The sequence below is a fragment of the Chanodichthys erythropterus genome, chromosome 11 (assembly GCF_024489055.1).
Source record: "Chanodichthys erythropterus isolate Z2021 chromosome 11, ASM2448905v1, whole genome shotgun sequence".
Lineage (NCBI taxonomy): Eukaryota > Metazoa > Chordata > Actinopteri > Cypriniformes > Xenocyprididae > Chanodichthys > Chanodichthys erythropterus.
In genome coordinates this window covers 31705098-31777186 of record NC_090231.1, presented here as the reverse complement: position 1 = coordinate 31777186, position 72089 = coordinate 31705098, and the positions used below count along the sequence as shown (strand labels likewise).

The following is a 72089-nucleotide window of genomic DNA, read 5'->3' as shown; positions in this document are numbered from 1 at the left end:
AAATACTACTTGAGTCTGATCTGTAAGAATAGCTTCCCACCACCTAATCAACCCGAGGCCTGTGCTGTCTGTCTGCCCGGGTGCCTTGCCTTTGTTGCACTCTGAATAGATGCTAAATATCCTCCCAATCTCCTTCCTGGCTCTGGCTGAGCTCTCAGGACCCGGTCTATTCACATGCTAATGCAGACAGGCTTGATTCCTTAATCACAATCCTGCTGAAATCCAGGAACAAGGAGATGTAATAGGGAACCATTTCCTCATTGTTATTTCTTTTTTTTTTTCTCTGCGTAATTCTGTTACAGTCTCAGTTTTGCCATGAATTGCAAAGCAGGGCGATGAGAATGGAAAAAGTTGGAGTCAAAGATGAGCCGTTCTTTATTGTAGCATTGGATGCTTAGTGGCAGCGACTCTCCGCATCAATTCAGTGGAGGATTTGATTTGTTTCTGTTGACGAGCTCTGTTAATTTCCTCTCCCGCCTCATTAAGCTCTAACTGCCAATTAATGTCTTTTGTTCTCGGTAATGGCTGCCTCCCAAACAGAGTTACACACACACACGGACACAGGCTTACACAACAATAGGGGAAAAGTATCAGTAGTACACCCCTCCAGACGGGAAAAGAGAGCGAGAGAGGGAGTCGTTGATTAATTGGGAGCTCAGTGGAACAGCAGGCAGACAGGATCTCTCATTAGCTCCTCTCCAAACTCCAGCACTCAGACACCACTCATAGCCCCTCAGGACATGAGGTCATGATCTCCCATGGCAACAGTTGGACAGACTAACAACGCCCTAATTGCGAAGACCTAAACAGTGACACCATAACTTTACAAGTTTGCACACATAGGCATATAGATGTAGAACAACATTATGTAGACATAATTTAAGACATCAAAAAGAAAAATATGTTTGTGTATGAGAAACACTGTAGCACTCATCTCATGCTTTGAGAAATCCTCAACTATGGTCCCATTATTAGCAAAGAGTGGCTTTTCTGAAACACTAGGCTCTTAGATTGAGTATGGAGGAGAAGCATGCTTCACCTTTCAGTCCATTAGGAAAAAATGGCTGTTTTTGTTCCGGCCAGGCAATAGAGACATACTTTCTGCGAGAGCTCCTATAGGGGCTTTTATGGGAAAATATGATTATGTTGTGATTTAGTTTTCAAAGAGATCCATCTGAAAGGTTTTTGAACCTCACATTTTCAAGATGACCTTAATGAACTTTGGTCAGCCCAACTTCTGAAGTACTGAGACATCAACTTTTCATTTGAGTCTGAGAGACAGAGCTGGACAGAAAAAGAGACAGAGAGATCAAAAGATTGAGAGAGAGTTCATACATTTTTAGAGCATTTTTATGGACCTCAGAATGAAACCAGTGGTTGGTGTGTGTATTGTGTGTATTGTGTGTGTTTTGTGTGTGTGTGTGTGTGTGTGTGTTTTGTGTGTGTGTGTGTGTGTTTTGTGTGTGTTTTGTGTGTGTGTGTGTGTGTTTTGTGTGTGTGTGTGTGTGTGTGTTTTGTGTGTGTGTGTGTGTGTGTGTGTGGTGTGTGTTTTGTGTGTGTTTTGTGTGTATTGTGTGTGTTTGTGTGTGTGTGTGTGTGTGTGTGTTTTGTGTGTGTGTGTGTGTGTTTTGTGTGTGTGTGCTGTGTGTGTTTTGTGTGTGTTTTGTGTGTGTTTTGTGTGTGTTTTGTGTGTGTGTGTGTGTGTGTTGTGGTGTGTGTGTGTGTGTGTGCGTGTGTGTGCTGTGTGTGTGTGTGTGTGTGTGTGTGTGTGTGTGTGTGCGCGTGTGTGTGTGTGTGTGTGTGTGTGCGTGTGCGTGCAAGTACACTGCAGAAATCTGAGACGACTGGCTACTTATAGAAAATAAATGGGAGCAACAATAATGTGCAAAATGGAGGTTATTTTTACAGCCAGCCAAATGTTTTGTTAATGTAGAATTTATGTTCTCTAGAACACCAGCTAACAAAATACAACTTTATATCGTACCCATTATACCTCACCTATTAACACCCCCAATCTATCCTTACCAATATATGCCAACAAAATATGTCAACTAAAAAACATATGGAGTAAATCTGCTTTGATACCACGTGACTAGTGTCAATGCATCTCCTCACTGGCCTCATTTGATACTATTGGAGACATTAACGAGGCAGAAGTGAGTGAGGCTTCAACTTCATGTCACTAAGCAGCTGTTGCTGTGTTTACATATCAAACTGCTGTATCATTTAACCCCTCCAAAGCACTCCACAGAGAGACTTAATGTGAGAGAGGAAGCTTTAAAACAGAAACAGAACCAGCTTACACCAGTACAGAAGCTTAGAAATTAAATAAAGGATATAAAGAAAGAAAAAAAAAAACATGCAGCTGTAAGCGGGATGATGTGTGTAAGAGTGTGAGAGAGCAATGCAATGTTAATGAATGCTTTGGCAATTATTAAAGAGATAGATCACCGAAAAATGACAATTTAGTCACCCTCATATCATTCCAAACCTGAATGACTGACTTTCTATATTTCTATATCTTCTTTTGTGTTCTACAGAAGAAAGAAAGTCAAATTTGGAACACTTTTTTGTGGGAGAAATAAACCTTTAAGAAAATAATACAAGGAAAATAGAGACAAATAATTCATTAGCTAACACATACTTTACCACATTTAAACTATGAGTCATATTTTATTTTTTGTAAAAGTTTCCTGGAAGACTGTCTGAAAAGAAATGGAAGCTAGCTGCTGAAAGCGAAACAAAACCCGCAACTCCCCTCAATCTCCAGATCCAGCACAAGCATTCTCACATCCAGACACCCTCCTCTCCCATTCTCTATCTCCCCCACTGATCAGTGGATTACACTGATCAAATGAGACAGACAATATGCCCAACATGGTGGCAAAGCAGCCATCCTGCTGTGCCAGGGACAGACAGAACCCACTCGCTCGCCTCTGCCAACCCATAGAGGACATGCAGTCTGGGGCTGGCACAAGTCCTGTGCCCTGACCACTGCAGCTTCACGCTCATTATCTCTTCCTGGGATTTCCTGTTAACACACATGCATGAAGCAAAAAGCACACACAAGAAAATACTTCGGCCTGCTAACAGAGTGACAACAGAACAGAGACAGAAATATCCATCCCTCACATACATTTCACACTTGTTCTGCCTGGTTTATTTACATACACTCAGCACATTCTGTACGTACTTATGATAATGAAGCAAGCCAATATTTTGAAACTTTAATATTAAAAGTAAAAATTGGTATTTGTTAATATTATATCATAAAATCATGAATGAAGTATAATAACATCAAACGTGTAAAACTGCCCGTATTTAAATTGACATTTGGCTTGCATTTAACCCTGCCAAAGTGATCAAAACAGTTAGTTTATTCTCCACATAATTCTGTTTGGTGGGATTAACTGCTGTCATCAGAACTAAAGAACTGTCTCCCATCTGTTTTCCATTTTTGAAAATATTACACTATGCAATTAAATGTTTATAGTGGTTAATTTTGTGGTCCATTACAAATCGGTGCTCTGTTTCACCACTTAAATTGGATAGGTAAAAATTGTCTTTTATTTTAATATGCATTTTTTAATAATAAGGAAATGTTTGGTTTAACCTTAGCCTCGTTCACTCTTTCAATCTCTCCATTTCATTCCCCTCTCTGCCGTCTCCTCCCTCTCCTGTTTGTAATGTTGTTAGGAACGGAGGGGAAAGATGTCATACTGTGCAATAGGCACATCAAGTCAAGAAATTGGATATTAAAGCAAAACATATTGCATGATTTCCTTGGCTTGTTAGGTGCAGAAGGGAGGAATCTCCATGGTGATAGATTTCACTGAACACACAGACTTGGTTAAACAGGGAAAAAAGGCAAGCTGACTGTACAGTGGCATGTTGTGTCCAACACATATGGTTCCATATAACCAGGGATAGGGTCGATATGTTAATGATATGTACCATTTACCCTGTGGGCCATCAACAGTCAAATCAACAGAAGAGGGATGCACTTCTTTTTCATAGCTTTCATGGATAAGATGACTAAGGCCCTGTTTACACCTGGTATTAAGATGCGTTTTATCGAGTAGTCGAGACAGAGACCTACAAGTTTACACCTTTTTGTTGACTTTTAACCACTTCTGTCCTGATTTCTTTGAGGGGAGGGTCTATGGGCGGGTAAATGTATGTGTGGTTTCAGATCTTTCGAATTAAATGACAAAATAAGCATGCACAATTTTGATATGAATGTGCCCAGAGACACAGGAAAAATACACGGAGAGCAGCAGTTTTTGTTTCTGCTCTGAAATCCGCAAGACCACGCCAAACACTGTGAGTGTGTGTTAGAAATTGTGCATGGTAAGTTTTTCATCTTCAAACCAAACTTTGGCCTTCAGTATACAAAGTTTAATTTCTATAATTACGCATTAAGTCTGTATGCGGAGAGTAGGTGGTCTTTTGTGGCTGTTCGAACACATTTGACCACATGGGTGGTCTATACATCCGGTCAAATGTGTTTTCGACTACCTCTGGAAGTGGTCGAAAGTGGACAAGCTTAAAGGGTTTGTTCGACCAAAAGAAAATTCTATCATTAAGTACTCATCCTTATGTCGTTCCACACCCATAAGACCTTCGTTCATCTTTAGAACACAAATTAAGATATTTTTGATGAAATCTGAGAGGTATTTCACTCGTCCGTAGAAAAGATAAAATTAAGGTTGAACCACTGCAGTCACATTGACTATTTTAACAATGTCTTTAGTAACTTTCTGGTAGTGTTGAAGTCAAGACCCCCTAAACCGAGACCAAGACAAGACCAAGACTTTGGGGGGTTGAGACCAAGACAAGACCAAGACCAAAACCAGACTAGCACTCCTCAAATTCATCTGAAAGATTTTCTGCTTGAGAATTGTCTTATTATTAATCAATAATTACAATTAGAATAATAAGACACTATATAGAGCCGTTACCAGTCAATTGAAATCACTAACAACAAAATTCATCTTTACACTGCAGAGGTGGAACAGAAGTTGCCTCTGAATTGGTAGAAATTACAAATGCATAAATAATGTTGAGATTAATGTTTTAAAAATAAAAATTTTGTTTATTTAACATTTGTAAAAAAATAAATAAAATAAAATTTAAAAAAATCAATCACGTTTGCAGTTGTGCTCATATTTGTGAAAATAATCCTCTTTCTTCTGAAATTGTTTCATTATATCATATGCTATAATATAATGTCAAGATCTTATACAAGTTCTTTTTTGCAATCTTGATTTTTGTGGGCATTTTTATTAATTTTGGTGATATTTCTGACAATCCCTTGTTGATTTCTGACCTGGCACAACAGTAACAAAATAAATGAAATTAGAAATAAGTTATTGATTGCATTTGACACAGGAAGTTTTACATCCAATCAAATTAATGATGTTAACAAAGAAATCAGACAATCCAACTGCAATTTAGCGATATCCCCACAGTTGTGGTCTTGAAAAGTTTTAGTCTGAGACCAAGACAAGACCTTCAAAAACTGGTCTTAAGACTGGTCTCAAGTACTACAACACTACTTTCTGGAACTTGAAAGTGATGGTTAAATTGCTGTCTATGGAGGAGTCAGAGACCTCTCGGATTTCATCAAAAATATCTTAATTTGTGTTCTGAAGATGAACAAAGTCTTACGGGTGTGGAACGACATGAGTGTGAGTAATTAATGACAGAATTTTCATTTTTGGATGAACTAAACCTTTAAAACGTTTTAGACTCACTTGTGATCTGATCAACTAAAATGCATCTTATACCAGGTGTAAACAGGTCTCTAGGTCTTTAACAGAAGGCGAATGATATATTTGATCATTCTTTAACATATATATCAAAATCAAGATACTGGAATTTAATACTTCTGTGAAACTCTGTGTGTTTAAGTGATTGTTGGAATATAAACTTAAAGGGTTAGTTCACCCAAAAATGAAAATTCTGCATTTATTACTCACCCTCATGCCGTTCCACACCTGTAAGACCTTTGTTAATCTTCAGAACACAAATTAAGATATTTTAGTTAAAATCCGATGGCTCCGTGAGGCCTCCATAGGGAGCAATGACATTTCCTCTCTCAAGATCCATAAAGGTACTAAAAACATATTTAAATCGGTTCATGTGAGTACAGTGGCTCAATATTAATATTATAAAGCGATGAGAATATTTTTGGTGCGCAGAAAAAAAACTAAATAACGACTTATTTAGTGATGGACGATTTCAAAACACTGCTCCATGAAGCATCGGAGCATAAATAAATATTTTATATAAATATAAAATACCTATTTATACTTTGTAAGAAATAATGCAAAATTAAATAATCAGCTTTTATATTGTTGCCGTTTCAAAGAGAAGGCAAATAATTAAGATATTTTTTCTACCCACTATTGGAATAATGTTATGCCTGAAGATAAACATTTTAATTTCAATTCAAAATAATTTATAGAGCACTTCTCACAATAAATATTACAGATTTTACAATTTCAGTTTTATGTAAAAACTATGTAATTTAGGCCTTGCGCTTTGTTTACAGTGTTGTTAATGAAGCAGAGTAATCCATTACTAAACCGTGCTCATCAAAAGCAACTTTGCATTATGTTACACAAAACAAAATGCATTCATCTGCATGTAAGCCTGGGTAATGAAAAGTAATACACAGTCAAGCTTATAAATGGCGTGAAGGTGGAGAGTATTTACTGACAGAAGCAGTTGTGCACCAACCACCAACTGCGTCTCTCTCTCTCACACACATAAACATCACCATCTGCTCCTGTGTGCGCTGTTAGCCCGATGTGAGAACATATTAGCATTGTGAAATGTGTGTGTAGGTGGGTCAGCTCAGTCACGGCAGAGATCAGGGACAGAGGCGGAAAAAATATCTCATCAGATTAGGAAGAAAAAGGCTTATGGTGTCAAGAGGTATGAATTACAACCAGTCCCATCTGTTCTCACTCTCTCAATGTCATTATCATCAACTCTCTAATTATTCTCATTATGACTATTTATTTAGTCGCAGTAGTCCATCTCACATGGCAGCGTCATTCACAACATACCTCAAGAGCACGACCACTGACGCCCGATGGCTCTGACATTCATTCAGTCAGCGTTAGCATGAGACAAACAGGTCATGCTTTACTTGGACTACTGAGGCTGAGGTCTTCAAGAACAACACTGCAACTGAAAATAATGAAAAAGATGCTGCTCATGAATATAAAAACATCACTCTTTAAGGATTTAATGGCATTTTTGAGGCAGCACTGGCAACTGCCCTCAGTGCACCAGTATCCACAGGAAATCATTAGCAGTAAGAGCTCATTTCAGTTCTGCTCCGTCTGATTGAGGAGCTAAAGGAGAACTTCATAATCATGTTAAATTAAAGGTCCTTTAGATTTAATCTCACCCTTTCCAATCTCTTAATTACTTATTTGTCCCAATTATTTGCTTTACTGAGCCCATTAACAGCCCTTTTCGCCTCAGAATTAACCAGTAGCAGCTGCAATCATGCCAGTGTGAAGCCCTCTTCATTAGAGCACACACATACACATACAGGGCAGGGGAACATGTCAGAGGAAGCTCACACTCTTCTGATGAAAACCAGCATCAAAGTCACTTCAGGTGGCGTTTCAGAGAAAGAACCCAACTGTGCTGAGATGATCTGTGGCTGTCACACTCTCCTACACAACACATACACTCATCACAGAATATAAATCATCATCCAATGCTCATATCCCACTCTTTGTGTGATGTATCACTGCATATGTAATGTAATTTATGTGCAAATAAAATATTTCCTCAAACAGTCACCTTCTCAGCATGGTGCAAATCTTTCATATCTGCTGTGAATCATTCTGAAGATGGCTGCTTCGCTTGCTCTGCCAAAACAGGATATTAACAATTAAAGCAGCACCGATACATCATCATTTCTCAACACCCCTAAAATGTTGGTACATGACGGACATTTATCATTGTAAAAATGAAGATATGAACTGCATGTGCAGCAATGATAAATCATTGGCAAAATGTGTGATGATAGCATAAGCTCTGCAGTGTTAAAAACCAAAGAAAAGGAGATTAATGTCATAGCGTAGCACAAAACCGCTTCAAAAACATTGTCTGAATAAGGATTAAGGGGAAACCTTCCCAACTTTATCGGTCCATCTGTGCGGAACAGCGTGCACTCGCCTCCTGTGGTTATTGCATCTGATTTTTGTCAGAGAGATGGGCCACAAAATTGTTCAGGGCAGGCCGTTCAAGAAATGAATGGTTTGTTGGTGCTGCTGCTAAATGACCTTAACAGAAAGATTGAGCTATTACACTTCTAATGACCACTGCAGGAAGTGTTCCCTTAATCCTGTCTAATTGCTAAAGTTATAAATTTCCACTTCCAACAGGTTTAAAGTTAATGACCATTATGGACATACCTGATGATTAACTTCATAATAATCACTTCCTGTTTCCTTTACCTCTTCTGTCCAGTCTGTCAGAACTCCATGATGGATGTAACTGTAGGGTACAATAGGATTTTTACAAGATCCTTCGATGAAATGGGCTGAAACTAAATTGTGATCATATTTTTTTTCCCTCCAATTTGACTGTTTGTACTGTATGTTTGACCAAATATATGCAGCCTTGATGAACAAAAGCCTTCTTTAAAGGTCCCGTTTTTCATGGTTTTTTGAAGCTTTGATTGTGTTTATAGTGTGCAATATAACATGTGTTCATGTTTCGCGTGTAAAAAAAAACACAGTATTTTTCACATAATTTACTTATCTGTATACCGCTGTTTCCACTGTCATAAAAACGGGCTGATGACTTCCCTGTTCTATGAAGTCCCTCCTTCAGAAATACGTAACGAGTTCTGATTGTGCCAGCGGTTCCTGTGTTGTGATTCGACAGCTCTGAGCGCACCGTGCCCGGAAAAGTCACGCCTCTTATCATAACGTGGAGATGCATGCGCTCAGTGTTATTGTGAACATGTCTTTAATTTTACCCTATCAATTTGAGCCGGAATCAGACCCGGTGATTGGACTGCGGGATGAAAATAACAGTGTTTCAAGGACATGGCGACAAACACACTCTACAAACGCAACTCTTGTGTATTCCTGTGGGCGGAGGTTAGTCAAAAAACTGTTTTAGTGACGTCATTAAAGAAGGAAGTAGAGGGATGTAGTCCAAACTGGCCGTTCGATGTGGGCGATTTCTGTTAAATAAAATATCTCGCTTGGCATTGAACTTTGAGCTTTAAAATTTTACAGATTTTATTTATACTCTAATAACAACATTACACACTAACTAAAGTTTGAAACATGGGATCAAGAAGAACGGGACCTTTAAAAAAACATTCTTAGTGAACAAAAGGAAGTGAAGTGGTCTGTTTCTGCTATAATGTCTCAGACTGAACAAACGTAACACTGAACTCAAAAGAGATGTGGTGAGATTGTCATGTTTAAAGGGTTAGTTCACCCAAAAATTCTGTCATTAATTACTCGCATGTCGTTCCAAACCTTCGGAAGACAAATTAAGACATTTTGATGAAATCTAAAAATGCTCTGACTCCTCAATCGACAGCAAATTACCACTGTCATGGTCCAGAAAGGTACTAAAGACATCGCAAAATAGTCGACGTGACTGCAGTGGTTCAACCTTAAAGGGATAGTTCACCCAAAAATGAAAATTTGATGTTTATCTGCTTACCCCCAGTGCATCCAAGATGTAGGTGACTTTTTTTCTTCAGTTGAATGCAAATTATGATTTTTAACTGCAACCGCTGCCCTCTGTCAGTCGAATAATAGCAGTAGATGGGAACTTCAACTATAACAGTACATAAAACTTGCTTAGACAAATCAAAATTAAAACCTGCGGCTCGTGATGACACATTGATGTCCTAAGACACGAAACGATCGGTTTGTGTGAGAAACCGAACAGTATTTATATAATTTTTTACCTCTAATACACCACTATGTCCAACTCCGTTCAGCTTCCTGTTAGTGAGGTCAAAAAACGCGTTCTGGTGACGGAAGTGATGTCTCGCCCATATACTACAATGAGCACGAGACATCACTTCCATTGTCAGAGCGCGATCAGACCTCACTAACCGGAAGCTGAACGAAGTTGGACATAGTGGTGTATTAGAGGTAAAAAATTATATAAATACTGTTCTGTTTCTCGCACAAACCGATCGTTTCATGTCTTAGGACATCAATGTGTCGTCACGAGCCGCAGGGTTTAATTTGGATTTGTCTATGGAAGTTTTTTCGACTCTTATTGTTCAAGTTCCCAATCACTGCTATTATTTGACTGACAGACGGCAGCGGTTGCAGTTAAAAATCATAATTTGCGTTTGACTGAAGAAAAAAAGTCCTCTACATCTTGGATGCACTGGGGGTAAGCAGATAAACATCAAATTTTCATTTTTGGGTGAACTGTCCCTTTTAAAGGTGCCCTTGAATGAAAAATTGAATTTATCTTGGCATAGACAAATAACAAGAGTTCAGTACATGGAAATGACATACAGTGAGTCTCAAACTCCATTGTTTCCTCCTTCTTATATAAATCTCATTTGTTTAAAAGATCTCCGAAGAATAGGCGAATCTCAACATAACACTGACTGTTACGTAACAGTCGGGGTGTACACCCCCAATATTTGCATATGCCAGCCCATGATCCCAACATTATGAAAGGCATTACACAAGGACAGCCAGTATTAACGTCTGGATCTGTGCACAGCTGAATCATCAGACTAGGTAAGCAAGCAAGGACAATAGTGAAAAATTGCAGATGGAGCAATAATAACGGACATGATCCATGATATCATGATATTTTTAGTGATATTTGTGAATTGTCTTTCTAAATGTTTTGTTAGCATGTTGCTAATGTACTGTTAAATGTGGTCAAAGTTACCATCGTTTCTTACTACTATTCACAGAGACAAGACTGTCGCTATTTTCATTTTTAAACACTTGCAGTCTGTATAATTCATAAACACAACTTCATTCTTTATAAATCTCTCCAAAAGTGTAGCATTAGCCGTTAGCCACGGATCACAGCCTCAAATTCATTCAGAATCAATGTAAAGATCCAAATAAATACTTTACTCACATAATCCGACGCATGCTTGCAGTATGCATGACGAACACTTTGTAAAGATCCATTTTGAGGGTTATATTAGCTGTGTGAACTTTGTTTATGCACTGTTTAAGGTAAGCACGAGCTCCGTGGGTGAGGAACGTGAGCATTTAAAGGGGCCGCAACCTGAATCGGTGCTTTTCTAATTATGCCCCAAAACAGGCAGTTAAAAAATTCATTTAAAAAAATCTATGGGGTATTTTGAGCTGAAACTTCACAGACACATTCAGGGGACACCTTAGACTTATATTACATCTTGTAAAAAAATGTTCGATGGCATAACAAATATTTTATCGGGAGCATTTATTCTGGGATGTTGTGGCAACACATAACTTAACATTTCATGTAAATTTCATGGATGTACTGACAAAAATCTATATAGGCTACTTTTATGCGGGATTTTGCAGGTTCTGATGTAGAACCCGGAAGCTCTGCACTGTGTTTACTGTGTCAACTGAGTAAGGAGATTGACAGGGGAGAGAAGGGACTGTTGAATAAAGTCGTTATTTTTTTTTTTTTTTTCCACACAAAAAGTATTTTTGTCGCTTCTTAAAATTAGGGTTAAACCACTGTAGTCACATGGACAATTTTAACGATGTCTTTAGTACCTTTCTGGACCTTAATAGTGGTAATTAAATTGCTGTCTATGGAGCGACAGAAAGCTCTCAGATTTCATCAAAAATATCTTAATTTGTGTTCCAAAGATGAACAAAGGTCTTACAGATTTGGAATGATATAAGGGTGAGCAATTAATGACAGAATTTTCATTTTTGGGTGAACTAATCTAAGTTTTAATCACGCACTAACTACCTCAGCCTCAGAAAGTAACTCAAGTAACATCACATACACACTAAACTGCCCTCTCAGTGTCTAATCAGACAGATGAAACTAATCTTCTCTCACAGAGTTCTCCTTCAGTTCAGTAGGAGTCTCCTGAAGAGCCGCAGGAAAGATTCCTGAGCACGCTCGTCACGCAGGAGGAGAGAGACTGCAGTGGAGGATGAGTGAGGTTACCATTTCATCTGGCTCAGTAAGCCTGGACTAATTTGAGGCCTGAGTGGAGAGGGCACTTGTGTGCAGGCCTGATGAAAGCCCTTCAGAGGAGAGAAAAGAGTGGAGGATTGTATCAAATCGCTGATCGCTCTCATAGAGAAGCCCTTCTCTATCTCCCTCTCTCGACAGAGCCTCTTTTCTCTCTCTGTCTTCCTCTTCAGCAGTGCCACTCAACAGGATAGCCCTTTAATCTCCACCTATTCAGCGGCTCCCTTATTAAGAGTGAAACTAGGAAGAAACAAAAAAAGAAGAAGAAAATAAAAACATACCTTGTCATTGTACAGCTTTTTCAGATCAGAGCAAAAGAAATGAAAGAGAAGATGAGAGTGAGCGAGAGCAGAACGAGAGCCTGCAGGAAAATCAGTATGTTGGGATTTGGAGTGTATCACTCCTTCTCCTTCATCCTCTGAAGCACTCTTTCCGAAGAGAACATCAAACTCAGGGCTGCCAGCTAAGAAAGGTAAGGTTTAGAGAGACCGAAGGAGGAAACTGAAGCAACCAAAAGAGAAAAGAAAAGAACTGGCTTCACAAATGCTAAAAGGCAGAGCGCCTTTTAGCATTTGTGAAGCCAGTTCTTTTCTTTTCTCTTTTGGTCAGTCGAGTTTAAACAGAATTCACATGAACTGAATTGGTTCTGGGTTTGAAATTCTAAAAGGGCTTTTGGACAGGGTGGATAATGCAGACGCCTGACTGGCCGAGCAGGGAAATATAGAGCAGTCAGTCCGTCATCCTCTGAGGAAGACAACAGAAATCTGCAGAGATTAACGCAAATCAATAACTCTCATTTGATCTACAGCCATAACGCACAAAGCCGGCGGCTCATTTAACAGGCTGGTACATCAGTCCAGAGCTGAATCATAAAATCTGTTGCCGACACTCCTTTGCCAACAGCAAGACCAAGTTCATCATCCAATATGGTGTATTCAGACAGGAGTGCCCACATTAGCAGCTCATGCTGATGTGAGAGTTTAAAAGCTCCCTGTCAGAGAACAGAAGGTATATGAAAAGAGTAAAGGTTAAGTTTACTTTAAAGTAAAGTTTACTTTACTGTTCTGCCATCAAAAAACAGAAAAGGCCCATTCACATCAAGGACAATAACAATAACTGTAGCTTTTTAATAATATTCTAATTCTATGAGAATTGTGTCCACACCACAGCTTTAACAATAACGATAAATTGGTATATCATTAGAATCACTTTTAGAATTTTTTTTTTTCCAGATGATGAACTACAAACCATTGACAGCCAATCAGAATCAAGCTCTGGTGTTGAAACTAATATAGTTCTAGGTGTGCATTAAGAGAAGAAACGGAAGGAAGAGGTGGGATGCAATTAAAAGCTGGATTCGAACTCACATTGCCTGAATGAGCTTCACCATGAAATGACCACCACATAGACATGGACACCACATAGACATTTCCACAGAATTACAACAATCTTTTATACTTGCAAGTTATTTTAATATGCCTAATTTTGGTTATTCTACAAACCAGATTCCAAAAAAGTTGGGACACTGTACAAATTGTGAATATGCATTAATTTACAAATCTCATAAACTTAAATTTTATTCACAATAGAATATAGATAACATATCAAATGTTGAAAGTGAGACATTTTGAAATGTCATGCCAAATATTGGCTCATTTTGGATTTCATGAGAGCTACACATTCCAAAAAAGTTGGGACAGGTAGCAATAAGAGGCCGGAAAAGTTAAATGTACATATAAGGAACAGCTGGAGGTCCAATTTGCAACTTATTAGGTCAATTGGCAACATGATTGGGTATAAAAAGAGCCTCTCAGAGTGGCAGTGTCTCTCAGATGGGCAGGGGATCACCAGTTCCCCCAATGCTGCGGCGTAAAATAGTGGAGCAATATCAGAAAGGAGTTTCTCAGAGAAAAATTGCAAAGAGTTCAAGTTATCATCATCTACAGTGCATAATATCATCCAAAGATTCAGAGAATCTGGAACAATCTCTGTGCGTCAAGGGTCAAGGCCGGAAAACCATACTGGATGCACGTGATCTTCGGGCCCTTAGACGGCACTGCATCACATACAGGAATGCTACTGTAATGGAAATCACAACATGGGCTCAGGAATACTTCCAGAAAACATTGTCGTGAACACAATCCACCGTGCCATTCGCCGCTGCCGGCTAAAACTCTAAAAAAGAAGCCAGATCTAAACAGACGAATCAAAATTTGAAGTTCTTTTTGGAAAACTGGGATGCCATGTCATCTGGACTAAAGAGGACAAGGACAACCCAAGTTGTTATCAGCGCTCAGTTCAGAAGCCTGCATCTCTGATGGTATGGGGTTGCATGAGTGTGTGTGGCATGGGCAGCTTAAACATCTGGAAAGGCACCATCAGTGCTGAAAGGTATATCCAAGTTCTAGAACAACATATGCTCCCATCCAGACGTCGTCTCTTTCATGGAAGACCTTGCATTTTCCAACATGACAATGCCAGACCACATACTGCATCAATTACAACATCATGGCTGCGTAGAAGAAGGATCCGGGTACTGAAATGGCCAGCGTGCAGTCCAGATCTTTCACCCATAGAAAACATTTGGCTCATCATAAAGAGGAAGATGTGACAAAGAAGATCTAAGACAGTTGAGCAACTAGAAGCCTGTATTAGACAAGAATGGGACAACATTCCTATTCCTAAACTTGAGCAACTTGTCTCCTCAGTCCCCAGACGTTTGCAGACTGTTATAAAAAGAAGAGGGGATGCCACACAGTGGTAAACATGGCCTTGTCCCAACTTTGAGATGTGTTGATGCCATGAAATTTATTTTTCCCTCAGTTTAAACGTTTGATATGTCATCCATGTTGTATTCTGAATAAAATATTGAAATTTGAAACTTCCACATCATTGCACAATTTTTATTCACAATTTGTACAGTATCCCAACTTTTTTGGAATCACGTTTGTAGTAGTTTGCAATAGGCATAGGCAGTGGCAGTTTAAAACATTTTACCACATTTAACTAAATTGAACCGATTCCCCACTTAAATCAGCATAGACAATGTATTCAGGCCAAATGCAAATCACATTTACTGAAGAGCTACCATGGGCAAACATTAATAGCTAGGCTTATGGGCAAAGAAAGTGTGAGAAAGTTTCATTTCTCTAGGCAGGATTCATTTTACTTCTAGAGAATCAGAAACTAGGAGCAGATGAGACAAAGACATATGCTGAAATCACACCCTTAATGAAACCAGCTCAAACCACCAGAATAAATCAATAGACACAAACACACTTCCTGGATGATAATCCACTTGAGGTGAGGAAATCAAAAAGGTGTGTTGTGTGTCACCAACTGAGGTTGGGGGACCGCAGGGGATATTTGAGTCAGCTGGGTCTGTGGTTACAACAGACAGCTGAGACAGCAGAAACTGTCTTTTACGCACACACACACACACACACACACACACACACACACACGCACACACACAAACCATGTCTCAACTCTTCCATCAGCCTTTCATCAGCTTGACACCATGTGGGAACATCTAGATGACATATCCAGTGTCATTAATCTCCATACTTAAGACAAATGGAGTTAGCGTGACACACACACCCAGCCTATGATTTAAATCTGACAATGGCACTTTCAAATAAACCAGCATTCATGACACGTTTTACAAAAAAAGTTTATTGAATTATTAACAACTGTACATGATCAGTGCTGACACAGTTTGCTACATACTTTGGTGTGAAGTCGAGAGGTTGTGAAAGGCAGGCGGGTCAGGGTTTGTATTGTACTAAAGACAGAGTTTGCCGCAACCGGTTCTGCTGTGGCCCCATGAAACGGACTCCAGTTCCCACAGTTAAAACAGTCCACATTTACACAAAAAGGTTTAAAAGCGCTGCTCTTCTCTCTCTCTTTCTCTCATGCGCACACACTTTCACACCAAGCTTCCACCAAAGTGCAGGCAATGAATATATTCATTAGAAAACTGGCTCAACTGGTACAGAAGCGAATCCCCAATTGACTCTGATCACTCACCAAGAAGGTTTACATCAATCTGAGCGAAAACCGGGCTGCAGGCTCATTGGGGTGGGGCTCTACAGCAGAAATAAGCTGTCAATCACTGGGGTGAGTCATATCCTGTTTCAACAACAGTGAGCTATAGCGGGGCCGCTTATGGGATCAGTTGGCAAGTTACTCATCGCAGCGTGCGATTCATGCCGAGTCAGCATGTTACAATCACACTTCATTTCCTCTTTCCAACAAGACGCCACACAATGCAAAGGGCACAGAAAAGTAGTACAGTTAGTCATTCTCCAAGTTTAATAATCGCTTTCAATTTACAAACGACTCTTCACTCTCCTCTGGGATGTTTGTGTCAGATTCCAACTTCCGCAGGATTCCAGTCTGATCCCATTTCCATGAACAGCACACAGGCTCAAAAAGCAAAAAAATAATTACTAAGATCGTTCTCGAAGGGGTTTTCCATGTGAGCCTTTTAGCAAATGGCCAGCCCGGAGAGTGTGCTTACAAAATCAAAATTAAAAATTGTGTCCTAATCTACATTCATCAAGCATTAAGGACATGAGGACAAAGAAACCCATCACAAGTATATCAGGACATGGAAATATATATAATTATATATATATATATATATTTATATACTTATAAAACGTCTTTATTACTCCATATATACACTTTTTAACAAATTGTCCAGGGAGCAGGAGGCTAAATTTGAAGCACTGCTTCATATTACATCACAGATCGTTCACTTTTTCTTCAAAAGGAAGGAAGGTGAGGGAGAAAAAAAAAAAAAATACTATGGAAGGAATAGGCACACACAATCCCATGAGCAGACCGAAAGCAAAGGCAAGACAATATTTACTACATTAGTGCCGTCAGGGAGTCCTTGGGACAGTTTAACACGTTTCTGCTTGGATCTGTAAAGGGCTGCTCCACTTCTGCAAGAATCCAGGTGTGTTAAAAATTAAAACATCTGGGAATCCGATCCCAGTGGACCAACCAAATCCTAACCTGGGTTCCAACTATAAAAAGGAGGAAAAAGTGGAGGAGTGATCCCTTGAATCTGATCAAAATCAGGCCCAAAGCTCCATCCATAGGTCTTTACATCTGGTGAAGCAGTGAATTTAGTAGATCACTTCATACACAGTGGCCTTCTTGTCTCCAGATCCCGTCACAATGTACTTATCATCAGCCGAGATGTCACAGCTCAGGACAGAGGAAGACTCCTTGGACTGTGGAGGGAGGATAGCAGAAAAACAATTAGCCTGACATAATCAAAGAGAGCCTCAGTGAAATCATAAACCAAAGAGAAGTATGTCAACATCACTTCCTTCTAAATATTAACTGAAAAATTTACACCACATTAAAAGAGGAAAATAGGTGCGTTATAAATAGACATTTGGCAGTGTATCTGAGCGGTGCAGAGTTGTGTGATTTTTGCCTGGAGCAGGGAGCCTTAAAACACTTTAAAAGGCTATCATCTAATTGCATGTATTGCAAGAATTCACCAAGTGTTACACAGTGTTAATGGATTATCAGCAGTCAGACTGAAAGAAAGATGGAAGGTGTGAAACTTTTCTCCCAATTAACCAAGCATACATTTCACTAAGCTAACTCTAACCAATGGGGATCGAACATAATAAACCTAGGTTGGAGTAGCAACAGAATGCTTTGTGCAGGAATTGAAGTGTTATTTTAGTTATTTATATACTGTTATAGTATAGCTTTTATTTTTATATTTTGTTTTCATTTTCAGTTTGTCATTTTATTATATGCTTTTGCCATATCTATTAGTTAGTTTTTTTTATTTCTATTTAGTCTTATTTTATTTTTATTTCGGTTTTAGTAATTTTAGTACTTAAACTTCAGCTAGCTGCCAAGGCCGAGTATTGTCAACTCTACTGACATGCTCTGATGATTGATTTTTATGTGCATTATTTGACAAGGCCATTCAGACAGAGTAAGCTCAAAAATGGCAGCCTTGCACCAAACCATTAAACAAAAAGATGGCATTTACTGTACAGCTGCAATTCCGAAGCAAAAATAAAAGCCATCACTCAATGACTCTTAGGACAGGGACAAAAGTCCCAATGAAAGCCTGAAGAGAGAATCAATCAAACTCACACTACAACTCACACAAACATTTCCAATGTAATATGGACATTTGGAGCACCACTGTAGCAAGGGGGAGGGAATGAGGTATTGATTGACATACCTGGAAAATGCTGGCACCATAGGGAGTCCTCCAGGCATTCAAGAGATTGTCCTTCCCAGTGCTCACAAACCATTTACCTTTAGGAAATGGAACAAACACACATGCACTAATGGGTACAGAGTCAAGGTTGATCTAAATGACTTGATTCACTACAGCTCGACTTATTTGGAAGTAGAGGGGGCCATTAGAGAGAGAGAGACAGAGCTGTGGGTGGTACAAAGTGCAACCTAGCCCCGCTATAATGGAAAAACAGCACTGAATACCAAACTAAAGCTAAAGTGCAATTGTTTTCCCAGGTCATGTCTCAGCCATACTTTACAGTAAGTCTAATGTTTGTTTTGCCCAATTTATTCTCAGGTGCAAGACATCTATTCTACATATAAAAAGGTAGAATAACAGTGTCTTACCACAGTAGGCAAATTTGAGGGAGAGGACACAGCTCTCGTGCAGGTGCAGCTGGTACTTGTCAGGCTTGGTATGATGAAGCACCTCCACATTACTACTCTCCATTCCCACAGCCAGCCACTCGCCCGTCGGACAGTAGCCCAAAGAGAAGATCTGCATCAGAGCGCAAAACACATCACACACTGATCTAAAAGCATATAGAGCACTTATTTTAAAGATTTACTAATGGTCTGTATGCTAAATCAGAAAAACACATTTTCACCACAGAAATATCACCTTTATATTATTATACACAATTAACACGCAACATGAACCAGTTAATCTAGGGTTCAAACCTACAATGTTTGAGTAATTGCCAAGTTATTCCTCTCTATTTAGTACATAAAAGAAATTAGGTAACATTTTACAATACCTGTGCTCATGTATCACAGGGCAAAGTATTCGTGTGTAAGTGTGTGTGTAGTTTACCTGTGAAGTGAAGTCATGCTGCTGGAGCTGTCTTCCCTCTCTCAGGTCCCAGGACCGTACGGTGTTGTCCAGTCCACCTGTCCACAGTTTGGTGCCATCATGGGAAATGTCTATACAACTTGCCCCATCTGTGTGGCCCTGAAACTGCCTACATACACAAACATATAGGCATTGTCTTTAAATGCATCAATACAGTGTATACATCTCTATCCACAAAGAGACACTATCTCACGTGGCATCCCCTGGCGTGCTTCCTACCTGACAAGGGTTTGGTTGTGAAGGTCCCAGACAGCAATATTTCCATCACTGCAGCATGAGAAGCAGACCTTGGCGTCTGGGCTGATCGCCAGCGCATAGCAGGCTGGGGCAGAAGAGGTGAGCTCAGCTTTGATACGCGGAGTCTGAGAGGCTAAATCCCATATGGTCAGAGTGCTGGCTTCTCCTCCAACAATCAGAGTACGGCCATCCGGAAGCAGCTTACAGGAACGGATATAGTTATCCCTGTTCTAAAGAGAGAGAAGAGGGGAACTCATGTTGAGAGATGGACATTTTTGAAATGCTGCATTAAAAGAGGATTTTGATAAAAATGTTACAAAAGCAATTACATTTTTTTGTATTTCACAAGAATATGTACAAATATCCCTCTCTAACCCCTTAATAATCAGGCTAAAGAGGTAGACCAATCAAAATGGCAGAGCTAAAAACAGTCCAGCTCCCTGTTATTTGCTTTGGCTCTCTAAATCTTGTCTAACCTGTGTTTATGAAGGTTAATAGAGGAGAAGAGGCGGGCGATAAGAGGGCACAGAATGGTAAGTGGGTAGGGAAAAGCTTTTAAGGGTTTTTAGTTGCAGGACCAGGATGAAGCACATTTTCAAATTAGCAGGAGAATTCTAGATCTGTTCCTGAGGGAGATCAATAACTTCAGGCTTTCAGACAAATTAAATCACTTTATAATGGCCAAACAGCTCATCAAATACACAGCTTTCTGCACTATGGAGCAAGCGCAGGGACATGCACACACACAAAAAAAACAGGTTATTTTGATAGAGGGGAATAATGTTGAGCCATCGTGGTATTTTCCCTTAAAATAACTACACATAGCTAACAGATTTGGTTCTTAGTTTGGTAGGGGGATTTAAAGGGATGATAAAGATTAAAAATAGTAATGTACTATAGTATTGTACTTCAGAAAGGATAATTTAAAAATAAGCCTGGTAATTTGTGTGGACTGATTAGACAACATAATTTTTTACCAGACAGTCGAGCTGTGAGACCGGGCTCTTGCTGCCAGGCTGACTGATGTCCCAGATCTTCACGCAGCCCTTGCCGCCAGTGTAGACGTGCCGTGTGGGGTTGCTAATAGTTACGGCGCACACCACCTCACCGTGGCTGAGTGTGTTGATCTGGCGGGCATGACGGGGAATGCCTGGTCCAATCAGAGCGTCTGGAGGAAAAGGTACTGGTTGCATCTGGCCATCCGCGCTAACATGGAAAGAGTAGGCCCTATTTACCAGGACATGAAAGAATGAGAAAAGAATAAGAATGATCAAAAATTAATAAATTCTCTTACACTACCATTCAAAAGTTAGTAAGATTTTTAAAATAAATCTGTTATACTCAGTCACAGCCATGTTGCATTCATTTGATCAAAAATACAGTAAAAACAGTAATACTGGAGTTGTCAAAAGTGCCGAATTCGGTACCAATTCGATACTATAATTTTAAAAATGTGATGCTTTGAGCGCTGTTGAGCGGATTCGTAAACACCTCTGATTGGCCAGGGTTCACTGATAAATAGAAAGTTCAAACAAATAGCATTTATTTTAAGTCTTTTCTAACATTATAAATGTCACTTGAGCAATTTAATGCATCCTTGTTGAATAAAATTATTAGTTTCTAAACAAAACTAAACTTCTATTAGTTTCTTTTTTACAGATCTCAAACTTTTGAAAAGTATGTGTTATACATAGTTATATATAGCTCAATAACAGCACTTACGGTTTCCCTCCAGGTATAGAGGTCAGACCGGGAGCACGCATGTGCGGATGAGGATCAAAGCCCGCCTGCAACACACAGACATCTTAGCATAAAGTAGAATGTGAGCAATACATTAGCTACAAAACAAACTGAAACTGATTTGACAGTCTAATTTTTCCTGTATCAGCTCTATTGATATATATTTTTAATATTCTAGTTGAGCGCTTGTTTGCGCTTTCACTCTCCCCTCAAGCCTTTATTAGAGACCGTTTTACTTTCCATGCAAAAATAGAGATGCAGAACAAACGCATCGCAAATACAAAAGATAATATTTAAACGGAATGCTATCCTAACAGGGTATGCATGCTCATTTAGACTGAGTTATGGAGGAGAGCTGCTGAGGGACATTCCAGATCCTGGGGACCCACCTACCAGAATGTTTTAGATGTCTCACTAATTCAACATCTTGGCTTCCTTGTGTGTTGAATAGGGAGACATCTAAAACATACAGAGAGGTGGGTCCCAAGGACAGGAGTTGAGAATCACTATCCTAGATGATCAGAAGAACAGGAGGTGAAGAAAGGAAAAGAAGACAACAAACTTCTGCAAACCTTTAGAAATGTTTATGTAATCACAGAAAATAATGACAAAGAAGTCTAACCATTGGTGAGCGTCCATAGGCAGCAGCAGCTGCGGCGCTCATCTGAGGAGAGATGTGAAGACCAGGGTAAACACCTGGACTGGTCAATGAGCCGTTCATCTCTGGGTGGTGACCCATCATGGCGAATGGAGCCCCATACGGCGCCGCAATTGACAATGGCGTACGTAGGGCAGGTGCTGATGGGAATATATGGAGAGAAGAAAAGCAAAAAGTTTAAAAGTCATAAATATATAGGCTACTCACACTTACAAGTTTGGCTGGTTAGAAAAGATTAATTCTATTGGCTCAAAAAGTTGTCCCATGAATAAAAATATGGTCACAATCTATAAGTTTAGACGAATAGGAATGTTTGATGAACGGATAGATTTATATTGTGCGCATTTACTACTTACCCAGCGCTTCCATGCCAGGAGGTTTACCGGGTATGGGCCGGAGCCCTGGGGTGTTGCTGGTTCCTGGGGTTGGAGCGTCGTTGCGTGGGGTGGGGGTGTTAGACTTTAAACCTGGGGTGGAGGACTTGTCGTTCTGCAAGACGAAGGAACAGAGATGGAATTAACGAAGCTAAAGCTACATACCACAAATGCTCGGATCCAGAGAGCTCTCGCACTAATCCAGTCAAACACTGACAGCTCATTATAGCTGAGGAGGATAAAGCTAAACTTCAGACCGAACCCTTCCCCGAGACCTCATCCTCTCACTCATCTTTAATCACTCTCTCTTCTCTCTTTTCTCCTCTTCCCCTCTGAGGCTAGCTAAGCGCATTGAGATATTAGCCAAGGCTAGCAGCTAAGCCGCTGTTTGTCTGACAGTAGCTGATGTATTCATGTTACGCTTCAAACTGACATTTATGCTGCAGCTATAAAACTGCTGAGAGGAAGAGGGTTTGCAAATGTGCAGAGACTTGACACCACAAACGCCCATCCTCTAGTCTTTAAGCCTTACATGTGGGTGGTCCTTCACTTTAGAAGACGGGGTGCTCCCAGAGGAGGCCACAGAAGCCGGGCTGTTGGGGGCATCTTTCTTCAGTGCTCTGGTCTTATCGAGTCCATTCTCAGGAGGAGAGTGAGACGGGCTGACCCTTGGAGTGGCAGGATCCTACATTGGGAAAGTGAAATGTCAGTCACATACAAAAGAAGATGGCCTCCAAACAAAAATGAAAGAGACATGTTAGTTTTTACCTCGTTAGACACATCCACAACTAGATCATCACTTTTGTCGCCATCACTGTCCTGTAGTGTATAAACAGTAGATAAATACTTGAGTGATAAGAGTTATGGATTTTGGTTCAATAACAATTTTACAACAGGTTATGAGTAAAATAAAAAAATAAATAAATAAATAAATAAATATTTTAAAATGTTTTTGAAATAAGTCTCTTATGCTCATCAAGGCTTCATTCATTTGACCAAAATACAGTAAAAACAGTAAAATTCAGAAATATTATGAATTAAAACAACCATTTTCAATTTTAATATATTTTAAAATGTAATTAATTCCTGGCAATAGCAAAGATTCATTTTCAGCAGTCATTACTCCAGTCTTCAGTTCAGAAATCATTTTAATATCCTGATTTGTTGCTCAGGAAACATAATATTTCAATGTTGGAAACAGTTGTGCTGCTTAACATTGTTATGGAAATCGCAAAACATTTTTTTGGACTCTTTGATAAAAGTTCAAAAGGAAAGCATTTATTTTAAACAAAATTCTTTCGTAACAATGTAAATGTCTTTACTTCCACTTTTGATCAATTGAATACATCCTTGCTAAAATGTAAAAAAAAAAAAAAAAAACTGACTAGAAAAAAATTTTAGAACAGCAAAATGAAAATGCACTAATTAGGGATGCACAATATATTAGTATCACATCGTTCAACAGACATTATTTATAGTTTGTAGATTACATTTGCCATCAGGTAAAATTAATATTTAAAACACTAATATATCACTGCTGAATGTAATCTGTATCAAAATTAATATTTTTCATACTGTATAACTGGGGCTTATAGGACAAAAGCTTACATATCGACTCATGTTGTCCTTCTCCTCCACTCTGCGTTTTTTCGGATCCAGACTGTATTCAGACGAGCCTCTGTGTTTCTCACTGGCTCTCAGACTGTCTGATGGCGATACTGAATTATTCTGTAGAGACAGAAAGAGAAAATAGTCGATCAGAACAAATCACAAATAAAAGCTTATCACTGTGCACTTGCTGACAGTACAAACTCTTAACGTTCCCTTAAAATAGCATTACATTTAAAGGATATGTACATTTCCCACAGTCTTATCAATATTTCAGGATCCTCCTTTAAAAAGGTGCAATTTTGAGAAACTCAAATTGATAGAACCCACTGAACACCCTTTAGCATACATACATTTATATATTCAGGTTTATTACATTTTAAACACTCCATGTAAGAACTTCTCCCTCAGTATAATGTAACAGGCACTTTAGGTTCAGCTCATTAGCTGCAGACAGTCAGCTATGCTCTGGATGGCCCAGGCTCTCAGCAGCACAAATACAAATATCAGAGGCGACATGGGGCCACCGGTGGCTTTGAGCAAGCCATGTGTGTAAATTCCTCCCTCATACAAGGTAAACACAGAAAAGCGAGGGGGTTAAGCCCCAGGCCCTGTTAGATCACCCCGTACTCCCTGGCAATGAGGAAGTGAGAGAGCGTGGGGCCTGCCAAGCAAGCAAGCCCAGGCCCCATGAAGCAAAGCAGGCGGGACAGCTGAGCAAACTATCCCTGAAGAGTGAGGCCTCTAAACCAGCCTGACCACACCACACTTCAAACATTCTGGGCTAACCCCGCAGCCCTGGGCAACCTGCACCGAGCATTACACAACATGAATGCGCCAAACTGGACAGCAGGGTCAAGCGAAAACTGATCTCTGCAGCACAGAGAGGGGGAGAGAGAGAATAACAGTGAAACGCAAACACCAGACCAGAATAAACGGCCCTTCACCCTGAAAGTTAACCAGCCAGACGACAGCTTGTTTTCCTACCCTCCCGCACATGCCCATCCCAACTAAAACACAGCAAAAAGCCACCCTTTCACCACAACTAGTGGGCCTTAACTGAGGCCGCAGGAGAGAAGGCGAGTCCATGCACGGCCCTCTACCAAGATCTTTTACTATAGGTTTACACGAAAATGCAATACGGTTTAGTGTGATTATCAAAACTTAAATGCTGCAATTTAAATAAAATGCACAGTGTGTTTGAGTAAAGCGTGGCATATGATTGGATGTTTTCAGTGTCTCAGAACAGCTTGGTTCACAGTAAATGCTGCTCCTCACGAAAACAGTCTCAGCATGAGCTGCGAGTTTGTGTATTTCAAAACACAACCCATGTCAATCAACTTCCTAAACTTGTAATAAGCACAATAGAGAGTTGAGAGCTTTCTTCGGTTTTCCGCTAAATAAAAGCTTAGCTGTTTAACATTTGAAAATTAAGAAAGCCATATATATTAGTATTGTAATTTTACAATTGTTCTGTAAAGTAGAATTATATTATTATATTCTTAAATGTTATTTTACAGTGAAATATTACAATAGTAATTTATTTTGTTAGTAGTAACAAAACGGCAAACAACAACAAAATTCACAATATTAATAAAATTATTATTATTATTCTCATATTGATATATAAATCCCAATTTTTTACCAAATTGTGAAGGCTTCCAAATAAGCCCAGCAAACCTGGGTTTTCACCAAAAAAAAAAAAAAGAAAAAAAAAAAGGTGTGTGTAGATACAGTAGAAGAAAGTAAAAGCAGAAAGGACGAGAGGGGAGAAAGGGAGAGCAGCTAAAGCTTCATTGCCCACAATGCAGTGAGAATGGCAGTGGCTGAGTGGCGCTCCCTCTGTGAGCACGGCTGGGCAGACGGGCACCATCTCTGGGCCAGAGAGTGTGGCCCTGCCAGGGCATGATCTCAGAGCCAAGCCCACACTCTCAGTCTGACTGACAAACCTCTATTCATGCAGAGAGTGAAGGGGAGATAGATGAAAAGGAGGATGTGGTTGGGCAAAAGGAAGTGATCTCCAAGGCAGAAGGAACTCCATGCTCTCCTGGAGATGACACAAAGGAATCCCAGCAGCTTAAACCCCACTCACAAACACTCTACAACAATCTCAGTGTTGCTTTTGTCAGCATTAAGCAGCCCATTTCTCTCCCCACCCCCTTCTGCTGCTAATCCAAAAGTAATAAATAGACCTAGACTGCTCTCTCAGCCTGACAGGGAGCAAGCGAGCAACTGAGCGTGTATGTGTGCATCTCAGCTGCGGGTTTAATAGGCTGACCTTTTAAGACAGGCTTAACGTGACTCAATAAGCAAAGTCAGAGCGGTGCTATCAGATGACCCGTGACAACAGGAAGTCCTGGCGGGCAGAGAGCAGGATGGCCGCTGCTGCACTAAGCGCTAATCAGCAGCAGAGTCTGATTTCTGCAGGCATGACTGCACCCATTCAACACACACACATACACAAACTCTATTGCCAAGTCAAACCTTTCTGCATATCCAGTTTAAGAGGTGAAATGGGGCAATACGGCATTTGGGAGATACAGAGAATTTAAGTGGTTATATGAAAACTTCAAATAAACACGGCAAGAGGCAGGCTCAGAGGGAGAGAACCAGAGCTGTAAAGAAAAAGAGCAAAAGAAACGAATGAAAGTTAACAAAATTGAAGAAACAAAGGAGGAGGCAATGAGATATGGTTGAAAGAGTAAGGTTTATCTGAGCCAAGAGCTGCAGACATGAAGAGTGGGTGAGGACAAATCCTTTAAGATAGAGAGTCAAAGTCTTTTTTAATTGTGATGAAATTATAGCGCTGCTAATCCCTGGCTTGTGCTTTTGCGCATTTTTTACCTGGATTAAAAGCAGGATTATACAGCAGGCTCCCTTCTCTTTTTATTATTTTTTTTTTAAAAGCTTAGTGTGCCCTAATGCTGCCTGCTCGGCTCTCCTCACGGTGTTAACGTACCACTGACTTCCCTCTTTATCAAACATCACGACAGTTGAACGAAAAATAAAAATTCTGCCATGACATATTTCATCCTTATTCCAAACAGTATACTTTTGTGGAACACAAAAGGAGTAATGTGAAAGATTGTACTAGCTATTTTTTCCCCCCACATATTAAGTAATAAAGCATGTTTTTTGTAAAGAGTCAACGGAATGGTGTACACATGAAATGAACACTGTACTCAGTTTTCTATTAAAAGCATTTTAATTTTGTAATGTGCAGGTGTTTTACTAAACATCATAGATAATCCTCACGCTCACTGGCTGCAGTCTCTGTAGATACGCTAGTGGTATAGCGCTGTTTGCTGTTGCAAAGAGTGAAAATTACACTTTTATTCTTAAAATTAGCACTTATTATCATACTTGACCAGACAATTGTAAAATAAATGCAGAAAACAAAGACCAAGGAAAACAAACAAACAAACAAAATCTAGTGCAAACATCACTATGGCATATACAAAGTAGGATTTTCTTTGTCATGTCTTTCTGAGTAGTGACGCCCAAGTGGCTTATTTTTTGTTAAACAGGTAAGGGAATTGTGTTAACTGTTCAACTCACTAGTATCGGTGTAATTTACATAAAATTCAGAGATGATCATGCTGATCTGCTTTGACAGATGGCAGTGCAGTGTCTAAAACCATTGTGGTATCGGTACTAAAAGTACATGAAGAACAGTGATATGAACGCTAGCTAAAAAGCTACTGATGGCGCATTTAAAAAGGACACAAAATAACTTGTGTAAAAACTTCTACACCATACAGTGGTTTTGTGTGAGGAACAGATTAAAACTGAAGTTATTTGTGGAAAAAAAATAAGGCAAGTATTCAGAGAATCAGAAATTGACAGAACTCACCGTGCTAGATTCCCGCTCTTTATCCAAAGGAGAATGATGAAGACAATAAAAGAAACAGAAAGAAAAACATCAAGTCAGCATTTACATTTATTTTCTAACCAAATCATGAGCGTTCTGTTTCAGGACACGTGTGAGTTACCTCTGTGCTCCAGGTCATGGTGGTTCTTCTCATCTTTGACTGGCAGGTGTGCCTGACTGCCCAGAGCTCCCAGCGCCAGCAGACCTGATCCTGAACCTGTGACTGGAGGGATGCCTGGGGGCTGTAGCCCCGAGGGGTGAGGGGGCAGCTGGACTGGGGGTCCGTGGGCAGCATGAGAAAGGTGCTGTGCCTGGAGCTGCTGCTGCTGTCAACACACACATTTACATCAAGTGGGTCGGATGGAAAAGGCATATGGACAGCAAGCACTGAATAAAGGTGACCGGTTAAGCCCCTCTCTCACAGGATGCATGGAGCGGAACATTGGCACCCTAACTCCTCCATTAGTGGCTGGATCAAATCAGGACACTTTTCACAAGGACATGTCCTCCTTGAGCTCAGCGGGAGAAGCTCACTCCAACACATAATACAGATTTCTAAATGTATGCACTGCTCTTGAAAATACACACTACGTAACATGCATCTCATTGTAACAAATCAGGAAATGCACAAAACTTTTACTAAATACATGAGTTTCAAACAGGCTTGATTTATATACACTCCCTTCTTACACAAGAGGCTAAATGAAAATAAGATCAGATATTTGTTCACTAAATCAATATGTAGACATACATTAACACAAAGAGTCAAGTGAGTTTAGTGAAATGTTGGTAAACACTGCAGTCACCTCACAGCCCATAGTATTTCTGAGTTTACACACAGATCCATGGTTACCATCACATAGGCTACACTACTCCTCATGCCTCCTTAACAACAGCCAATGAGATATGCCATTCTACGTTTGTGTTAATTTAAAATTAACACGTGGTGTCAAAGCAGTGGTTGATTACAGGAAGATGTGATGCAACTGAAGAGATCAGGTAAATTTGTGTTTCATTGTGTGATTTTAATCCCTTCTGAATCAAACATTATGTTGTTCCTTGCTTAATGTCTGAAAAAAAAAAAAAAAAGTAAATAAAAGCTACATATCTCATTGCACTGCTTTCATTAATATTAATTCCCTTAATTGTACACACTGTAATAAATGTATAATTTATAACCAAGATAATTTTGCTTTATTAATGATTTTGTGGCACATACATTCACTGCACATGAGCTTCCCACATCTACAGTAGACAGACACACCCACATTAGTAATAACTACAGAAAAGCCAATTCAGTTCAAATCAGTACTTTAATTGTAAATCAAAATAATTCAGTCCATATAATGCTTAAAAATACTGACATTCATTCAATGTCAGATAAAAAGCTGAATTACACTACTGTTCAAAAGTTTGTAAGACCCAGTATGACTTTTTGTAGAAAATTAATACTTTTGCTCACAAGGATGCATTCAATTGATCAAAATTGGAAAAAAAAAAAAAAAAAAATTATATATTATAAAAATTATATATATATATATAAAATTTCACTGTATTTTTGATCAAATAAATGTAGCCTTTGTGAGCACAAGAAACAAGAAACTTTTGAACAGTAGTGTTCATACTGTATATATTAGACTTGTGAATAGACAACTGATAAAATCCAAGATTGTGGTTCTAAATACATAAACATTTTTCTCATGCAAAATTTAATGCATTTAGTTTTAATGCATTCAGTTTTTCTTTTAAGCAAACAAAATGTGTATCAAATACATTTTATTGATGCGTCAGCAGTCCTGCAGTGATCATCTAAAGAACACTCATAAATATATAATATATATTTATAAACCCATGTGAGCAAGCACTACTATTCCCGCAGTAAAAAGCCATTGCTTTGACACCACTGACTGAAGGAGGAACACTGCTGAACATAAACACACTAGCTAAAAGAAGCGTTAGGATCTAAACAATGTTGGGGTCTCAGCTTCACTTCAAAAACCCCAATATAATACACAGTCTGTCTTCACCACTGACCATCAGAGAAGGGTAGACAGCATGAGGCTGCTGCTGATGAGAGAAAAAGAGACGAGCATGTCATTACACGCTCACATAGACAGTCACTCATGAATAACACATCACTACTTCACAAATCCACCCAGGCACACCATGCTGACCAACATTTTAGCAATGAAGGGTGCTTTTGTATTTAAATGTGTTTTTCTAACCTTGGCACAGAGCTGAACACCCTTAACCTTCCTAGAAATTAAGTTAGTAAACTGCTAATGGTTTAAAAGTGGCAAATAACTGGCTGAACATTCGCCTTTATTGTCATAAGCCATGTTTTGAGACAGACTGAGGCCATTTATACTGCTAGTGTGAAATCTGAAATGCAAATGAACAGAAACAGTATGCAAAGTGAATCTGGTGTTCTGTATCAAAACAAAGAGCAAACCAGCAGCAAACCTCAGAGTCAGCCACTAATGTTTTACATGAAAAGCATTAACATACACATTGACTTCTACATAAAATTTATGAAATGAAGGTCCAGTTTGGCTTTATGACACCTGAATTAATATCCATCTCAATTTGTGATTAAGTTAACTAATTGCAATTTCTCTGATAAAAATTGTGATTGCAATTTAAAATGACTGCACAATTTGGTGAAATATTTTTGTGTTTATCTCTCAATATGACTTAATAGGGATGTAATTAGGATACTTCAAGACATATGGTAAAAGGTTAACAAAAAATTAACTGTTGATCCAAACGCTAAATTTGGTATTACATTGGGGGTGGAATTGAATAGGCTTGGACTTGGTGCTGGTAAACCAATGCACAGGACAATGTTGATACCAGAATAAAAATATTAATGATTCTGAAGCTGAAAATGCAGAAAAATATGAATATGCTTGCACTCTGTCATTAATTAGATATATGTAGAATAATGTAGGCCATTTTTTACTGAGAACATAAGACTTTTGGCATTATCAGGACCCACAAATATTCCCCCACTGCATTATTATACATTATTAGGGGTGTAAAGATACGCTCAGGTCACAATATGTTACGCATCACAATATTCTGAAAAAAATTAAACTGAAATTCAAATAAGATTTTAAAAAAAATTAACAAATTTCAATAATTTTACTTGTACATACAAGATCACATTTCAAGGTTTAATAAAAACCTTCTGTATTCAAATCAACAGCTGAATAGGTCTGTCTGTCACTGGAAAAAAAAAAAAGTTAAACATGAACTTAGAATTAAGATTCCTAAGGGACCGTTCACACATCGCGTCTAAAAACGCATGGAAGGTGCGGCCGCACCACTTCTCCTTTCCAAAGTGCTTGTGCTCCCGTGGCGTCAGTTGTTGTTATGCAACCATGAACTGCGCTCTCCAAGGGGAGTGGGAAGTTTCAGCAAAGGATAAATTGATATCTAGCCCTTGCATTACCTTTACTACTAGATATAATTTATGGAGGTAAGATATAAAAACCACCATGTACAGCTATGATCAGCTGTTCGGCTGAGATTTTAATGTTTTGTTGGGGAAAGGCCATAGCTGATCGATTGGTTCTTGTCACATGGCCTGAGGTGCGCTTGCGGCATTCTGATGTGCCTGGAAAATGCACCGCGTGCGCTACGCGACCGCGTTGATTCCATTTGATTCCTGCCGTGCGGCTACATTTGAAATAACTGACTTGAATGTAGAACTGACACTAAAACGCTGTAACTTGAATTTTTTCCCCTCAGTAATTTTAGGCGAACTATACACAATACATATTGTTTCATTTTTGTTTTGCGATATATTGTGACAGTATATTGTTACACCCCTAAAAAAAATAATGTGAAATGTTTTGTAACTTATTTTTATTACTACTAATAATTTAAATGAAAACAATGAGACAATACATTGTATTATTAATACTGAACCAGGTAACATTTAATTATATCGCAACCCTTGTGATTTGATTATCGCACTATGCCATTTCACCTTTTCAATTTTATTTTGAACAACCATGCAGCCCTAACACATGTAATATGTGCGTGTGTGTTATATTCACACTGTTGCTACAGCATCATTAACCCAAGAACTCAACGGCAGCAACTTATTGGCAAAGCCACAGACATGTACAGCACTACCACTTTATCAGTTCAGTCGTACCGCAGACAAAGATTTCATGGGCGTCTCTATCCTCTTGCTAACCCACTTATTTGCCTCTGCCCCTCCCTGTGGATATCACTCCCTCTCACAATGTCTCTCCTTTCACAATCTTCCTTATCCTCTCCCTTTCTCTCTCTCCGTGCCAAACGCTGCTGGCTCCTGATTAACAGTGAATCTTTAATGACCCCCCCCCCCCCCCCCTTCACCAGGGCACACAGATTGATCTCCTGCCATCTCACCAGCCAACAAATAAAAGCTTGTTTTTTTCTCCCAAGCCTGTGAGGATGTGTGTTAATTCCTGCAACAGTGCGGCAAGTGTCTGCCTGACTACATCTATTTATCCACCATCATGATGACCATGTGACTGCTAAGTGTGTGTATGTGTGAGCAGAAGCAACAAGCCCTGCCCCCATGCCTCCCCCACCTCTTGCCAAGCTGCTCTGCTGAATGGCTAGCTGTTAAATGATGGAGCCCCGTCGACAGTTGCATTCAGGCAGATTCGAGGAAGCAATTACCTTGAAAACAGGGGTCAGAGTCTTGGCTCATTTGCCTTAATTGAATTCCAATATCTGGCTCTGGCTGTCCTGACCCAGCTCAGAACCTCCTACCCACAAGCCCAGCCCAGGCTAATCAAAGCTGGGTAACCACACTCACCACAGGAGACACACCAAGAACTATTACATGCGCATTCAAAGTTTGATAAGTTGGACTAAAACAATAATCTGTCTTTTTAAAATGACTTGGGAATGCTTTCAGGCCTGTTCACACAATAATTGTCCACCTTGTTCAATGCAGAAGAAAGCCATTTTTGTGAATGTGCGAGACTTTTGATTCATCAGCCAATATAGGAAAATACTAGAACAGCGCAGTAAACAGTAAACTACTTTGCGCTACAAAACAGTGCGTTTATGACTACAATTATATATTAAAACAATATGATAAATACCAGTTTGAAATATCAAGCAGCATAACAGACATCAGAATCCGCTGGAATTTAAAGAGCTTGAGCATTTAAATCGGAAGATGGCATAACTGCGTACACTTTTATAATAAACGGAACATTATTAGCAGCTGGTGAGGTTACTAATATTACATTACAGTTATCTTTATAGTTAATGTTTTTGATGTGAATGGGCCTTTAATCTGACTGAAATTGCATTACTTTGTTTTTTGAAAAGTCTGACTAACAAACCTAGACTGTCGAGCATGTATACACCTTTGTCAGAATACAATTGACCTTAGCGTTGTGCGCTTGCTCTGAACGACACCTTTAAATATTCAATTAAGCATTGTGTCATGTATATTTGGACAGAAAGATGAAGACTACGCAAAAACCTGCCATTGCTTGCTTAACTGCACATGTAAGAGTACTTCTGTTTATAGTCTACTGACCTACAGGACTGCATAATTTTGATTTAAATAAATTATCAATTAAACGTACTGGCTGGCATATAGAAACCTGTTTACTTTCCCAAAAATATAAGACTGTAATTCAAGTAAAGTTTGTGTTGCCCAAGTCAGTAGGAAGCTTCTCAATGCTCCTTAAAACAAGCTATTTAAAGTATTTAACATGGCTAATCACAGACAACCCTGACAGAATTAGACTTCTCCCTTTGTGTGATCAAAACAAAAGCTTAACTACACAAGCCCAAACATGTCTCTCCACATGCATCTCAAACCCTGTGACAAACAGACACACAGATTGGCACATATTGACAAGACAAAAACGACGGCTTAAAAAGGCAAACAAAATGGTGTACACATCACATTACAAATTAAAACAAAGTAAAAATCAGACCATGAAGGGCAGGAGCAAATCTGCAGCAGGAGACTGATGGGACTAAGACACGCCAACAATCCTGATCTCCCCCCAGAACACAAGTATAAACGGCTGTTTAAGAGCTGCTGAGGTGATACATGTTTGATTTAAGGTTTTACAGTGGAGGATTACGACTGACGTATCACCTTTGACCCCACCTGTGGGAGTAGGCTAATTTAGCTGCTTTATTACTACACACTATAAATCCAATTGTCATTTAGGAGCCAGGCATGAATGCATTAGTACAATGAGCTGCATGTGTGCAGGTTTGTCCCTGGCCCTGGTCAAATGAAGGAGAAAGAGGGGTATACACACGGTGAGAGGCAGATTGGGAAGTCCACGTACCCCGATGATGGCATTCAACTCGGTCATTGTCACTTGCTTAGCACGTTCAACAGCCTGTGCGACCTGCTGTTGGTGCTGGAAGAAAGAGAAAAGAAATCAATACACAGCAAATTATCATGGGCTAACAGAAATAAAGATAGCGAACAGCTCATTTTATAAAATGAGATGGAGAATATTTACCTCTTGTGACAAAAAAGGCATTATTTGAGCAAGAATTGCATTTAGCCGTTTGGCAATCTCAGTCTGAAATAGAAAAAGAGACACATACAAACAGAGTGGTTATTAAATGTTGTCAGCTCTTCTCTAATCACTCAAATGTACTTAATTCCCAACAGCAAGCGCTCCGAAACCCTCACGTTACTTTCACGTTGCTGAATGCTCTAATCAAGCCTCCGTGGATCTAAAGGAGGCATGATGGGATACCTCCAGAACTCCTGATTAATGAAGTAAAAATTTCAGAAACGTCTGTTTTCGCTAATGTTGCCATGTGTCTGATTCAGCGCATAATGAATATGAGGCTCTTTGAGGGCTGGTATGGTGTGTGCAGCTCACAAAGCCAAACGGCACTCCAGCACACTGCTACTGAAACAGATCTGGCCAAATCCACAGCTCTGCCAGGCCAAGATGGGCAGAAGGCCTGCGGTGCCCATCTGGCCAAGAGATTGAGAGAGCGAAGGAGAGATAAAGGAAGGTGGGGGGGAGGGGTCGTCTGGCCTCAACCACCCCACCACCCCCTCATTACCCAGACAGATTATTTCATTAAGATGCTGAAATATGCTAATGCTGATTTGGTGCTGGGAGATTAACGATGGCAATACTGAGCAATTACCATTTTTCCCAATGCTCCCATTCCAGCAGCGCAGGAGGCGAGGAACCAGAGCCCTACAGCAATATTCAAAATGACTTTTATTGATACGGAGAGACGGACAGGGTAATCAGCCAACATGCTCTGCTTCTCCTGCATTACTCACAGCTACCTGAAGTCCCCAAGAGCTATATTTCATCATGAGCTATGCTAACGCTTCAGGATGAAAGGGAGAGAAGGGAAAGGAGAGAATGAGGGAGGGGGGAGAGGAAGTATGGGGCGGTGAACAAATTGATTATAGGTTGGAGCAGATGGCCCAGCAGGTGAGGGAGGAGAGAAATTTCTCTTTCTTTCACTGAGAGCAACATTCCATTCATTTTTTGGCAGCGTGACCTCGGTGCCTGTGGGAGGGTGCTGACCCTGGCACTCTGATGGATTCGGTCTCTCTTTAGAGCGGTTCAGAGTGGATGTGTCCTGACCTGTGATGAACTGTCTCTAGGGACGTGAACAAAGGATCTAAGCCCTCTCCACACCCCTTCAGAGTCATTGAGCTATTAATGCTTTTTCAGCCCAGCTTTGCTACACAAACACACACTCCTTCACAAAACAAATGCATACAACTATCTGTTGGCATCTAACCAAAAGAAATATTCAAGCATAAAAACGCTGCCTGCCCTCATACACACACAGTTCTTTTTCCTCACTCACTCCATCAGTTCACCCCCTCCTCTAGGCTTCCATTCCTGTATGCCACTCTGAGGTTGCCACAGCAACCGGCCCACCCCTATCTCTCCCTCAGATCATTATGTAAATTGGAGCTCTGCTTGACCATAACAGGCAGCAAAATCATATTACGCGCACAGGGGCAGGTCATTAAATTGAATTTTCGGCCTGTCGATCAGATCAACTCAGCAAATTAATGTGGGATGAAAGGGAGCAGACGGGGGAGGGGGAGGGGGGGTAACGGCTTGTCTTTCATGGGTGGGGTGAAGTGTGTGTGTGTAAGAGAGGGAAGATTGAGAAACACAACCCCTTATGTCTGAGCCAAAAAACCCTGGTGACCGTCCAAAGGAGAAGATATTGCACAGTAATTATCAGAAGCGACTTTTCCACTGATAAACGGCATACATTACTTGTTAGTACACAACACCATGTACCACAGGATCCAAGCTTGGAAATATATTTTAGGTAAGACATGATACAAGGGTGAATCTCAAATAAAAATGTCTATGCTTAATGTGAAGTTTTTCTGCATTGGGACATTGACAATTAAATTACATTTTATCCTCCAATCTCATTATGATAAAAAAAACACTGTACTATATTACAGTAAAAAAGACAATGGCAAACAATTTAGGGGATACTAAGGGAATTACCAAAGAACAAAAACAAAAGAAAACAGAAAAGTGACCCAGACATATTACAGTAATGATAAACTAAGAAAGAAAACAAATTAAACAGTGCAAATAATCTTAATGGATTTTTCCTTTTTTTTTTTTCTTTTTCCCTTTTCCCTGAGAGGGAAAATGTGAACTGGGGATGAGTGCATAAAACAAGCCAAAAGGATTTTAATCCAAATCACTTCACACAAACTAAACAACTACATACATTAACCTCAGATTAAACCGCTGCACCATGGGAAGAGAACAGGAAGTGTGGTATTGCTGAGTGCCGTAAGCTACTAGAACAGCTCCCACACAGGCTGATGAAAAAATAAAATAAAAAAATAGGGCACAGGGAGTGAAAACAAGGCCCTTCAGCAGAGAGAGGCTTTCTGCTCAGCTTCACAATCCCAGGTGCTCAGTGCTGTCAAGCAGCATGTGAAGAGCTCTCACACACAGCCTTGTCAATGGCACGCCAGAAGCCATTTACCTGTTGCTGTGGGTACGAGCTGAGTGCAGGGAGACACTGATGAGGATTAAATATGCTGCAAAACAACTGCACACTGAAGGAGAGCCACTCACTGACAAATGAACACACATACAGCTGCACACTCTCTGTGACTCAAAGAACAATTACAGACAAGAGGGAGAGAAAGTAAGGAGTCCGTTTGTATGGTTGAACTTGCATTTACATGCTCACTCAAACATAAAAAGCCACATATACATTCTTCACAGATAAGACACGCTAACAAATAAAGGAAAGCACTCAATGGCATTTACACATTTGAGTTCATTCCTTCTCGCCTGACACAGCGTCCTCTAACCCTTGGCTTCCCTCGAGCTGAAAGGCTGCATTGAGCAGCAGTCGCCTGTACAGGGTGTCTCTGTCTTACCCTTGCTGCATATGCAGCACAAATCCTGTTGGAACTGTTTAGTGATGTTTGTGTCTCTCTGTGCATTCATCTGCTGAAACCGGACACAAAGGACACAGACACGACCACCTGGTTCAGTGAACAGAGCTGAGAGACAGATGTGGCCTAAAATTACACACACAAACACCACCATATCTATATCCACCACTGAAGATGCAATGTGGCAAGCAGGTTAAAATCTCCTGCTTGTATCTGATTACACACTGCAGTGTCCAATAACATAACACATATTCAGTGTAGCCATTTCAAGTGAGTAAATAAATAACAATAGGTTAAATCGCTCTATTAGAGACTTTAAATTTATCAGTTTTGGTCAACATTTAAAATGCATGTCAAGAATATTGGATATTTCACTGTGAGTAATACAAAAAAAGTGCTCATTTTTAGCCCTTTAAAAGCATTAACAAACATTTAATATAAATGCAAATTCCATGCTGAAAATTATAATGTTGTGACGTAAAATCATTTGCTTTAAATGAAATTTTTGTTTAGATAAAATATAAGTTGTGTCCCAAATGATGCACAACACACTACGCATTTACAATATATAATCCACCCTCTACTGTATAAACTTCATAAGGTTATTTTATCATCCAACATTAGAGTAAGATAGCACCTCCCCCTATGGTATGCAATTAAAGCTTACAACAGTTAAATCAATGCATCATGCAGGTATATGAAGTGCACTTCTTTTTTTAATATTTAGTGTAAACACTACTCACACGGCACATCACCATTCAAAACTGGAATGGAACAGTGCTAAAGTATACAAACTGGGACACAAACGTAGGTAAAAATAAATAAATAAACTCCAAAACTCCAATAAGATAATAAAAAAAAGCAGCAGTTGTTGACCGATAATGGCTGATGCAAATATCTTAGAGAGCAGGGCGGCTCTCTATTTACAATTTATATTACTTATTTAGCCTAAATCGAAAAATAATTTAGATTAATTCAGACTTTAGATTGCATTCTTGATTCTATAGTTTAATTTTTTTACAAATGAAGAAATTGTTAAAAAAAAAAAAAAAAAAAAAAAAAGGAAGTAAACATTGTAGCCAACAAGGCACTCAGTAATCTGCTACGTTTGTGCATTGAGAATCTTTTTTCTTTAAAGACAAAGTGACTAATTTTACATACAGCACACAGTGTGAATGACATGAATATGACAGTGGACAACTGAATACAGCACAGCATAGTTTAAAATTAAGGGTTTAAAGTGTGCACAAATGCACACTTCAGAAGATCTCGCATATTGATTCGACTAAGTATGCAAGGTTTGTGAAATTAAATGTTTATTAGATATTCATAGATTTGTTTAAACGATATAAAATGCTTATTTGCTGAATGCTGATGGTAAATAAAGTATTACATTACTACTATTACTGTTCACTATTACTAATAATAATAATTTTTGCATACCCTTTCTTTGTTTAACAGTCCAGTCTAATAACTGTTAATCAGTAGTGTTGGGCGAAAAGCGGCATATCATATCCTATTATGAGCCTGTCAGAATGCCGATACTTGATATTATTAAATCTGGTGGGGGAGATTGCAATAGTTTACTTATTTGATCATTAATTTACTTATTTACTTGTTCATTTAATCATTTATTTAATTTAAATGAGAATCTTTTTCTATCATTTTACAAGCAAAGATGGACTTGGTGATGAAATATCACATTGCATAAAAATATTTAAATCCAAAAGGTGAGCCTGTAGATATCACACATGCAATTTGCAAACTTTGCAAGATATTTGTCATGGAGTCAATTATTCCCCAAAAGTAAAGGTAAAAGCAAAAACTGACAGAGCTTTTGGCATCTGATGCTGCATGGTGCATTAATTTTCTCAGAGATGACGAGAGCTGAATCTACCTCATTGCTGGTTACGGTATATCTTAATTTATTTGCTTAATATTTCTTTTGTGGACCATACATTAATGATAGTGAATAAATGAGAAGAATCAATAGTTCTTAAACAAGTTTTTTTTTTAAGTTGGTGTTTGAAGCCGATTTTTTTTTTCAACAAAGGCTGATTTTAGTGCTGTGTTCAGACCTAAAGACTTATTAGACCTATATAATTTTAATAGTAGTAATAATAATAATAATAATAAAAATGATTTGTAATTATATTGCTATTAGTGTTATTAGTGTCATTACATGTTTTGTTTATGTGCTATGGAAACAAATGCTGACGAACAACAAATGCTGTCGTTATTGCCATGGCTTAAACAACAACTAAAAGAAATGATGTGTCTCATAAGCACTCGTCAATGTCTGAATAGATCACCTTGCAATTCAATTTTGACATGGGATGTAGTTTTGTAGTCTGTTTTAAAAATATTTACTATGAGGAGTCCTCAATCCTCATACATGCGTATCGGTGTTGCAAGTGTGGTTATGTGGTGTCGTTATGAAATTAGGGAAGGCAAATAAATTGTAGGTCCTAATATTCATTTGATAATACTAGCCTGATAATAACAATAATAATAATTTCATAAATTAATTGGAAAAGAAGCCAATTATCGCCTTGATATCATCAAAAGCATCAGCCATCGCCGATATCGCTGACTATTGTTGATACACGATACTATCGTCTGTCAGCACGATAGTATTAAACAGACCGTAAACTAATGAAGACAGAATTGCACTGTGTGCTCAGGTACTGGTGGTTCTTAGTGCTGTCAAAATAAATGTCCCGTTTCTGACACATCGGCCAAGAAAAACTTAACGGGTGACGCCGATATTTATAAAAAAAATTAAAAATTAAAAAATTTTAAAAAAAAAGCCAAATATCGATCTATATATCAGCTGACCACTAATTATACCTAATTATAATTATTATATATAATTATATAACCCTGTCTGCACTAATTTTAATTTAAGCAGCTCATGATTGCCTTTTAGGAATTCACTGGCCTGCCATGATAATGCGGGTGCACTTTGTCACAACTAGACATCTCACTCACATGTACACAAACACTTCTGAAGAGAGACTGCAGTGTGCTCTGAGTCAGTTTGCTTTGGCTCAGAATCAAATCGACCATCATCACCTTGGCAAACAATTCCTGGAATCCTAAATAAATTATTCATCTGAACAAGTTCCCACCCCGCCGCCTGTCTCAATCCCCCTCCTCGCTCTCTCTCACCCTCTAAGGCCACAGACTGAGCTTCACTTAATGAATCTGGCTTAGTGTGTGCACACACAAAGAACTGACCAAATACAGCCACACCAACGATAACACACACACTAGTTCTGCATTCATTCAGCAGAAAGTACTTCAGGACAAAATGAGGAAGAAAATGAAGACAGAGGGAACTGTGTTAAACACAGAGGGACAGCAGATGAGGGGCCTCTGAGGCTCAGTAATTAAAGGGCTAAATTGACAAGCACAGCCGTCCAGTTCCTGCCCCCACACAGCCAACCCTCCCCCTCATGACTGTACACTCACCATCCTGCCCTGAGGCTCTAACGTACTGCAAGATCAGCACCATTACAAACTCAAGCGTGTTTACATGAAACAGTTATTTCATAGCATTCTGAATCTGGTGGATCCTGAAAGCACATGACAAATCTGGCACCTCGGTGCATTTTCCTCCCATTCCTTTCCAGCCAAAAGCACTACATGAAGGGCAGACTATGTGTTATCAGACTGCTGTCATCACTAACTCCAGAGAGAGCAGGGAGTCCATGCTCCAATGAATAATTCATGCGTTTGAGTCCACTCAGTCAGAGCTCTATTGATAAACAAAAGAGAGGCTCTGCAAAAAAAAAAAAAAAGCCAGTCGATTAACCTGTTTGCGCAAAGCCCCTGCACCTACCCTTCCCTCCCTTTTCATTTTCTCTTCGTCTCTCTCACAGCTGGAGATAAGTGCCTGACAGAACCTTTCAGAAAATGCAGTGTCTGTGAGAGAGAGACATGTGGCCCAGACACACACACACACACACACACGGAGTAGCTGATGGATCGTGCATGCTGTTCCAATTCACCACCCTCACATTGATACCATTAACCTTGTGAGGCCTCAGGGTGAGAACCATAAAGGGCCTCTTCAAACTGAGCCCTCCTCATATGACTATACATCATATCACTACTAATGACAAAGAGAAAGAGAAATTGGAAAAGTGGGGCTGTTGGCTGGTCTAGCTTTTAAACTGCATAAAATTTTGTTACAAAACCAATCGATCAGTTGTAGTATAAAAAAAAACAACAACAACAACAACAAAAAAAAAACAACATACAGCCTGCAAACAATCAGGACAGCCTGTGACGGCAACCATTCACATCAATTACTAAAAAAGGTTACATAATTCCTGCTGGACGCAGCTGACCTAATGACCTTTAACTGGCCTAGCCTCTGTGCCTTCATCTTTGCAGACACCACTTTTATTTAAAGGGGCAGCATAGGAAACAAAAAGAAGAAAGGGGAACAGATTCAGGAAACAAATTCAAACTTGCACAAGCCACTGAAGCCAGATTTAAACATGTGCACTAACCACTATGTCTCTGACCACTGTAATCCATTTAATCATATGCATCACTACTCAGAACATATACTTGCATGTTTTTGTGCATGCGCTGCTTGCAGACTCTTCGACAGATTACTTTTTTTTTTTAAAAGCCATTACGCTGCAGTACATTTCTACCCATACATTTCAAACCCCTACACTGTCCAAGAATGTCTGCAAAGACCTTGCTGTGCAACTATCATCTCTTTGACTAATTTGTTTACTGTCGTGGCAGAGGACACACACCAAAAGATTAGGCATACACCTAAATTAAGCATACACAATGCACAATGAAAAGAATCTGGTGTCAGAATAGATCACATACCTGTTTATGCATTTCAATGTTCAGCCCATAGGACATCTCATAGTACTGCAAGAGAAAATAAGAAATACATTTAGCACACAATTAATAGGCTAGTACAGTGCAACTGCCTACAGTAGCACCTCTATTTATACATCATGCAGCCAATTTATTTCGCATTTTAACACACACACACACACACACACACACAAAAAAGAAGAGTAGATAGCAATGTTTATGAATCTTTCTGGTAACACTTACTTAGGGGCCACCACTTACTATTTACTCACCACTAGCATTCATGTAGGCACAGTAATCTCAAACCAGTTACTAAACAGCACTTAAATATAAACCAAGCAAAAACTGACAAATAAGTATTTTATATGCCACCCTTCGCTCTCTCTTTCTGCACATTTTCATCTCTAAGAAACATTTACTTTCAGTGAAGAGTTTCCTCATAGGCATCTGTGTCATCTCAAGATAAAAGTCTACACTCAAAATAGTCGATCAGGCTATGTCCATCCGAACAACTAAGGCAAACATTTATTTTTCTCGGAGCACGTCTGTTTATTTCATTTTGTTTATCTGGTAGTGGCCTTTTCACCACACGCCATTCCTCCGAAAAATAATATTTAACAAAGGTGCTGGCATGTTGAGTCAATACCTACTGCATGTTCAAATAAGATAAGAGAGAGTAGAGCTCAGTTAACACTGTTCAACCTGTGCACTATTACAACACATCCTGATGGAATTCGGTTTCCACTCACTGGATTTCTAATAAGAGGTGTTCTGCCAAACTAATATTAGTGTAATTCTTGAACTGCACACAAAAGCCAATTTTGAGTGAGACTGCAATCATCCTGAAGGTTGATAACATTTCAGCTGGGTCAGGTCTCTGAGTAATTTAAGACAAAAACTATAGTATACACACTTAAATTGTATAAATGCATACATTGTTTGATTTTCAAATGGTTAGCCGAGAAAATCGCTGACAGCCCAACAATCGACGTTGTTTACATTCACTGCACGCCATTATCGTAAAATACTCATGCAATCTTGACAAATTAGTTACAATAGAGTTTAAATGGTGTTTGCAACCAAAAAAAAAAAAACAACAAACCTGATTAAACTGAGCAAGCCTGCCTTTTTCTTACTCAAGTCAAGAAACATTCAGCACCTCAGGTCAAAGCAGATGGAACGAGCAGTAACTCCCTGTCTAAATCACCCTCCAGGCATTTTTCAACAAATAAAAACACCCACACGCTTATAATCTCACCACTGATCCTTTGGTGCAATCAATGCAAACGCTATCAAACAATAAACGGAGGTAGTGGATACTAAACATTAGCTCAGATAGCTGGCTGGTGGCCCTATTGTTGTTTTCATGGAAAACAACAACAGATAGCAGACCTCAGATTGAAAACAAAATACATCTTGCTCTTACCATGACATAATGTCGCTGCATCTCTGTCTTCTCATTTGCCAGTTTGTCATACTCCACTTTAAGACTGTAAGAAGAGAAAAAGACCCAGAATGAGTGTTCCTGAACGGCAAAGTCACTTAAAGATCATACACATGGGACGTACTGACACGAATACTTGCAGTCATTCACATGAAATTACAAATAAAAATATGAAACTACTATTAGTTACTTATATAATACGGTATATTACATAATACATAGTATAATATAGTTACTCATTAACTCTTATGACAACTGCAACGTTTAAGGTTGCGCTGATGCCGTGTTTGATTTACACAGACATAAAGTAGCATCAGAGTCCGAGTCTCTGAGTCTAGTAACAGGTGTGAAATGCATCATCATATAAGTTCATTACCAGCAATATTTACCTGTGGTACTGAGCTTGAAGGAACTGAAATTCATCTTTGATCCTGTCACAAGATTCTGCTACAGTGAATTTGAAGCCTGGCTGACCAGGCTGGTGAGGTGCCTGAAAAATAATACAAATAATTTATGTGAACTGTAGCAAAGCATAACCCTCACATTATTAATATAACCTAACCTAGTCACTGATGCAATATGCTAGGCTATTACACCAGCTGGGGTTTTAATGTGTCACTTTTGACCTCTTACCACCATTACCAAAACAAACTACGAGCTTCTCTATTACTCCTTTTACAGCAGTCCATAGGCGTCGGGTTTTACTTTCACGGTGTTTTTGAACAAGTCATGGGTATAACCACGGGTGTCAATAACACATTTCATGCTTCCTGGTTTTCAGGGAAATTATATTTTATCGGCGCAGAACTGCGGTTTGTCAGAAGTGCCCAGGCGCTCCCTCGAGCTCGGCCTGTCGGTGGTTTGGAGACTCTAGTGGGAACAACCTCCAACACTCAGTCAGCAGCGGTCGGCGTGACACAGACGGGTCACTGCGTCTCAACAGCCCCGGAGAAAAACTAGCAACTGTTTATTTATTTATTTTTACTTAAAAGTGAGATGAAAATGTACCACTGTACGGAAGCGAGTGAACGGACACCAAGAGCAGCACATCATTAAGTTTAAACAAAAATAAAGGACACACCGCGCTCGAGAAACGTCACGCGACACAATAGTGCGCGAGAGAACAATCACGAGCTCAACGGTCGAAAAGGTAACGCGCTCGCGTGGAGCCGGACACAGAGCATCAATATAATGTGTTACTCACCGGATGCCGGCCCTGCGGATACATCTTGAATGTATCCTTTCTGAGGTGAAGATCCAGGGGATGTGGCGTTCTTCAGTAATCCGAGTAGATGAGCGAGAGCCCGTCCGTCACCCCTCCCTGCACTCGCGGACACACAAAGCCCGGTTCGTCCACCCGATCCACGCGCTTCTTGCACTCCTTTCCCCCGATTTAACCCCTTTATCCTTCACAGAGCCGATGAGCAAAACAAAAACACAGCGCGTTGGCTCATTATCTCCAATAAGAGTCAAGCATTCAGCTGCGCGTGTGCTGTAAACACAGAATAGTTGTGTAGAGCGAGTCAAACACACATTTGCTGCTTGTCAACTGCGCTGCGAGCTGCGACTAACAAGCTGCTTACAAGTCTTCTCGCAATAACAAGATTATCTGACTGCTGTTTGCTTGAATGTAACCGGACAAGATTACAGAACAATGTCAGAAACTGGAGATAAGACATATAGCATGAGAATCCCAAGCGAGAGACAGATCTTTAAAAAAAATTAAATAAAAAAAAATACACATTTATTCCGCTTAGCACAATGTCGCGCCTCGAAGTAAATTACGAAATGGCAGCTTTGCAAATTAGGAAACAGGAACGGAGAAAATAAAGCACGAAGAGCGCTCAATTGCTAAATAAACAGTGTATATTACAAGTGGATTTTTGAAAGTTATCTTCCTCGTTACCTTTAGTCTCCATAAAATCCTTTTCCGCGAATGTAAATGCAGCAATAATTCCTCGCTCCGCGGAAACGTCGAAGTCCTCCACTCGTGACCTTATACGATCAGTATTAGGCGCTGGTTGGGAATCAATCCCAACCCGAGAAAAGCAGCGCCTACAATCGCTTCGAGAATGTTTTCCTCAGTCAAGACTCGGGTCTCGCTTTAACACAATTCGCAGAACTGTCGTTGTTGGAAATTTCTCCTAATCCCTATTTGCTTGTTTGCTTAAAATGGTCTGGTTGTGAAAAGTTTGCCTCGTACGAGCCAGCCGCTTGCAGTCGCTTTGACTAGTTTCTCCAACACTCGCAGTACCACACACAGACTGCCCACTGACACGCGGGCTCAACTACCGCGAGAACAACCGAACGCGACCAATCAAATCTCGGAAAGAACTTCGCCGCGACTGACCAATCAAACCTGGGATCCCACGTGGGGCTCGTCTGTTCGGCGCATGCTGATTGGCCAATATAAAACTGACCTCATGTTCGCCATTTTGGCTCTAAAATAGGTTGCTTTCCCCGTAGACAAACAACTTACATGAGCGACGATTGTTCGAAGTCTAGCCACTAACTGAAATCGCGAGAGATAGATTGTAGCCTATGAAATACATATTACTAGCCACATTTTCTGTTGCGCTTCAATTCACTGATTTATATCCATGTCTGCTGTTGTTGTTTCAGCGAAAATCAGTTGTTTCACCAAATCTGGTTATACTTTTGACTCTTTCCCGCTTGATAAATGTCTTAATATCATGTTTTCACTAAACTGCGAACTCGTCACTGATTTTAAAAAATATGTGATCGACTGGTTTGAGCGGAAGCATCTTTCAAATGTCCCGTTTTGTCCCCTCCCAAGGACGCCTAACATGGATAGCAGAGATGCGAGAGCTCACCCTCATTGCCAATGTATAGTTATGCTACCGATTTTGAATGTAACTCAAATTAACAGCATAATCTGTGAAATCAGCCCTCATTACTTGATTCACGCTGTCTGCTCAGCAACACCCTCCATGCCCACGTCTGCGCCCGAAAAAAACCCAACCTATCATGTGTTGCTCAGACCCACGTGGGGCGCAGCTCCTTGTTCTGCGACCGCTGACCAATCAGAGCACTGGCCTGCATCTGATTGGCTTAGAGCGACACGGGTTGTCAGTTCGAGACCTAAGTTGTCAATCAAGCCCACGAGGGGTAGAGCGCTGACAAATGCCTGTGCCTCTCAGCCTCCCGCCTGCGAATAGTGCTTGGAATGGCTGCTTAATTAGCTTCGAATGGCTTTTCCTTCCAGCTCAAACAATCTGTCACTACCATGTGGTAAAAAGAGCCCTGCGTAAAACAAAAGAGGGAAAAGCTAGTAGGGGCTAAATATCAGTTTGATTTTTTTTTTCTATGTATGCAAGTCGCATTACCACAAAACAAAACATTTATTCCACTCAGAGGCTGGTTCATCGTTGCCAACTGTTTTCTGCCTTTATTTGTTTCACCAAATAAGGGTATAATCTAATATATTTTTAATAATCCTCTATTGTTGTTATATATATTTTTTAATTATTAAAAATAATAATTAGACATTTGCTGTATAAAATGTGTATAATCTGGGATACCTGATCATATTGTTAAATGTGTCCATTTAGAAGCTCCAGTTTAAGATGTTTGCACTCAGGTACTTAAGGGTCATTTCAATACAAAAGGTCTGGGGAAAAAGCCAACATTGTTCTATTAAACTAAACTTTTGTCCATCCTATTTGGGAGGGTTATTGGCTGGAACAAATGTCAGGAGTGGAACCAGGGATGGAGCATGGAGTCATAAAGACAGCCATAATTGACATATTACTGCTATAACACTTAAGAGAACTGTACATTCACATTTTGTCAGTGCACAAATGTAATATTGATTCCCCCTGGAATTACAGAAATGTTCTAAACTGAGTTAATGGCAGACATACTTCTGACTAAGCCATCTTCAAGCTACTTGTATACACTGAGATAATAGAGATTTCCTGCCTGCTCAGTGACCCCTCACAAAAACGTTCTGTATAATACAACAAAAGTGTGAGTCAATGAGTTTTCAAGGGCTAACAAAGTCCTGTCAAGTCTATTTTGACAACAGCTGAAGATGACAGACTGCACCCCACACCTCTTTTCAAATGATTGCCTGGGCTATAAAAGCAAGTATTTGTCATATACCTGCAAGAGTTTAATTTCACTCTGGATTTATGTGTTGCTATATAACCATTGCTAAAGCATCGAACTGATTTAGCCGTAATTATGGAGCGGAAACGCACAATGGTGCCTGTTCATTCACACCTTTGTTCTGACAAACACACTTTGTATTTTCATGCTAATGTATCTCCAAATGATAGCTGGCAGGATTATCCTCAGTATGTGAGAAATGCTTCTTTCTCAGTCCCTGCCTGGCTGTTTTTTCATCCACACAACCCTCATCTACCTACCTCTCTCTTCTTTGCTTGATTTCCCTGGTAGTGGAGCAGAAAACTAGGTTCGACTCTGCATGGCGTGCATGCATTGTGGGGCGCCTCTGTCTCTGGATTATTGACGTGCTTTCATACGTGGGATTGGGGCTTGAAAAGAGACATTCCTGCTTACAATAGCTTCAGTGTGCAGCGCTCGGCTGAATAGGCCATGGTGTATCAGAGCGACTTGTCAGGCTGTAATCAATGCAAACAGGATGAAAGGCCTTATCAAAAGAGACAAATGCAGACATGAGCACTATCGCCAAATGAAAACAAGAGTAAGAAAGATGGAGTTTTGGCAGTTGGCCCTAGCCTGCTGTATGCGGAGTGTGTGTGTGTGAGAAAGAGGGAGAGAAATTGAGCCAATGAGCACTTGGAAATTCTGCTTCTGTTCCAGTAAAAGTAATATCTTTCGAACAGGAGCCGGAGCCACATCATAACCATGCTGACTCGCACACCGCTTGAAGAAATAGCTTATATTAGATGCTAATGTGCAGGTAATGGATGATATATATCCATATAAAAGGACTTGGTGCTTGTGGATCTGTGACCGTTAATCCAACACTTTGATTTGGGAGCTGCCAGAGATGATGGGTAAAGAAAAGCTTCTCTTTAGGGATTCGCCTCCCAATCCAATCTGCATCTGTACTGATGGATTCACTATAATCTCACCATAAAGAAGAAAGGGATTCCACACAGGAACCTGTGGCATATAAGCCTGTTGAGAACTCAGCTGGCTGTCACCGTGTGTGTGTGTGTGTGTGTGTGTGTGTGTGTGTGTGTGTGTGTGTGTGTGTGTGTGTGTGTGTGTGTGTGTGTGTGTGTGTGTGTGTGTGTGTGTGAGTGTGTATAAGCCTGTTTTGAGCACAGCTGAGTGTGTGCGTGTGTATTTGGAGAGGGTGTTATATGTTCATAAGCCTGTTTGGGACACAGCTGCCTATCACAGCTATTTGAAAAGCTCCGGGGGTAAGCCACAGGGGGCATGAGAGCTCTCGTGAAAAAACTTGGCAGCAATACTTTGCTGAGTTTTTCTCCATGTTGTCTAAGGAATCAATATCTGTGTCCACTCTCAGGTTCAGAGACGGGTTAAGTACACATTTAAAGAGAATCCGGATTATTTTTCAAGGCTTAAAACATTTATGGGCCCTCTTTGTGTATGTTAGACTCTCCATAAAAATGGTGTAATGGAGAACATTTTATGATCCATAAGAGTCTGACGTTTCATTGGTTATTGGAGATGGAATGCGGTTTTTCCTTTCTAAATGTTCACACAAATTGTACATTATCCGTGTAAAAGCTACTGTGAAATAACCAGTATTACATAAGCAGCACTATTACTTTTATACAAACAAAAATGTAATATGGACTCTATGCTGCGTTCCAGGCAGGTTTTTGAGCCCGTAAGTCACGACTTCAAATCAAGACTCACGACTTTGTAGCGTTCCAGGAAAATCACGCCAAACTGCGTAAAAGTGTCAACAAACCAACATGGCGGACCGTACAGGGCTTATGCTCATTAACAATTATTTCTATCACCAAAGGTGCTTACTCCTTGCTTATTTGAGGGAAACAGAGGAGGAAAACGGCGCATAAGGCAAGAGAAGCTGTTATACCTTTTATTTTACCGTGCACTTGCATAAACACCGCATCCGTAGGGGCTGCCATTGTTGTTTCGCGGGCTATGTGACGTCAGAACCCGTAACTGGGAGTACATTGATCTAGTACGAGTTCACGGGTGGGAAGTCACGGGTTTGACTGCAGTTCCAGTGCACTTTCACTGGTAGAAGGTTGGAAAAACACGAGTTACGGGTTGCCTGGAACGCAGCATTAGTATCACTCAGATGCTATTATTAGTTTTTGGTTTTAATTCAAGTTGTAGTATTTTTTGTCATTTGTAGTATTTTTTTTTTTAAACGTCTGTATTTTTTTTGCAAATTTTTACTTCAGTTTGTAACTTACATCAAGTTAAACTAAATGAAAATAAGAAGTGTTACTCTTCAGCAACTAGCTGAAATAAAATACTTTGAAATACTTCTAAATATTTTATTTCATTTAAATGGATAATTCACCCAAAAATGAGTTGAAGTTCCAAACCTGTATAAATTTCATTGTTCTGCTGTACACAAAAGAAGTTATTTGGAAGAATGTCAGTAACCAAACAGATCTTGTCCCCCATTTATTTTTCCTACTATGGTAGTCAATGGGGGACGAGATTTGTTTGGTCACTGACATTCTTCCAAATAATTACATTTATACAGGTTTGGAACTACTTGAGGGGGAGTAAATGATGACAGTATTTTTATTTTTGGGTTGAGTCTCCCTTTAATTTAAGGTTTATTTCAAGTAAGTAATAAGTGTTTTTATGGTTTTAGTTATAGTTACTATAATAAGCCTATAATGTGTAGTCATTTAGGGCCTGTTTACACCTGGTCACTTCATGTGTTTTTACTGATCGGATAGCTATCTGATTTGTTAAAATGGTTCCACATAAATGTGTCTTCCCAAAACAAATATAAATCCTTCAATTCCCGCGCTATATGCAAAGTACACGTCAACGAAAGCAACAGAATGTGCTGCATTTTCTCCATCTAATTCCATTGAATTAAAACAGTATATTGTGTCCTATTTTTACGGATATTGTTTTAGATTATACCAGCTGAGCTAGCAAGCTTTGTATGTCAAAAAAAGCCAAACATATGCAGCTGATTATGTGATGCAAACTCCAAAATGTATTAATTTACAAATCATGTATGGCTACTACAGTATAAAGTGTTTTGAAGTCATAGCATAATATTTTGCAAGGAGCCACGTGAAAATAAGTCTTTATTAATCATAATCATAATGTTATATAAAAAGGATTAAAAGTGCTTTTACAGCCTCTAGTGTTGATTTCTGTTGAAAACTGCAGTGTATGTTTTGGTACATATTTTGCGTTTTGCCGAAATGATGCCACAGTTAGACTGCAAGACTGCAACAGGAGAAAGAGTGGCATCAGCACTGGTAAGAACATTTAGTTTCACTACTTTTAATGAAGAAGATTGTGTGTTGAGCATCTACAACTTCATTTCAGTTTCCTTTGATACTCATCTACTCACCTGTGGTGATGCGTGTTGCAGTAGTGCTGTTATATCTGGCTATAACATGTCATATAGCCAATAATGCTCTCACACATTTTTTTTTTTTTTTTTACGTTTTGAGAGAAGTAAAATTTACATATGTGGTTTCAACAACCAAGATGCATCTTGGTTTCATCTGGAATGCATCTCAGACCACCTCCTGAAGTGGTTTGAGTGATCTGAAAGCCTCATCTTTTCACTATCAGATCAGAGAAAACGCATGAAGTGACCAGGTGTAAATAGGCCCTTACATTTTTAGACAAAATTGTCAGTTGTTTTTGCTCCTCCAATGTTCCAAACGAAGCCACAGCATAAGTCTTATATTAATAATCAATAATGACTGATTACTGAATGAATCAATGATTGATTCAATGACTCATTTCATTCCTTAATGAATCAATGTGTTTGAACGAATTAGTTGAATGAATGAATCGGTGACTGTGACAAGAAATGACCAGTGCTGTTCAACTGTTATATTGCTGCTCAATCAGACTGAGATTAAATTATCTTGACTTTAAACATTTGTTAATATGTACAGTATACGTTACATTATTATTTTTAATTTAAAATAAATAAATAGAAAACGCATTACATAGGTGCTTTTGCACTTTGAGAGAAAAAGCGAGAAAAGCGAGAAGGTCTGGAGTTCTTCAGAGGGACGCAGTTATTTTTGGTGATTGAGATACAAGTGGATAGGGCTTTAAAAGCAGGTCAACAAAGTGGCCAGGTGCTGCAGGCAGAGTGTGAAAGCTTGGGGGGATGAAAAGTCAAGCACCTCCTCAACACCACCAGTATCTATAGTGCCAACCAAGCAATCATCTGACAGAGAGAACAGTGGATGAGAGGAAATATAGCTGACTTTACACCTACACACACACAAACACCCACAGATATATTTGTTCATGCTCACTAGCTGTGAAGTGGGTCTACTGAACACTCTCTCACATGCCACCTCTCATTAAAAACTACCTTTTTACAACCGTTTAATGAGAAACTATATATTTTTTTCTAATAAAGCAAGACAACAATTCAATCCATAACTGATGACTGTAAATGTGAGGCTTTTGTACGATGGAAACATCTATCCTTTGTTCTCAGCTACTTTCAGATATTTTGTGTCATTTGTACTGAATTTGACAAATCACATACACTCAAAACTTCCCTGGGGGGGTGGGGTGGGTGGTATTGTTCTTTGAGGAAGATTTCATGTAAGTATTCCCCTATCCTGTGACACATGCACACCTGTCGAAATGCAGTATTATATGAGGCCCAGTGTAAAACAAAGGTTATCACCTCAGATCAGGTCTTATGGGAGACACGCAACAAAGAGCAATAGTCCAGCCCTGCCCTGAGGGTCTCATTAGCATGACACAGCTGTGATCAGGTTAGCACACCCAATATGCCCATGCTATCAGCCCCCCCTGCACAACAACCAGGGTTGCCAGTTTTTCCACAACAAAGCATGCCCAGTAGCTACTCAAAACTAGCCCATTCACATTTTAGGGTGGTCCCCTGGTATAAATCACGTTCTGGGGGGTAAAATCTGCATTTTTGGCAGGGTTCCCCTGGTAAAATTTGCATTCCTGGGGCTAAATATCATGTTATTTGTGGTTGCTTCAACCCGCGGACATGAAAAACAACCCACGGCAACAGTGTAAAAGTAGCCCAATTCCGCAGGAAAACCACGAACTTGGCAACACTGACAGCAACATCACTGCAAATAAGTCTTAAAGTGAACTCATTTTTCTTTTTAAATATTATACTTAAAAATCTATTTAAGTAGTTATAGTTAGGAGTGTCACTTTTTCAATCAGGGGCAGTGACAAGGTATGTTTTTTTTTTTGTTGTTTGTTTTTTTTTTTTTTTTTTACAAATTGGTCAAATAGAACTTACTCTTAAGCCCGGGACACACCAAGCCGACAATCGGCCATCGGGCAATGTCGGACCATTTTTAAGCGTTGGCTGACTGAGTTTTTCCGGTGTGTTCTGCACCGTTGGCTCTAGTCGGACGCCGTCGGGTTATTGTGGACCGATTCAACATGTAGAATCAGCGTCAGGCCGTCAGGCCGTCAGGTGAGAGAGATAACTCTGGTTGGCTGTTCAGTCAAAGCGCAAAAATAATAGCAAAAGAGTGAGCAAACAAGGCAGTACAGACAGAAGGCTGTTCTAATTTTACATCATGTACCTGAGTGGCCCTGGGCGAATGTTTAATATTAACGTGAGCCGAGTGGAATATAGAAAGCGATCAGCGTATATGATATTCAAAATGGTAAGCATGCGCTGCTTTGATTACGGTTTGTGGATCTGCAGTCTGCAGTGACGGTCTCGCTTTCTGAATTACGAATATAGATGAATATGTGAAAAATATATCGCACAGAACCCAGTTTTTTTAGTTGTTCTGCCCAATAGCCAGAGATCTGTATGGGAGTTTATGCTTAAGACCACAGGTTATTCTAAAATAATTTTAGTGAGAATTGTTTTGTTGAGGGCCTTTATCTACTTTTTTTCCAGCTGTCATTCCAATGAAAAAGCTTCAGATTTTGAATTTAAAAGGTGAAGCTTTAATTTGTGAATTGTCCTCTTTTTCAGAATATCATCTAGCAGCTGTCTTCTCCCTTATATCATAATTGCCCATTATCTTATTGCCCATTATCTCGTGTCATTACTTTGATCAAAGATAAATCCCCAATATACATGACAAAAGGTGCAAACACATACAGCATTGTATGTTTTTGGACTGCAGAACTGAAATAAACAGACCATACAAAAGCAGAGACCTATGTCACATACACTACAGACACTATCAAATATATCATATCATGCCTTGTGCAGACTTTTGTATTGTATAACATTTCTTTCTTCTTTACGCATTTACACAAACAGAAGCAGATATTCTTATCACATCCTTGATCTGAAACTCCTGTGTCCTCTATCACGCTTTTAACATCTACAATCCTTTGCTCTCTCCTTCTGTTGACTTAACAGAGTGCTGCTACCTTGTTATCAGCGTCTCCCTGTAGTCCACTTAGCGCTTAAAGGCTAGGGAGCTGCCCAAGGTCCATCTAACTCACTAGAGACCACTGACTATTCTGCCACTGCAGTTCTCTCTCTTAATCTATCTCTCAGATAGTAACAGATTTCAGAAACTCTTGGACAAACTCCATCCGTGTGTAGTCCATCACATTTTGAAACGCAGATAAGGTTAAGTACTCTTTGATAATATTATAGAGTGAGTTTGATACTCATGCAGGAGGAGAGAGCTCGCTGTCACGGCCCACAACCCACCATCAGGCACATATCTCTGCAGGCATTTTTCATAATGATATTCATAACCTCAGAAGGACTCAGAGGATGGGTGAATATGTGAAAAATAGATCAATATCTCTTGTTGATGGTACTATTTTGTTTACTACATTCAAAGGGAATGGGTGCTTTTTTGGCCTTGGATCATAGTCCTCTAAAATGTTTTCAGCGTAAAAATAAAAATCAATTATGTATTCAAATTGTGATTTACTAAACATCTGATTACAAATCCTATTCTGATGACCTTAGTTTATGAGTTCATATTTTCATATAATCTTTGAGGTAGATGAAAGAAAAAATATTTGGCTTGCTGTCTGTGATGGAAGACTTGAAAGCAAAACTCACCTTCAGCTTCTGGATCCCCCGGACTAATTAATTATAATTGTAATGCTAATATAATTTTTAATACATAATATAACTAGAGTTGGAGTAGGGATGCCGGAGGACTTGTGACAAGTCTTTACTTCCTCCTTAAAGGGTTAGTTCACCCAATAATGGAAATTCTGTCATCATTTCCTCACCCTCAAGTTGTTCCAAACCTCACTCTAAAAAATGCTGGGTGAAAAAAACAACCCAAGTTGGGTTAAACACGGACAAACACAGCAGGTTGGGTTAAAGGGCACATATTATGCCCTCTTTCACAAGATGTAATAAGTCTCAGGTCTGGACAAGTTTCGGCTTAAAATACCCCATAAATTTGCCCCTATTTAGGGGTGAGCAAAAACATGCCTTTTACTATATTACTATATTGCTGGCTAAAAAAATAAATCCAAAATTGGTTGAAAAAAAAAATGGCTGGGTGAAAACAACCCAATCCCTGGCATTTTTTAGAGTGCTGTATAAATTTCTTTATAACAAAAGAAGATATTTTGAAGAATATTGGTAACCAAACCGTTGATGGACCCCATAGACTTCCACAGTAGGAAAAAATATATTTATAAAAATATTTAAAAAAAGACTAAATAATGTACATACACAAAAACATGGTTCATTCATCAACTTTACATATCATTGAATGCATTTTCATATATTTTAAATGAAAAATGTTTAAAGTAAAAACAGGTTTCCCTTTTCTTTGATATATATGTTTCATCACTTTAGACTGATATGACATCTTAGGCCCTTCTGCTATGTGCTGGGGTCTGTTATTGTATCAAGACATTTTCCTCAGGGAGTTCTATTGTATCCTATTCTAATTATGCTACCGAGAATTAACATGACCTCTTAATAGTGAGAAACACAATTATGTAAAGTTTAGAACAAGGTTATGAGATTGAAAAAAATACCAACACGATCACATGAAAATGTGTATAAATAGTATGAGTGTGTAATCTCGTAGAATATATACGCCAAAGTGAGTTTTGGCATGCTTATGGTATGCAGTTTTTCGCGTGCATATGATACGCACTTTATGGCATGTATATGATACGCTCTTGGGTAGGATGGGGGTGGGGGGTTGGGGGTTTCATACATATAATACGCCATAAAGTGCGTATTATGCACGCGAAAAACTGTTTACCATAAGCACGCCAAAATTAGTTTTTGGCATACATATTCTACGAGATTACACACTCATACTATTTATACGCATTTTCGTGTGATCGGGCTCAAAATACTACATCTCAGTGTTCCTTTATTTCTTGCAGTACCTTCAAAATCTACAGTTCCTTAAAACATGCCTGTATTTTTCTAACCTGTACTGCCTGCTTCATAAATGACTATAAACTCTGCTTGAGTGCTTTTAAGCTCAACCCGACATCTTGACCTAATGAACACCGCTGGAATAAAGCAGCCATGCTGTATCTGATGTTCAGGCCTTAAGAGGTTTGTCCCCTTCTGTGAGGTTATGGGGTTTCTGGAAATACAAAATGCTGTCCCCATACTTCTCTATCAATGCTACTGCTTTATTCAACTCACGTAAAGCTCTGCATTTTCCTCCTTCTTTCCTTCTCTCACTGCAGAAAGCTTTTAAGTCTGTGTACAGTTTGCCGCCAGCACTGAAAAGTGATGAGTGTACCATAACCTGTTGCTTTTAGTGATTACCTTCCATTTGCATTATTTATACAGTAAAATCCGTTCGGTTGCTTTTTAAAGCATTATGTTAACAAGAGGAAAGAGTCACAGCAGCCACGGTTCACTACCACAATAAAGAATTGATCTGAGCAGGATGTGTTGCTTTTAACCTTCCTTTTTTAAAGGCTCCATTAATGCACTCACAGAGAAGAGTGGCACTCCCAGCATGCACTAGTGTTAATGGCACTGTGACAGAGGCCTGGGCGGACAGTCTGGAATGTGCGTCACTGACAGCCTACAACCTACAGGGTGTGAAATCTCCCTCTTGCTCTCTCTCAAACACACATACGTACACATAGCTGACTACACCAGCACCACAAACACAAATACCTCAACAGCATTAGGTGGAGTGACTGGTTGCCATCACAAGCAGAGACAATAGGAAATGGTTTCAAAGGTGAATTCAGCCAACCAGAACCAGCAAACAGTCAAAACAAGGAAAGGTAAACATCACAGACATTGTGTGGAAACCACAGTTGATGGATTAGAACTGCACACTTGCTTTCATAAAGAAGGGCGATTAATATCACATTACAGGCGTAGCCGTTGTCATCACACAACTGTAATTTGCTAAAGTTAGCCACAAATATTTGAGGACACAAGAACAAAGAACAAAATCAGAGGACTAAATTCACATTTACACATCACTGCTGATGTAAGTATCGATGCAGACTGACGTCTGAGGAAAATGTTTGTATAGATTTGAGTGATGTCACTTACAATATGGATGTAATCTTAACAGCAAAATTCCCACCAGGGTCATGCGTCATTTGGAATTGCTTTGAAAATGCTTTTTAAATTCCAGTTTACAGTTTTTTTTATTCGCTTTGGTACTATTTGAAAATGTACACCTTACTTGTGAAAATACTACCAAAGGGAACAAATAAAACTGTAATTGAGGTGGCAATTTTTTATATATATAAGAATCATAATTAAAAAAAAAGGCATAAATTGAAACTGAAACTGAATTGAAAAAAAAATTACATATTTTTTAATATCAAGTTTGGTTGGTTGAATTTTTTGATATGACAGAAAAAATTATAGAACAATGATAGAATGATCGATTGATAGATAGAACGATAGAATGATCAATAGAACAATCTATAGAAGAATAGATAGAACAACAGATAGAACACGATAGATAGATAGAACGATCATAGATAGAACGGTTGACAGAACGATCGATAGATAGAAAGATAGAACGATAGATTCTATTTGAATATAAAAATGTAACAAGCACTTATATGCTTAGCACATCTTCCTTCAAGGCAGAGGGTGTTCAGCTTATGTAGAGGCACAGAGCAATCAGACAGCCTGTGTCTGTGAATGTGAAAACTAGAGTATCCGCAGGGATGGAGGATAACAATTAGAGAGCGTCTGTCAGAGTCAAGCACCCCCTCTCAGCCTTTTTTCCCCATTAATTGGGATGTAGGGAGGCTGAGGGCGGGCAGGTTCAAGAGGCTTCATGTGAATGACAGACCCACTCAGGGGCCTCTTCAGAAACCATCCAGAGCAGATGAGTTTCTGACAAAACGTGATCAACAGCATAGGGTAACAGCTGAGGGGTCCCAAACCCCCCTCCCCCCCATGCACATGCAAATACGCTTTCTCACTCACAGTTACAGCAGTTTGCCATAAGTGATCATTTGTGGAGTGATTAGAATTTAATATAGTTTTGATAATAGAATTTCCCAAAATGAAAAAAAAATATTGCTCAGATTGCTCTTTAAAGGTTCAGCCTTTTCATATGAGAATCATTTTATCTAGGATGGATGGATGGATGGATGTGCTTTCTTTTTAATCTTCCTTATGTTTACAAATTAAAATTCTGTCATCTTTGTCTTCTTTATGATATACGATATCAAATATGATATTTTGAAAAATGTCTCTATATATTTTTGTCAATGTAAAACACTAAAATATATATATATATTTTTTTCAAAGTTGTAAATAAAACAAAAATGATTGGAATGTGTTTTATTTTCCCATCTTCCTTCCTTTATTATCCTACCGTATGCATGTCACTAAGCAGAAAATGTCTGGTATTTCATATGCAAAATGTGAATTGCCCATTCATGTGGCAAAAGCAAAACAAACACTTGAGTTTCTTTGTAACTTTGCTATGGACAATGAGCAGAGCAGAGCAGAGGGTGAGAAAGGAAGTTAAGAGCACTTGTTAAGAGGCTAAGAGTGTCAGCAGTGGGGATGTGATATATCAGTTCAGTGCTAAATGGGTTCAGTGTCCACTATCACCTCTCAAGACCTTGGACCAAATGCTTGAGGCTAGAAAAGCTGAACACCGCAATAAGAGAAAAATCTCTTTTTCTAAATAAAGTGAAATCTTCAGTGCAACAGTATGATTGATTCTAGGTTTTAACCTTTTAAATCCTGCCTGTTTCCTTTGAAACAAACACACACAGTCTCAATGTTCTGTACTTTACACACTTCTGGAAGGAGCAGAGAGGAGATGGGAGCAGGCGGGCTTGTCTTGACAATACACACCAGTGTTTTCCAGTGTTTTCCTGTTGAACACAAAGGCTATCTGTCACTGCAGGCCCCTTCTGACTCACTCCTCCTAGATGTTAATTTCATGACCTTCCCAGAAAAAAAAAACTTTCCCTCTGGTACTCACTGCAACTTAAATCCCCCTCCAGGCAAAATTGACTTCACACAAGTACTGCCATGCTCTCTGAATGACACACTCTCTAAAAATATCCTCTTCACCGGCAACGGATTGCTGTTGAGCTCTATTTCCTGTCAGCACACACTAGGACTAGATGGTGAGATGGGAGATGAAGGGAAAGAGTGAGAGTGAAGGCACAAAAATGCTTCAAACGTGGGGTTATCAAAAAGCATAGAGCAGGAGTTGCGATACACATCAAACGTACCTCAGGCTCCGTTATCATGCATACGTTAACACCCATTGTAACCGTATGCATATATTAACACCCTCTCTTACACACCCTAATAAACAGAAACACACACCCCACAAATGTGTTATGTTGATTTCACAATCATAAAAGCTCAACACACAAACACATACACACAAGATGTGTGCGCTAGCTCAGAGCAGTCAGTTACTCTGATTAACTCTGATTAACCTCCTCACGGATCATGAAGTCTGCCGGGGCCTGAAACAGGATTCATCGATCGTAACACTCAGCTGTTTCTTCCGGACTGAAAATGTCTCCCGAACCCAAAACCTCATAATCATCTTTCTATGATCTTACACACAAGAGAGAGAAAACGATTAGCCAAATCAACAGAGATTAATGCGCTAACCATGTGTGTGTGTGTGTGTGTGTGTGTGAAATCCATTAGTCTTCTTTTCCAAAGAAGATTAAAAATGGACTTTCTTTTAATTCTCTAATTATCAGACTGCTCCATGTTAATGTATCTCCAACAAGGCTGCAGTTCTCAAGCAATTATTATGAATATGGCTGATGGCAAGCTAAAAACAAATAGCATATTTAACTGGTGCTAATGACTTAATTACTGTGCAATTCGGTGCCAGTGAACTTATTTTGTATTTATTCACTTCAAACTAAAACAATCACAGAGAACGTATTTCACAGCGATCTTCAAGGTCAGTCTTGTTAAACTGCTAAGCATTAAAAAGACCAATTAAAAAGACCTGTGCCCAGTTCACATATCATGTGGTGAGTCAGAAAACAGCTGGATGTGTTTTTTGATTTAAGATATTTTTGCTAAGTGACTCTGTGAGTCACACACCATGATGTCATGAGGCTTGTACATGGCCATGTGAGTTTCTTTCCTGGTGGTGTGAATCCGGACCTCTGTGTGAAATGTGAATTAAGGGCAAAACTCGCCAGGAATGGATGTGGTGTTACTCTACCCTTTTTCACTCCTGTCTTGAACCATCTGTTCTTGCTGTCTAATGGATGGTCCTTTATTTGCAGCAAGGATTTTTGGTACCATGGTGGTGAATACGGTTTTAAGTTTGTTCATAACACAGAATGCCATAGTGATCATGAGAACATGACACCACGTACACACTGCAGCTAAATTCGGTTGTCAGTTCACCTTTTAGTGCTTAATCCCGTTCTGTACACACACAGATGAGTAAAATACGGGAGTGACAACTGCATTCTGCAGCCGAATTAACTCCCAAAAAATACAGGTACACTGTAAAAAAAAATCAAAAAATGAGAAAACTTAAAAGTTTTAAGTTTAAGTTTTCTTAACTTTAATTTTTTACAGTGTAGTAACAACTGCATTTACACAAATTCTATGCAGTGTATACAAAACCGAACCGAACAACTAGTTGTTAATGACGTTAACGTACATCAGAGATGTCTCCCTTCTGTATGTGACTGTATGGTGAATCACAGGGAAAGCAGTATGAGCCTTGACTCATTTGTGTTGCCAGGTCTTGCTAGAAAAATCAGCGAACAAGAACAAACCCATAATAAACCTAAATAAATCTAAATGCTTTAAGCTGAAAATAAGAATAAAATATTGTGGCCCGTGTCTGCTCACTTTAATAACTCCATAAACCCGATCGCTTTATGAGCCAAGCTTAAAGGAACAGTCCACTTTTTTTGAAAATAGGCTCATTTTCCAACTCCCCTTGAGTTATATGGTTGAGTTTTACTGTTTTCGAATCCATTCAGCCGATCTCCGGGTCTGGCGTTACCACTTTTAGCATAGCTTAGCATAGTTCATTGAATCTGATTAGACCGTTAGCATCTCGCTCAAAAATGTCCAAAGAGTTTCAATATTTTTCCAATTTAAAACTTGACTCTTCTGTAGTTACATCATGTTCTAAGACCGACGGAAAATGAAAAGTTGTGATTTTCTAGGCTGATATGGCTAGGAACTATACTCTCATTCAGGCGTAATAATCAAGGAACTTTGCTGCCGTTCCATGGCTGCAGCAGTGCAATGATATTACACAGCAAAGTTCCTTGATTATTACGCCGGAATGAGAGTATAGTTCCTAGCCATATCGGCCTAGAAAATCACAACTTTTCATTTTCCGTCGGTCTTAGAACATGATGTAACTACAGAAGAGTCAAGTTTTAAATAGGAAAAATATCAAAACTCTTTGGTCATTTTTGAGCGAGATGCTAACAGTCTAATCAGATTCAATGAACTATGCTAAGCTATTCTAAAAGTGGTACCGCCAGAACCGGAGATCAGCTGAATGGATTCGAAAACGGTAAAACTCAACTGTTTAACTCTAGGGGAGTTGGAAAATTTTTCAAAATTTTCAAAAAAAGTGGAGTGTTCCTTTAAACAACAAGCCCAAAATGCTTATAAGTGATCATGACAACAGAAAGAGTGTGAAACAGGCTGTACAAGCATAAACAAAATACGATGCCTCCGTCGACTGTGATTAGTTAGATACGTTTCTGAAAATAACGAGTGTTTTGTCATTGTAATATTAGGCTAATTTGGTCACAATAATGGCTACCAAACATGAGAGATGCCAGAATGTCACTATGGTTTCCAAGCTGTTAATCATGGGAGTTTCAAGAGTTTCAAGGGTGAGGCGTGTTCCGAACACACATAATTTAGGGGATTCACTCCCATATTTAAATGCAGTTGTCACTCCTGAATCTTACAGTGTGTACGTGACCATGACAACCCTTAGGCCTGCTGATTAATGGGATGGCACAGTTTGTTCACATGACCTGTGGCATGAAAGGCAACAAACAGGAAAAAAAAAATTTAACACAGTATGTCACTGGTAAAACTATGCTTTGATGAAATATTAGTGATGTATCAACCAGCTGGTGTGGTCAACTACCATATGCAAGGGTTAATGGGGCTGTGCTAACCAGCTAAATCGTGACCCCTTAGGAACAGATTGCAAACAGACATCGAACCAAACAGTTATGTGCAAAGCGACAAATCTCTGATGCAATAAACTCTGATGCAATTAATAGAACACTTTACAGGGGAAGAATTTTGGAAATGGACAAAAAAAATACAGCTGTCTTCGATGATTATTTATTCAAAAGACATAGATTTTCAGCAGAGGGAGTCTCGTATCTTTGTCAGCATTTTGAGCCCGCACATTAAAAATGTATTATTGCTTTCTGTTTCGTCATACCTGTATGCAGAGAGTGACACCTCAGCAAAAACTCTTTGCAGAGCTGTTCGTCAGATGGTCATTTAAATGTTTTTTTGTTTTGTTCCTGTCATTTACCTACTAAAATATTGAATATAAAATATCAATAAAAATACAAAAAATCTATTAAAAAAATCTATATTAATCTATCACCAATATTAATCTATGACATACATAGTAAGATCATTCATATCAACAGTGAAATGTATTTCTCTTAATACTGGAACACAACTAAGCAATCCAATAACATATTTGGGAAACAAATAAAAAAAAAAAAAAAGCTGCATCCCGGGAATTCATATTAGAATGTCAGAGTCATGTTATTATATTGTGCAGTTTAAAGCTGATTGATAGGCTCTGGAAAGAGTGGGGGGGAAATAATCATTAGATCTTCTGTTGTACATGATAGAAATCTTTCCTCAAAGAGCTACTCACACCGTTGCCAAGACTGCAGTCCTAATAGTCTCAGAGCAGGTGTTGCCCTGGTAACATACAGGTAGGTGTCTAGAGCCCTGACGGCTGTGCCACATGAGACAGAGAGAGAGTACTGCGCTCACGTGATGACTGGCAGTCTGAACAAATGACTAGACCGTTGAGACACCATCTGCTTACTGTAAACTGTAAAGATATACAGGACAGGGTAAAGACCAATGTAAACATATTGAATATAATATGAGCATTTACTATGGGAAAAATATGCTGTTTGCCTCCCCTGATGGTGTAGTTACAACACCCACCAACAGGGGCTAACTGGCCCATGCTAACCAGTCAAAACTTGATCCCATATACACACTATAAAAAACAGGGTGCTTCTCAATCAGAAGGCTGCATTGTAGTGAGGCTCTGTCCTTCCTAGTCCAGTCCTTCTGAGGCTTCTGGGCTAAACTCCTCTCAACACAGAATGCTAGAATGAGATGATCTACTAAGTCTACTGGCTACACCAAAGTTACTTTTTCTTGCCTGGGTTGGGCTTGCTTGTTTGTTTTTTAATAACAACAAAAACAATTCTATTTTTGGCATGTTAAGGCCATTTCACACCAAAAGTGAAATGAATAAGCCTCAGGCTGAAGGAAATGCACATTTACGCCTATACAGTAGATGGTGCAGCTCAAACAAACCTTTCAGCTGTGCTGCCATTCTGGATTAAAGAAGAACAGAATACAGGAGAAGGAAGTTCAACACTCTTATTTCTAAATCTAATCTAAAAGAGGTTTTGCTAATTAGTATGGTTAAATTAGATCATTGAAGGTCAGTAGAAAAGACATTTGTTAATAAAGTGAGATTAAATACATATAGAATATATGTATAATTTAATATAGTTAATTATTACAGGTTTGCGTAAAATTCTGAGATTGCATTTCACTGTTTGTATTCATTTTGAGGAATACTGAATGTTTTCGTGCAAGTGAGAGGAATAAATGTATGTTCATATTTAGTCTAGAACTACAATAACCATTATTTTTACATAGCACACACAACGCCTTTGCACGTTATTTCTCTCAACATGGGGACAGGAGAGCTGTCAATCAATAAAAGTGAAAAAGTAACTTGCGTTAATCATTTGAAAAAGTAACTTACATATTTTGTTGTAAATTGAAAAAGTAATGCGCTACTTTACTTAAAGTAATCTGATTACATAACTAAAGTCACTTGTAATGCCTTACCCCCAAACACTGCTGACATGCTCCCATCTGGGAAACTTGAAGCTTGAAGAAAAGTGAGAAAAGTTTCCCACTTGTAATTACGACTTTGTGGTGATATTCATGTGCTTGTAAACATAACCTTTCTAACATGACTTGAAAGCACATACAGAATACTACAGACACTGTAAACATGACTATGATTTTGACAACTATGAAGTCGTATGATGAAACAATTCAGGCCAAAATGAATCCAGTCAGTCTGAGGGCTCAACCTGACAAGCACAACACACTTCAGTCTTCAGGCCAAGTCCTGAGAACATGGTTTTTGACATATAAATGAACACACACACACACATATATATCCAGTACACTAACATCGACCATCATCCAGACACATGGAATCTCTTTCTTGTGCTTCCCTCACTTATTCCGTCTCCCCCAGGACAGCAAGTCCAGCCAAGATCTGAAAACACATTTTCGGCTCTACTGAACAATCGACTGTGAGGGTGCAGAGATGCTTGTCCTTGCTGCTCTCTCTCGCCGCCTCTCCACCTTGTGTTAGGACAGTCCAATAAATCTATACTGCTCTGGCAACATGCCGCTTACACCTCAAGCCTGCTTTTTAGACAACCTTTTTTAGTACAGCCTTTTCCCCCCCTTCCCATGCCAGCTTCCTGTGGATTACTACAGACAGATTGCATGCTCAGCAAAGGACACTGAGTCCACAGCGCGCTAGCACTAATGAGCTATCTGGCCCACTGATGGGGTAACCGCACATACCCACGTCAAAGTTGTTCAGTGACCCTCACTAATTGGGCTCTGGCAGAGAACAGCTCCATTTGCCCATGAGGCGTGTAGAGAAGCAGGCTACCTGAACGCGCAATGAGCAGAATAAGTATGCGCAGCATTATCACATAACCGTCACATAATAACTACAATAAGATGTTTCCTGCAACATGCTGTGAGATTTTTTTTTTATTCATACAGCACATCAGGAATTCTGACAATTATTTACACATCAGAGTAAAAAATAAAAAGAAATTGTGAGATTATGTTCAAAATAAAAATTAACAATGTGAGATATAAAGTTACATTAATAAAGTCACATTGCCACATATACTGTTAAGTCGCAATTACAAAAAAACAAAATTCACAGTTACCTCTTTTTTTTTTCTTTTTTTTTTAAATCCTGTCAAAGAAAACCAATAACTAAAGAGGCTCTAATATTTAAAGTAGTTCTATCTGCTATTCTTCTTGGTTTTGTTTTTCTCTTATGAGGATGTTTCAGTAGCCACATGTTCCACTCACCATCAAAACCACAGAGAAGACGCTCATCTCAGGCAGGAAGTGGCTGCTGAGGCCAAGTCTTTTCAGTAGCAGTAGATGGCAGAGCAAAGGAAGTGCGTCACAGATTAGACAGTTCGAAATGTGTCTTGGAACACCGCAGACTGACCACATTCTAGAGCGCCTATCTGTAGGAGCACATCTGTATTTCACACAGGAATGTAAACAGGTCACACATCCTTGCACCCAGTGCTCAGAAACCCTGCAATTATCACATGATCAAAAATGCTGTTAAGAAAGAGAATCAGCATCAGAGTGTGATGGTTTCCAGAAAAATATTAAGCAGCAGAGCTGTTTCTTGAGCACCAAACCAACATATAAGAATGATTTCTGAAGGATCATGTGACACTGAGTAATGGCCCAAAAAAAAAAAAGCTGTGCCATCACAGGAATAAATTTCATTTTAAAATATACTGTATTTTTGTTCAATTAAATGCAGCCTTGGTGAGCATAAAAGACATTAATGAAATATTACTGACCCCAAACTTTAGAGGTTACCAAATTTAAAAGACATTGAGCGATAATTCAAAATGTTTTCAGTCTTTTTGACATAATTTGGGTGTTTGGGAGCAGTACCTGTTCAAATCCACCAGTGGGGGTCGAATCTGAAGCCTCATTAACAAGTGTCTGTGAGTAGTGATGACAGCAGATGGACACTCGCACTAATTCTGGATAAGGAAAGAGGAAGAGAAAGAGAGAAACATAGACACGTAGAAAAGCAGTGTAAGCTGTAATTTATGTAACACTCCTTAGCATGCTAAGCAAGCTGAGAACCAGACATAAGCTAGAATGTTGACTCTTGGTAACACATTTTTACACACCCACACACACACATCACACACAATCTGTTTACAAGCATTAGTGCAGACTTACTTTCAAAGTTACATTTATCTATACTACTGTATTTAATGTATTGTTATTTTTAATAGTCCATGTTTTACAGGCTTTACCAAGCTTAGTGTAATCACATCACAATTCCTTTGTGTGTGTACTGCAAAAGTCAGATCAACAGAGCTGAAATCTACAGGATTCATGCTTCTACAGTCTTCATCTGTCAGGTCAAGTACATGACATGATGCATAATCCAATCTATGAAGGATTAAATAAACATTATCATGTCTTTCGGAGCAAGCACCCAACAGCGAGGCCATTTGTAGTTTGATAAGCATACAGGACAAAGCCCAGCTACAAACGCATTATCTAGGTCTGTTAGTCCGACTTAGTAAAAAATCGACTGGTATGATTTTACATGACATTTCAAAAAAGATGAATTACTGTTTTAGTCTATAACTGAACTTTTAAAGTGCACGTAAACACACTTAATGTCTGCAAGTGTGCCTACGGATTACAATCTCCATCTTTTTAGTGCTAATTTTATACCTGCTACCACAGAAACGTGTGTCAGAGGACCTGGCAGGAACCTGCAAGTCTGCAGGGCTACAATGAAGACACTTCAGTAATGATCCACCATCTTTACGAGCTTCATTAGCCACACACACAGAACAGAGGAGCACCTGTGGCAAGCCTGAGTTCCCAAGCCAGGCACTCGCGGCCCACCCAAGTGCATGTGTGTGTGCATTTGTGTGCGGGTTCAAGGCCTACAGCACTGTTGCGCATCGGGGCCTATGAAGCGAGAGCCCTTGATGAGAGACGAGTGGAGTGCTTTACTGTGTGTGAGAGAGAGCAGACTAAACCACAGCTCTACAGCAGGCTGTAATTCACCCGCCACTGAAACCGCCGACAATGCTGCTACCACCGTCTAAGCTGCGTCTGCTTTCATACACATGTATGCGCACACACACACACACACACACACACACACACACACACAGGATTTCCTTGTTTGTTTTATTGCATACAAAAATGTAGCTTTTGACAGAAAGCTAAATTGTGATCCTACTCCAACGCAGTTGTCATGTTCGAGGGCTGCGATCATGGCTCAGAGATGAGGTTTCATTTCTCCCACTGACCTCTCAGGATAAACTAGAAAAGCCACTTAACTCTGGGGCTCAGCTGCCAAACCTCAAGAGAGTTAGTCAGAGAGGGAAAGAGAGAGAGACAGACAGGGAGTGACAAAAAAACTGACACACACACAAAAAAGAAAAAAAAAGAAAAGAAAGAGGAAGTGGTTACTTGACTACAGTACAAGCAGTGTGGTTGTGTGTGTTGCTACACAGTTGTCACATTTAATTAGTCATATCAAACTTTTTGAATGCAGGATATTATAATTATTGGGTTCAAAGAGTTTCTAACTTGGATTTAAAAACACTATGAAGTCAACATTTGAGTTTTGTTTGATAGAAGCATCTACTGTGTGTGGTATACTCCTGAAAGTGAAAAAAAAATCACTTTTAGTAGATATGCTTATTTAATAATTAGACCCCTGCTGGCAAAAGGAGTCGGAATGAGAAAATTGTCAAAAATAAGTTAATGTTATTTTCACAAAATGTGTTTTTTTATTTGTTGGAATCCCACAAAAAATGACTCAGATCTGACAGTCAGCGCGAGAAAGATCTTTTTTTTTTTTTTTTTTTTTTAACATCAGCATGAGTTTGAAAATCATATTTCATTGGTTCAGATTCATGCCATCGAGAATTTGCTATGAATATTCACAGAGTTGGAATACTGCACTTTAAAACGACACCAAACCTGTGCTGAGAATAAGTCATCCAGTCATCCAGAAGCGAGCAGAGAAAAATGTCTATTGTGAATAGTGTAGCGACGTATGAAGCACTGCTCACATTTAAGTGACTTTCAAACCAACAATCTATCTGTTGGTCGACATGAAAAATTCATTTGATCAACTTGAACCCGTTGTGAAAAAATCTTTAGTCCTCACATAAAATTCCTAATTGTGAGGATTCCTATTGAAATGACTGGATTTTTCCCTTGGAAATTTGCAGAACAATAGTAAATGTGACTTCAGATGTCATGAACTAAATTTTTTTTTTTTTACAGCATTTATTAATACATGTTAATGCTAATTTGTTAAAGGTGCCGTAGAATGTCTTTTTAAAAGATGTAATATAAGTCTAAGGATTCCCCTGAATGTGTCTGTCAATTAGCAGCTCAAAATACCCCATAGATTTTTTTTTATTAATTTTCTTAACTGCCTATTTTGGGGCATCATTAAATATGAGCTGATTCAGGCTGCGGCCCCTTTAATTTCTCCTGCTCCCTTCCCACAGAGCTCGCGCTTGCCTTTAACAGCATAAACAAAGTTCACACAGCTAATATAACCTTCAAAATGGATCTTTACAAAGTGTTCGTCATGCAACATGTCTAACCGCGTAAGTACAGTATTTATTTGAATGTTTACATTTGATTCTGAATGAGTTTGAGGCTATGCTCCATGGCTAAAGCTAACATTACACACTGTTGGAGAGATTTGTAAAGAAAGTTGTATTTATGAATTATACAGACTGCAAGTGTTTAAAAATTAAAATAACGACAGTCTTGTCTCGGTGAATACAGTAAGAAACGATGGTAACTTTAACCACATTTAACAGTACATTAGCAACATGCTAACGAAACATTTAGAAAGACAATTCACAAATATCACTAAAAATATCATGTTATCATGGATCATGTCAGTTATTATTGCTCCATCTGCCATTTTTCGCTGTTGTTCTTGCTTGCTTACCTAGTCTGATGATTCAGCTGTGCACAGATCCAGACGTTAATACTGGCTGCCCTTGTCTAATGCCTTGAACATGAGCTGGCATATGCAAATATTGGGGCCGTTGCCATACATATTAATGAGCCTGACTATTACGTAAAAGTCGGTGTTATGTTGAGATTCGCCTGTTCTTCAGAGGTCTTTTAAACAAATGAGATTTACATAAGAAGGAGGAAACAACTGTGTTTGAGACTCACTGTATGTCACTTCCATGTACTGAACTCTTGTTATTCAACTATGCCAAGGTAAATTCAGTTTTTAATTCTAGGGCACCTTTAATTCATGTTTGTTAATAATAAATAAAATTAATGTTTATTTATACTACTTGTTAAAAATGTACTAGAAATTAACCAAGATGAATAAATGCTGTAGAATGTTGGTCATTATTATTTGATGTTAGCTACTGCATTAACTAATTTGGTAAACAAATTGATATTAGTAAAGTGTTACCTAAAAAATGGGGTGAAACACTCAACCTGGAGTTTGGGTGGAACATGTTCTCATGGGGAATACAGGAAAGCAAATGACACTTGTCATGTGATTTAATGGGTCTTTAAAGATATTTTAAGGGCGAATAAGGCACACAAATGTCTGTCAGCATGTCATGCCCTATATCAGTCTTTTACCTCGTCGAATTCTCACAGAAAGCTGAGCTAGCTTACCATCTGACTGACAGAATTTAGACCTGTGTACACTACACTATGAGTCCCTACAAATTTTTGCCACATGTTTGTATGTGTGTGTATTTATCAAGAGGAAAGAAAATGAATACCCCTTGGTGACATTTTGGAGTACCTCCATGGCTTTGCTCCCTCTTTACCAATCTGTAGCAATTTGTGAGCGTAAGAGCAAACATCCGGATGGTGTCATTACAGCTGTGTTAAGAGTGGTGAGTTGGAGAAAGAGACTGTCTAAGCACATTGACTGAAATCCTCAAACACAATTTGAATCCATATTGAGCACTACCACATCTACCTTGTGATCTCAACGTACATTAGCTCTGTGAACTATGACTCTAGTCTCGCACTGACCTGTCTGCCTCACAGACTGGAAGTGACCCAAGAGTTGCTAAGGTTAACATCAATATTATTATTGTTAATAATTAATGTTTTTATAATTAATGATTAATGATTTTAACAAACCTCTAAAACCCAAAGTATACTTCACTTTTTACTCGTACACGAGGGTCAGCATAGAGTGCGCATGACGCGAATTTCGTCATCAGAAGAGTACGTGCGCACTGTACGTGCACCGTCGGATCTTTGCACTTTGTACGCACAGGTCGCACATGTGCATTTTTTTGCAGTAATTAATTTATCCACAAGGTGGCAATCATGCCCTGGGGCCATCAATTCACAAGGTAGTCAAAGAAAACCTGCATGAACAGAACAGACCAGAACACATGCAAGCTACAGCAACAATGGAGGCCTACATAGATGACAGATTGTGCGAAGATGTTAGAAAGTACCCTTAATTTGTACAACTCTGGCATGAAAGAATACAAAGATATTTACATGGGTTGTAATTGCTCAAAACTGTGCATGCTCTGTCTCCATCATAAGTGCTGATTATGAGTTTATTTTATTCTATCTCCCTCTATATTGGTTTCTTTTTTTTGTATTGCACACTCATCTTTCATCCATCTCTCTCGATCGCATTCTCCCCAGGCACTTTAATGGCCTGATGAGCATAGGCTGAGTGGGCAGCAATGCGATAGAGCTTTGTGACCTGCTAACAAACAAATACATACACAAACACTCAGTCACACACTGCTTCCAGCAGCCTTATCTGTCCATTTCTATGAGCAGGGATTGACCAGACACTGATAGCACTTCTCAGCAGCTTATTACTAAGAGCAGGCTGAGACCAAATACACGTTTTCTATGTCCTCTACATTGTGCAAAACAGAGACACATTTAATAAATAAAGAATTACTAAAACTGGATTCATGCATAAAATGATTGTCCAATTTATTTTCCATTGTTCATCCCACAGTGACAATTAACTACATAAGCAGCACTGTACAATTTCTTTTCCATCCAAACATATTCCAAATCAACACACAAAAAACATGTGTTCACTCTTAAACCCATTTCTCACTGAATCAGCTGAAGCCAAAACGGCTACCGACTTTGTCAACATAAGTGAATACAAAGAGAGATAAACAGACCAAAGAGAGAGAGAGAGTGAGAAATTGCTACTGAGGCCAAGTGCATTGCGCCGCAAGCCTGTAAATCACCAGATTATAGCTTTTATGAGCACCGCTCGTGTGAAAATAATTGCTAATGTTCGAAGAGTAACCAATGGAAATCGAGGTAATGGAGCAGTTTATAAATTCTGATTGCTATACATGGAAGACTTCCAGCCCATCTACTTTGTTATTTACAGCCTATAATAAAAAATACTTGGAACTGCACAATGAGTGCACGGCTGTTATAATCAATAAAAATATTTATTTTTTATTTTTTTGCAGAAGCTTAGTTTCCGTTCCGTTATTTTTAGCAAGGCTGCAGGAGAATCTGCCGCCAAGTCCTAAATTAAAGGTCAGTGTGACTGAACACTTTATTTTAGTGAGAATAAGTAACATGGGGGGGGGGGGGGGTGTTTTTACATCACTGTAATTAGGAAATCATTTAAAAGGAAGGCTGAACATAAACTAATAATTCCCTGCAGGATGCATGAGTGACTGTGTGTGTGTGTGTGTGTGTGTGTGTGTGTGTGTGTGTGTGTGTGTGTGTGTGTGTGTGTGTGTGTGTGTGTGTGTGTGTGTGTGTGTGTGTGTGTGTGTGTGTGTGTGTGTGTGTGTGTGTGTGTGTGTGTGTGTGTTCTTGTTTATATTACATCGTGGGGACCAAATGGCCCCACAATGTTATAAAAACCTG

General features: G+C 39.2%; 1 protein-coding gene across 9 annotated transcripts; it reads right to left on the bottom strand.

Annotated features, from left to right (window-relative positions):
- Positions 1–16484: 16484 nt before the first annotated feature.
- On the bottom strand, positions 16485–46408 carry tle3b (TLE family member 3, transcriptional corepressor b). Of its 9 annotated transcripts, none has more exons than XM_067399438.1 (22): positions 45447–46391; positions 44745–45032; positions 43930–44030; positions 43523–43586; positions 42103–42147; positions 34328–34390; positions 34118–34222; positions 29853–29885; positions 27940–28144; positions 27801–27817; positions 23948–24067; positions 23108–23158; positions 22872–23024; positions 22322–22454; positions 21930–22105; positions 21290–21354; positions 20545–20794; positions 19550–19797; positions 19292–19439; positions 18826–18976; positions 18419–18495; positions 16485–17435 (listed from the first exon to the last, which is right to left on the bottom strand). In XM_067399438.1, the coding sequence occupies exons 2-22, from the start codon at positions 44766–44768 to the stop codon at positions 17328–17330; spliced, it is 2337 nt and encodes a 778-aa protein (XP_067255539.1). In that variant the 5' UTR covers positions 44769–45032; positions 45447–46391; the 3' UTR covers positions 16485–17327. The 9 variants fall into 9 exon arrangements, with proteins under 9 accessions (XP_067255539.1, XP_067255541.1, XP_067255542.1 ...); XM_067399440.1 differs by having other exon boundaries at positions 29853–29882; XM_067399441.1 differs by having other exon boundaries at positions 34148–34222.
- Positions 46409–72089: the final 25681 nt, after the last annotated feature.

What these genes read in the sequence shown, in the direction of transcription:
- tle3b (XM_067399438.1), bottom strand. Translation starts at nt 44,768, where the DNA reads ATGTATCCGCAGGGCCGGCATCCG. An exon ending in TGCAGCGACATTATGTCATG is followed by an intron (nt 42,148 to 43,522) that starts GTAAGAGCAAGA and finishes TTTCTCTTGCAG; the next exon opens with TACTATGAGATGTCCTATGG. An exon ending in CACAACCAAACCCTTGTCAG is followed by an intron (nt 19,440 to 19,549) that starts GTAGGAAGCACG and finishes TTGTGTATGTAG; the next exon opens with GCAGTTTCAGGGCCACACAG.